Source organism: Leptodactylus fuscus, chromosome 5 (assembly GCF_031893055.1).
Source record: "Leptodactylus fuscus isolate aLepFus1 chromosome 5, aLepFus1.hap2, whole genome shotgun sequence".
In the NCBI taxonomy this organism is placed as follows: domain Eukaryota; kingdom Metazoa; phylum Chordata; class Amphibia; order Anura; family Leptodactylidae; genus Leptodactylus; species Leptodactylus fuscus.
In genome coordinates this window covers 20,686,716-20,758,804 of record NC_134269.1, presented here as the reverse complement: position 1 = coordinate 20,758,804, position 72,089 = coordinate 20,686,716, and the positions used below count along the sequence as shown (strand labels likewise).

Below are 72,089 nucleotides of genomic sequence, written 5' to 3'. Positions count from 1 at the left end.
ATTATAGAAGAAGGGACCAATATCCAGGATAGAGGATTACAGCAGGAGGGACCAATATTCAGGACAGAGGATTACAGTGGAAGGGACCAATATCCAGGACAGAGGATTACAACAGGAGGGACCAATATCCTGGATAGGGGTTTACAGAGGAAGGGACCAATATCCAGAACAGGGAATTACAGCAGGAGGAACCAATATCCAGGACAGGGTATTACAGCAGAAGGGACCAATATCCAGGACAGAGGATTACAACAGGAGGGACCAATATCCAGGATAGGGGATTACAGTAGAAGGGACCAATGTGCAGGACAGGGGATTACAGCAGGAGGAACCAATATCCAGGACATGGGATAACAGCAGGAGGGACCAATATCCAGGACATGGGATTACAGCAGGAGGCACCAAGATCCATCACAGGGGATTACAGAAGTAGCAATATGCAAGACAACTTGTAACAAGATGCGTGAGTGTTAAAGAAACAGTCGCAGACCAAATTGTTTAAAACAGAAAATTTTACTTTTCTTACCTCACATGACAGTGGGGCAAATACAGCTCATAGGTAAGGCACAGTATATGTAGCTGCAGCAGTTCACTCTAGGAGGCGCTACTGCTGCTAAAACACAATTTATCTTTGATATACAGACCTATAGTACAGTATTTTCATGCTGATTCCTAGGAGGACGGTAAGAATGTTTCTAGTGATGTTCTCCAAATCTTGCTAGGCGATATTATGTTTATATCTCTACTCTGTGGGTCTCTCAAGAGCTTTCTAGGTGGCCACTATGCAACATTGGCACTGGCTTAGCATCATATTCTTTGTTTTCCATCCCATGTCCACTGTAACCCAACAATGGACTTGTCTACTCTTGTCTCCAGCTCACCACCTATACTCCTGTGGATAAACCTCTATCCTGAAATGGGCACACAACACAGAGTTATAATAGTAATCAAGCTGAAGTCAGGAGAGGTGGCAGAGTTATTAAGTAATCAGGCAGAGGTCAGGAGAGGCGGCATAGTTATTACAGTAATCAGGATGAGGTCAGGAGAGGCGGCAGAGTTATTATAGTAATCAGGCAGAGGTCAGGAGAGGTGGCATAGTTATTACAGTAATCAGGCAGAGGTCAGGAGAGGCGGCAGAGTTATTACAGTATTCAGGATGAGGTCAGGACAGGCAGCAGAGTTATTACAGTATTCAGGCTGAGGTCAGGAGAGGCGTCAGAGTTATTACAGTAATCAGGCTGAGGTCAGGAGAGGCGGCATAGTTATTACAGTAATCAGGATGAGGTCAGGACAGGCAGCAGAGTTATTACAGTATTCAGGCTGAGGTCAGGAGAGGCGTCAGAGTTATTACAGTAATCAGGCTGAGGTCAGGAGAGGCGGCATAGTTATTACAGTAATCAGGCAAAGGTCAGGACAGGCGGCAGAGTTATTACAGTAATCAGGCTGAGGTCAGGACAGGCGGCAGAGCTATTACAGTAATCAGGCTGAGGTCAGGACAGGCGGCAGAGTTATTACAGTAATCAGGCAGAGGTCAGGAGAGGCGGCATAGTTATTACAGTAATCAGGATGAGGTCAGGACAGGCAGCAGAGTTATTACAGTATTCAGGCTGAGGTCAGGAGAGGCGTCAGAGTTATTACAGTAATCAGGCTGAGGTCAGGAGAGGCGGCATAGTTATTACAGTAATCAGGCAAAGGTCAGGACAGGTGGCAGAGTTATTACAGTAATCAGGCTGAGGTCAGGACAGGCGGCAGAGCTATTACAGTAATCAGGCTGAGGTCAGGACAGGCGGCAGAGTTATTACAGTAATCAGGCAGAGGTCAGGAGAGGTGGCAGAGTTATTACAGTAATCAGGCTGAGGTCAGGACAGGCGGCAGAGCTATTACAGTAACCAGGCTGAGGTCAGGACAGGCGGCAGAGTTATTACAGAATTCAGGCTAAGGTCAGGACAGGCGGCAGAGTTATTACAGTAATCAGGCTGAAGTCAGGACAGGCGGCAGAGTTATTACAGTAATCAGGCAGCGGTCAGGACAGGTGGCAGAGTTATTACAGTAATCAGGCAGCGGTCAGGACAGGCGGCAGAGTTATTACAGTAATCAGGCAGAGGTCAGAAGAGGTGGCAGAGTTATTACAGTAGTCAGGCAGAGGTCAGGAGAGGCATCAGAGTTATTACACTAATCAGGCTGAGGTCAGGAGAGGTGGCAGAGTTATTACAGTAATCAGGCAGAGGTCAGGAGAGGCGTCAGAGTTATTACACTAATCAGGCTGAGGTCAGGAGAGGTGGCAGAGTTATTACAGTAATCAGGCTGAGGTCAGGAGAGGCGTCAGAGTTATTACAGTAATCAGGATGAGGTAAGGACAGGCAGCAGAGTTATTACAGTAATCAGGATGAGGTCAGGACAGGCAGCAAAGTTATTACAGTAATCAGGCAGAGGTCAGGACAGGCGGCAGAGTTATTACAGTAATCAGGCAGAGGTCAGGACAGGCGGCAGAGTTATTACAGTAATCAGGCTAAGGTCAGGACAGGCAGCAGAGTTATAGTAATCATTCAGAGGTCAGGAGAGGTGGCAGAGTTAGTACAGTAATCAGTCAGAGGTCAGGACAGGGGGCAGAGTTATTACAGTAATCAGGCAGAAGTCAGGACAGGTGGAAGAGTAATTATAGTAATCAGGCAGAAGTCAGGACAGGCGGAAAAGTAATTATAATAATCAGAAAGAGGTCAGGACAGGTGGCAGAGGTATTACAGTAATCAGACAGAGGTCAGGACAGGCGGCACAGAGTTATTACACTACTCAGGCTGAAGTCAGAACAGGAGGCAGAGTTATTACAGTAATCAGGCTAAAGACAGCACAGGTGGCAGAGGTATTACAGTAATCAGACAGAGGTCAGGACAGGCGGCACAGAGTTATTACACTACTCAGGCTGAAGTCAGAACAGGAGGCAGAGTTATTACAGTAATCAGGCTAAAGACAGCACAGGTGGCAGAGTTAGTACAGTAATCAGGCAGAGGTCAGGGCAGGCGGCACAGAGTTATTACACTACTCAGGCTGAAGTCAGAACAGGAGGCAGAGTTATTACAGTAATCAGGCTAAAGACAGCACAGGTGGCAGAGTTAGTACAGTAATCAGGCAGAGGTCAGGGCAGGCGGCACAGAGTTATTACAGTAATCAGGTTAAAGTCAGGACAAGAGGAACAGGTAATAGTCAGGTAATACAAGCATAGGACAAATATGAGTAAAACAGTGACACCTTTTGCAAGACACTAAGCAGCTTATTTCTTAGGCACCCTCTTATGGGGATGGGATCCTTCTAAAATAAAGGGTGGTTAGTGATCGGCGCACTCAATGATGAGAACGCACACATTGGTCCTTTAATAAGCAGGATGGGCGCTTGCATATCCTTGAAACAATATTAGCACTAGGACCTCAAAGCCACTGGGGCCATGCTAAAGAAGTTTATTACATACAAGACATGGAGGGAAGGAGGGGATGCAGCTGCAGTTACTTATTGTCATCATGAGGGTGAGCAGCAGGAGAAGAACCCTGATTGGCCTGATCTGGCAGACACCACATTGGGAAGACTCCGCCCACAGGTATAGGGAGAGAGGGAATGAATAATTATAAAAAGTGGCAGATAGAAGGAAAAGAAAAAGATCTAAAGGATTCAAAACAAGTATAGAAATGTGGTTATGGATCATTAACCAATAGCAATGTGCTAGTACAGGTGCTCAGTGCCAGTCAGCCACTGCAAAAGCATAAGGAGGTCAATTCACCATCAGAGGAGTCCTAAAGACTGAATCTTAATCATTTACATTGTAACCAAGGAAGGAGGTGTAGGAATCCCCATAAATAAGTCCGTGCCACATCCCGAGTAGTCTCTTGTATCGCAGATCCTACCGCTTGTCCTGTGATTTAGGCTTTAGATAATAAATACATATATGATTTTCAGGCATCGAAGCCCATCCCTCTTTTTGAGCCACGTCGCTCCCCTTGTCTAGTATGGGTTCCTCATCACTTATTGTTGGGTGTTGTGCCATTACATTGGGCTTGTTGGACCACTCCCCAGATTTGTAGCAGGTGGTTGGGTTCTGTACTGTGCACCACAAGAGCTTGTTGGTAGTTACAAGGGTCAAATTTCAGTCCAAAAACATAAAAGCGGCTGTCATCTTGGAGAGTGAGATTAGCGGCCAAAGACAAGAAGCCAAGATATACGTCATCCAGTGGAAAGACAGGCAACTGCAGGGACGCCTGATACAGGGGCTGGACTGAGGCTCTCGGGAAGAGGAAACCTCCACCAGATAAGAAATAGGGATATTTAGAATGTGGGTGCAAGGTATAAGAGATTTTGTATTTGGAGTGGCGAAAGACAAAGGAGTGTCTCTGAATCGCACCATGCAGTGTGGATGGAGATGGATGCTCCTTAACGTATCTGACCAAGGAGGATGGATTCGCAAATACATCGTCATCACCTAGAAGACAACACAACATATCATCATCTACTGTAGAAGACAAGAACACAATCACCTGGAAGATACCACATATATCACCATCTCCTAGAAGATACCTCACATAACATCTCCTGAAGTTTAGGAGGCGTATATATCCCCATATCATCTGGAAGACACAACACATCATCTAGAAGACACCACACATATTCTCCTAGCAGATACCACATATATAATTTCCTAGAAGATACCACACATATAATCTCCTAGAAGACACCACACATATAATCTCCTAGAAGACACCACACATATCTTCTCCTAGGTAAACCCTGGAAACCACTGACCTTTGAATATAAAATTTGCCTGGTGGGGGTTGTAGTATAGCCACTCCAAGAAACACCGCTCCTTGAGGGACAAGTTGTGGTGTCCTTCCATGAAGTCCCACAGTAGGATATCCTCATATTCAGCCTTCTCCATCTTCAGTATCTCCATCTGCTTGTCATGATCACTTACTGCCATCAAGAAGATTGGCCTCACCCTGTACCCCATCACTTCTAGTCTTTTTGCCCATGTTCTTCTCAGTGCCGCTCTTCTGATGAATGATGCTGGGTGGGATTTGATAGCCAGTAATAGTATTGGTGAGGTGCCCTCATTCTCTAGTTGGGGGGTATAGAGGAGGGAGCATTGATAACTCTGAAGGTGAGGATATTCTTCCTGGAAGTGTGAAAGGTTCAGGTGGTAGGTGAAGACCCCGTCATGCAGCGTCACTGAATTTCTTCTCACATCAGGAGGTTTGATGAGGATCCTTGGGGTCTTAGCTGAAAGTTTTAGACTTGCCAGAAGCAAAAGGGCCCCAACAAACAAAAGACTGTGGAACCAAATTTGAACCCGGAACCGCATGATATCTGAAAGAGAACACAACAGGAGCTGGGTGAGACAACAGAGTCCTACAATGCCCAATACCAAGGAGATCGGAGAGACAAAAGAGTCCTACAACCCCCAATATCAAGGAGATAAGTGAGACAACAGAATCCTACAACCAACAATACTGTCAAACTAATCAATTACTTAACTTAGAGGGTTCTCCTGGTAGTCTGAGGGTTCTTCTAATATAAAATATAGCTTTCACTAGTGATAGGAAACATGAACAAGGTACACAGAGGGATGTATAGCGAGTTATGGATGGTTATGGATGTGAGCAATGACACAATGTCCTGGAGGGTGTTGGTCACCAATCACTTTAGAGTATAAGGAATATTCTGAACTTTCAGACACACTTACTGACTACCCCATTCTTAGGACAAGAACACTAGGCTTAGGGGTTATAAACAATAGAAAGTGAGCTGTGTAATGCAGATGGATTAGACGAGGCTGGTTACACCTGATGGACATTCCAGGAGCCCTCTAAGAGAACCAGCAACCTTTGGGGGCATTAGAACATAATCATCTGGTTTTACTGAAGTATACAATAGAAACATACACCAATTACTTACCAGGGACCTCTGACCTCCACACCTGACCTCCGCTGATCATACACCTACAACCACCATATACTATGCCGAGTCTAGCTCTCCATACTCACCAGGGAGCACTACACCATGACTTCCACTGACCATAGACCTACAACCACCATATACTATGCCGAGTCTAGCTCTCCATACTCACCAGGGACCTCCACACCCTGACCTCCACTGACTATAGACCTACACCCACCATATAGTATGCCAAGTCTAGCTCTCCATATCCACCAAGGACCTCTGACTCCCACTGACCATAGAGCTACAACCACCATATACTACGCGGAGTCAACCTTTCCATATTCACCAGGGACCTCTGACTTCCACTGACCATAGACCTACAACCACCATATACTACTCTGAGTCTAGCTCTTCATACTCACTAGGGACCGCCACACCATTACCTCCACTGACTACAGACCTACAACCACCAAATAATATGCCGTCTAGCTCTCCATACTCACCAGGGACGTCTGACTTCCACTGACCATAGAGCTACAACCACCATCTACTACGCTGAGTCAACCTCTCCATATTCACCAGGGACCTCTGACTTCCACTGACCATAGACCTACAACCACCATATATTATTCTGATTCTAGCTCTTCATACTCACCAGGGACCGCCACACCATTACCTCCACTGACTACAGACCTACAACCACCATATAATATGCCGAGTCTAGCTCTCCATACTCACCTTGGACCTTCACATCATGACCTCTGCTGACTATAGCTCTTAAACCAACTTATATTATCCTAACTCCTGCCCTTGATACTCACCAGGGACCTCTGACCTCATATGGTCCAACATATTTTTGCCTATTCTTGTGTCTCTCTTGAAAGTTTTCAGCATTATTTCTCATTGATTCTTACATTGCTATATGCTTCTTCTTCAGTGTGAGCAAGGTCCGAATCAGAGCTGTCACTTACATTCACTAAATCTGGACACCTCGGTACAGGAAGCTCTTCGCTATGTAAGACAGTCCTCATTGCAGATTTTAAAATCGGGTATTTAACTGTGTATTGTGTTTTAGCTGTGACTCCTTTAATGTTCGTTAAGCAGAAACAGCAATCTGTTATATGGTCCTCTGGTTCTCTTCAAACCATTGGAACAGCAAATGGCATATGATGTGTAAAGTTTTTCCCAACCAGTAAGATGCCTAAGGCAAGACAAACCGCGTATATGTCGTGTCCAGTTACCCATGGAAACCTGTGGACCTCATATACCATAATGGGATCCGCTGGCTTTTTACCAAGAAAACGGCTTGCAAGATTTTCTCTCCACATTTTTCAAGCTGAATGGGGAACGGAATCTCCAAACAGAATCTGCAGAATCCGGGCGCAGATGTGAACTTTACAGTAAAGAAACAGGTCCTTGGGTAGGCTATTCTACAGATTCACAGTTCCTATGGTGAAGAAACTTTGTCAATTAATTCTTTTTCTCTCCAGGAGGGAATTCTCCCTTGACTTTTTTTTTCTTACATAGAACAGCTGTTCCCCATATTTTGGTATGGCCAGTCATAAAGGTTTATCATGTTACCTCCTTACCCTAGGTTCACACCTCGCCTGGTCTGCTTGTGGACCAGAAGAATGGAGACCCAATCCCTTTTACCTGTAGCGGTAAGCTATGGGGGGATTCATTTTAGATGTATATAAGGGTCCCCTATAGGAATACATGTTGCTATATACTTACTGAACGTAGATGGAAATTTCTCCCACTTACCATCTGTATCATTATAGGACAATAGCTGCTCCCAATCTATATCCTGGACTCCAGCCTTTAACCTTGAAGATTTTTGCCCTCCCAACCTGGGGTTGTTTTATTATACAATTTAGATGGAATGGACGTAGATTATGGTCGCTATTCCCAAGGTTTTCACAAACAGTAACAGTTCCAAAAAGTCCCCCATTGTTAGAAATGACCAGACCCAGTAAAGCCTCCCCTCTAGTTGGATCTTCTACAAACTGGACCCAAAAACGAATCTGCAATAAGTTGAGGAATTTTTTCCCTTTTGCAAATAATGCAGAACCGTGACCCCGGCCGGTCAGTCAGTCAATCTTGCTTTTTACTCTTCCATGAGCCTCCAGATAGGTAACATGGTCACATCTGCGGCTGTGGTAGTCACCCTGGAATTCTTGCTCCAGTAGTGCATACATATGGCTGACCGTGCACTGAAGCAAACTCCAATACTGCCAGCCATTATCCCAAATACATCGAACTGTAAGTGAAAAAATAAGGTACTTACAGGGATGTTCCCTCCTGCTCTTAACTCCGCTTATACAGAAGCCAATCAGTGCAACAAGCCAAGTGACCAGGTTCTGTGAGTCCTAGATTTCTAGCTAACACATCTACTGTAAGTACACAAACCCCTCCTCTTACTAGGTGCAAAGCAAAGGGAAAAGGATCTCAATTGTTCTAAAAGATCAAACAGAAATGTACAGAAAAGACACTAGCTGTGTGTAATATCTTCACTGAATAACACGTCACACAACCAACTCCACTCAGCAAGCCTTGCAGTGAGCCATACCGCCTCTGAGTCTCTGTGCAGTTACCAAAAAACTATCCATACTGTGCACAGTAAATTCTTGTAGTTGAGGGCCAAGTGTGCATGTTACATTTATCATACAATCCTATTAATATTATAAATGTGAAAGTTTGTGGGTTTGTGAGTTTGGATGTTCGGATGTTTGTTCCTCAATCACGCAAAACCCGCTTGACCGATTTGGCTGAAATTTTCCACAAACATAGATAATACACCCGATTGCGCAATAGGCTACTTTTCGTCACAATAGCGCACATACGTTTTTCCCAGGACCCCCACAAAACCCAAACTCACACCACCATCTCTGCAATCTAACACACTTTGGACCATAACAAGCCACAAAACTCATATTGCCCTCTCCAGCCTCGCCCCTAACCCCACACAATCACATATACATATACTTTACCACTCTGCCCCTCACCTTAACGATACTCCAGGAGGCGCTCTATAACGCTCTGGAGCAGCCATGTTTGCCGACCCCCACCGCTCTGACAATCCGCGACACCGCCCACCCATGTCAATACCCCTAGGCCGTCTAATAAATGCAAAAAAAAAAGTTTAAAAAAAAGTAAAAAAAATATAAAAACAAATAAAAAGGATTAAAAATTCAAATCACCCCCCTTTCCCTAGAACACATATAAAAGTAGTTAAAAACTGTGAAACACATACATGTTAGGTATCCCCGCGTCCGAAATCGCCCGCTCTACAAAGCTATACAAATATTTTTCCTGTTCAGTAAACGCCGTAGCGGGAAAAATGGTCAAAAGTGCCAAACTGCCGTTTTTTCATTGTTTTGATTCTGATAAAAATTTGAATAAAAAGTGATCAAAGCAATAACATTTCCCAAAAATGTTAGAACTACAAAGTACACCCGACCCCGCAAAAAAGACGCCCTATACATCCCTGTACACGGATGTATAAAAAAGTTACGGGTGTCGGAATATGGCGACTTTTCAAAAAAAAATTTTTTAACATAGTTTTGGATTTTTTTAAGGGGTCAAAATGTAAATAAAACCATATAAATTTGGTATCCCCGGAATCGTAACGAAACACAGAATACAGGGGACATGTCATTTTGGCTGCACAGTGAACGCTGTAAAACCAAAGCCCGTAAGAAAGTCGCAGAAATGCATTTTTTCTTCAAATCCACCCCATTCTGAATTTTTTCCCTGCTTCCCAGTACATTATATAGAATAATTAATGGCGGCATCATGAAGAAAAATTTGTCCCAGAAAAATTAAGACCTCATATGGCTCTGGGAGCGGAGAAATAAAAAAGTTATGGGGTTTAGAAGGAGGGGAGTCAAAAACTAAAAACCACAATCACAAAAATGCCATCGGCGGGAAAGGGTTAACTTCAAATACTTCTGTCCCAAAGTCACTATGTAAAGTTTCTCACAACACCGTATATATAGCAGCTCAAATACAAATTACATCCAACACAAAAGTCTCACGTATTCTCTGAATTACAGAAACAACAAGATACAAAGTTACATTTCATATCCCATACCTTATACACAGTACGAAAACCTTACCCACGCCTGTATATACCCACTGCTACAATCACCGCAGACGAAGTCGCGGGTACCAGCTAGTTCATTCATAATAGTTACATAGCAGATAAGGCTGGTAAGAGACTCCAGTCCATCAAGTCCAACCTATAGACCTACCAAGTGGATCCAGAGGAAGACATAAAAACCTTCCCAAGGTGGACACCAAGTGCCCCATCAGAGGAGAAAATTCCTTTCCAACTCCCAATATGGCAATTTGGCTAAATACCTGGATCAACATCCTATCCCAAATACATTTCTAACTCCTGTAGTTTCAGGAAAGTCCTCCAGACCCATCTTGTACTTGTCTATGTTATCAGACATCACCACATCCAGTGTCAGTAAGTGCCATAGTCTCACTGCTCTTACTGTAAAGAATCCCCACCTATGACTATGGCCAAACCTTTATCCCTCCAGATATAGAGGACGCCCCCTTGTCACAGTTACAGGCCTTGGGTTACAGTGATTATTGGGAAAAATACAAGATGTAATATGTCTAGAAAAAAACTAGTTTTGGCAGCGCCTCCAGTAGGCTCAGGATTGTTGGTAGTTCGGGACAATGAAGACTTGGGACTTGGCTTGTTCATCATATTCAAGGCTGGATATTACATATTACATGTGCTGGTGACGCTGGGACTGCTCTTATTAGATTTACTTTACCAAGCGGCCTTTCTGCTCTGTTAGCCCTGTCTTCACCTTCACTGACACTGATCCTTAGTGATAAGAATAACGACTTGTAATTTTGGTTCCTTCCTTGGCCCAAAGAGATAACACCCAAGAATGAATCTCTACTACTAAGCAAAAGGGGACATGACTTTGGGAGATGGAGATCAAGAACTCCTGGAGGAATTATTCTTTATACTTCATGGATCTACAGGGTTGGCCAAAAGTATTGGCTCCCCTGCAATTCTGTCAGATAGCCCTCGCTGTCCCCAGACAATGATTACAAGCACAAACTCTTTGGTAATATCTTTATTTATTTTGTTTGCAATGAAAAAACACAAAAGAGAATGAAAAAAAAGTCAAATCATTGATTATTTTACACAAAACTCCAAAAATGGTCCGGACAGAAGTATTGGCGCCCTCAGCCTAATACTTGGTAGCACAACCTTTAGACACAATAACTGCGCACAACCGCTTCTGGTAACCAGCAATGAGTTTCTTACAAGGCTCTGCTGGAATCTTAGACCATTCTTCTTTGGCAAACTGCTCGCGGTCCCCCCTGAGATGTGAAGGGGGCCTTCTCCAAACTGCCACCAAGAGCTCTCTCCCCCTCCCCCACAGGTGTTCTATGGGATTCAGGGCTGGACTCATTGCTGCCACTTTACAAGTCTCCAGGGCTTTCTCTCACCACCATTTTCTAGTGCTGACCTGAAGTGTGTTTTGGGTCCTTGTCCTGCTGGAAGACCCCTGACCTCTGAGGGAGACCCAGCTTTCTCACACTGGGCCCTACATTATGCTGCACAATGTGTTGGTCGTCTTCAGACTTCATAATGCCATGCACACGGTCAAGCAGTCCAGTGCCAGAGGCAGCAAAGCAACCCCAAAACATCAGGGAACCTCCGCCATGTCTGACTGTAGGGACCGTGTTCTTTTCTTTGAAGGCCTCTTTTTTTCCTGTAAACTCTATGTTGAGGCCTTTTCCTACTTTTGTCTCATCTGACCAGAGAACATTCTTCCAAAACGGTTTTGGCTTTCTCAGGTAAGTTTTGGCAAACTCCAGCCTGGCTTTTTTATGTCTCTGGGTAAGAAGTGGGGTCTTCCTGGGTCTCCTACCATACAGTCCCTTCTCAGTCAGACGCTGACACTGGATAGTACGGGGTGACATTGTTGTATCCTCGGACTGCAGGGCAGCTTGGACTTGTTTGGATGTTAGTCGAGGTTCTTTATCCACCATCTGCACGATCTTGCGTTGAAATCTCTCGGCAATTTTTCTTTTCCGTCCACATCTAGGGAGGTTAGCCACAGTGCCATGGGCTTTACACTTCTTGATGACACTGCGCACGGTAGACACAGGAACATTCAGGTCTTTGGAGATGGACTTGTAGCCTTGAGATTGCTCATGCTTCCTCACAATTTTGCTTCTCAAGTCCTCAGACAGTTCTTTGGTCTTCTTTCTTTTCTCCATGCTCAATGTGGTCACACAAGGACACAGGACAGAGGTAGAGTCAACTTTAATCCATTTCAACTGGCTGCAAGTGTGATTTAGTTATTGCCACCACCTGTTATGATTTTTCAAACAGTGCCAATACTTTTGTCCACCCCCTTTTTATGTTTGCTGTGGAATTATATCCAATTTGGCTTTTTGACAATTCTTTTTGTGGTTTTCCATTGAAGACAAATTAAAAGAAGATAATAATACCAAAGAATTTGTGATTGCAATCATTTTCTGGAAGAAACTGAGTATTATCTGACAGAATTGCAGGGGTGCCAATACTTTTGGCAGTTACTGAGGGCAGGGTGGGCTTTGTGGACTGATGTAACTTCTTGTCTCTTCTTCACCTCTTCGATGTTCTTCTCTGCTGGTATCAGTCCTCCATCTTGTCAGTGCTATGTTCTGTATTCTGGTCCTGTGTACACAGGCCATTAGTTCCCTCTTGGCTTAGTGATTATTATACGACCCTCTGTGTTATCTCTGCTGTATATGACGTCTATGGGGTGCAGGTTCCAGGGTCCCCTCCTTGTCTATGGGGTCTAGTGATCTGTATGAGACCTCCACGGTATCAGCCTAGTATATAACGTCTATGGTGTACAGGTTACTAGTTTTCCTTAGTTCTTTATGTCACCTCTCTTATTATCTAAAGTATATTGTAGCTTCCACTGTACATACTTACTTTCCCATGTCTCCTAGTGGGTGTTAACCATATGCTTTTCTATGAGAAAATAAAAGATTCCCGCCCACATGGAGAATCAAAGCTACTTTACATATGACTAGAGAGGAGTGAAGTTTTGGAAAATTCAATTTGGTCGCTTCTCCGGATTTCACAAAAAGATTAGAATCTTTCCGAATTGATTTGCAGTGAATAACATTAAAAAACAGTTATTTCGTGGCTGCAGAGAGCCTGTATAGTAGAACACTGAGCCTTGTAGTAACACTCATGGGGAGTCTGCTGTGGTAGTGAAACAATACAGTGAGTCAGTATTACACGCACATGACAGGCTTCACTCTTAGAACCACTACACACCTCACTTATTTAGACCCAGGGCCAGAGTGTGGGTGAACAAAAGTGCTCATCAGCGACTCAAGGCTCAAACTCCCCCCCTCCCACTGCTGCCATGCCAGTGCAAGTTGAGTGCTCAGCATCGCGTCCTATTGGACATGCGAGAAGATGGATGATGGCGTAGATAGGCACTGGCATGTTTCTACAGTTGTTCAGTTCGTCTTGCTTCTCAGAAGGTGTAAAAAAGACCCCCATTTTTTCCCGGTAGCGAGGGTCTAACATGGTGGAGAGCCAGTAGTCATCCCTCTGCCAAATTGTGACAATTCGGCTGTCACTCCGCAAGCAATTGAGCATGCATTGGGCCATTTGCACAAGTGACTCTGAGGGACTCCCTGCATCCATCTCCACTTTAAACTGCCTCCTCCTCCTCTAGTTCAGCCCCACAGGGCTCATGTGACTGCAAGATGTTGGCGCCACATCTCCAGTCCCCTGACCAGCCAGACTATAAAGCATCTTTTCCAGGATGTGAATCAGTAGAATGACAACTTTTATTCCGTAGTCCTGGCCTCCTCAAAGGGAAAGAGCAATCGTCAGGTGTCACGCTTGAGCTGCCACTGGCTAACATTAAAGTTACACATGGAGTGCGTCTGTCCACTTATATTATCAATAAATCGTTTATGGCTTTTCTCTGTTCATATAGTCGATCCAATATCTGGAGGGTTGAATTCCAATGGGTGGAAACATTACATATCAGCCTATCTTATGGGTGGCCGTTCTGCTTCTGCAGCTCAAGGAGGGTGTGCTTGGCTGTGTACAAGTGGCTGAAGTGCATGCAAAGTTTCCTTGACATTTTTAGTATGTCTAGCAGATGGGTGGAACACTTAAGGAAACGCTTGACAACCAGATTGAACATGTGTGCCATGCAGGGCGCATCACTCAGTCCTCCTTGACAAACAACCACCGACACCATGTTTTTGCTTTCGTCAGTCACCATGGTTCCAATTTTAAGTTCTCTTGGAGGAAGCCAGGATTTGATTTCTTGATTAAGACAATGGAGGAGTTCCTTATCTGTGTGACTTTGTTCGCCCAGACAAACTGGTGTAGAACAGCATGCTGGAGGAGCTCTGAGAGCTGAGGGCACAGTGGAGGATGATGAACTTGCAGGACAAACGACCTGAGAATGTGGAGGCAGAAACTGCGTCACCTGTCCAATGTGGAGGTTGCAGCAGTCTTATGAGGCCATACAGAGACCTAGTAGCAGAGTGGAGGTTGCAGCAGCGTGAGGGGCACATACAGTCACCCAGTGGCAAAGTGTGGAGGTGGTAGCAGTGGAAGGAGCCCATACAGTCACCCAGTGGCAGAGTGTGGAGGTTGCAATAGCCTTATGAGGCAATACAGAGACCCAGTGGCAGAGTGGAGGTTGCAGCAGCGTGAGGAGGCCATAAAGTCACCCAGTGGCAGAGTAAGGAGGTGGCAACAGCGTGAGTAGGCCACAGAGTGGCAAGTTGATATAATGTGGACTCAGCAACAGCCTTAGGAGGCCATACAGTGACCAGTGGCAGATTGAGGTGAGGTAGCATGGATCATTTAATCTGCTGCATCAGGCATTGGTGGGTGTAAATCCTGGCTGATCCATGCCTGATTCAACTTCACAAAGGTGAGTCGCTACAATTTTTGGGTGGACAGGCGAGTTTTCCTTGGGGTAATTATGCACTAAACACTTGCACTAATGCTACACTATTGGCCAGTCAGGACAGCTTTTCCAGGGAAAACTCAGCCAGTTGCGGCCACAAATCCAGTTTGGCTGCCCAGAAGTCCAGCGGGTATTCCATGATGGGTGGAAGGGTGCACTCTAAGTATGCCACCACCTGCTGGTTCAAGTTCTGCTCTGTGTCTAGCTGCTGACGAGCAACTGATTCACTACTAACGCTGACATACAAAGCCATCTACAACCTATCCCGTTCATATATCTCCAACCTAATCTCCCGCTACCTGTCCACACAACCTCAGATCCTCCAAAGACCTCCTACTCCGCTCCACTTACATCCGCTCCTCACACAACCGTCTCCAAGATTTCTCCTGTGCATCCCCCATACTCTGGAACTCCTTACCAAGACCCATAAGATTGATCCCCACAATCACAGGCTTCAAGAAGGCCCTGAAGACTCCCCTATTCAGGAAGGCCTACAACCTCCAATAACACTATCACCGCACCGCCATCTGTACAATCTCCCCCTCTCCTTCTGTCTCTGCTGCTCTCCCTCATAGATTGTAAGCCCTCGCGGGCAGGGCCCTCTACCCCACTGTGCCAGTCGGTCATTGTTAGTAGAGATGAGCGAACACTAAAATGTTCGAGGTTCGAAATTCGATTCGAACAGCCGCTCAATGTTCGTGTGTTCGAACGGGTTTCGAACCCCATTATAGTCTATGGGGAACAGATACTCGTTAAGGGGGAAACCCAAATCCGTGTCTGGAGGGTCACCAAGTCCACTATGACACCCCAGGAAATGATGCCAACACCTCTGGAATGACACTGGGACAGCAGGGGAAGCATGTCTGGGGGCATCTAACACACCAAAGACCCTCTATTACCCCAACATCACAGCCTAACAACTACACACTTTACACACTCAATACCACCTCTCTGACAGTAGGAAAACACCTTGAAACATGTGTATTTGGCACTTGCAGTGAGGAGAGCTTGTCACCAGCAGTGAATTTGGCCCTTGTAGTAAGTTGAGGTTGGCACCAACATTTGTTTTGAAAATCAGGGTGGATTGAGCCTCTAACCAGCAGAGTTTGGGCAAATTCATGGTGGAGGGAGCCTCTAAAAACCCCAGTTTGGACCAATTCATGGTGGAGGGAGCCTCTAACCAGCCCAGTTTGGGCAAATTCATGGTGGAGGGAGCCTCTAAAAAACCCAGTTTGGACCAATTCATGGTGGAGGGAGCCTCTAACCAGCCCAGTTTGGGCAAATTCATGGTGGAGGGAGCCTCTAACCAGCCCAGTTTGGACCAATTAATGGTGGAGGGAGCCTCTAACCAGCCCAGTTTGGACCAATTAATGGTGGAGGGAGCCTCTAACCAGCCCAGTTTGGACCAATTCATGGTGGAGGGAGCCTCTAAACAGCCCAGTTTGGGCAAATTCATGGTGGAGGGAGCCTCTAAAAAACCCAGTTTGGACCAATTCATGGTGGAGGGAGCCTCTAACCAGCCCAGTTTGGACCAATTAATGGTGGAGGGAGCCTCTAACCAGCCCAGTTTGGACCAATTCATGGTGGAGGGAGCCTCTAAACAGCCAAGTTTTGGGAAATTCATGGTGGAGGGAGCCTCTAACCAGCCCAGTTTGGACCAATTCATGGTGGAGGGAGCCTCTAAACAGCCAAGTTTTGGGAAATTCATGGTGGAGGGAGCCTCTAACCAGCCCAGTTTGGACCAATTCATGGTGGAGGGAGCCTCTAAAAAACCCAGTTTGGACCAATTCATGGTGGAGGGAGCCTCTAAACAGCCCAGTTTGGGCAAATTCATGTTGGAGTGAGCCTCTAACCAGCCCAGTTTGGACCAATTAATGGTGGAGGGAGCCTCTAAACAGCCCAGTTTGGGCAAATTCATGGTGGAGGGAGCCTCTAACCAGCCCAGTTTGGACCAATTCATGGTGGAGGGAGCCTCTAACCAGCCCAGTTTGGACCAATTAATGGTGGAGGGAGCCTCTAAAAAACCCAGTTTGGACCAATTCATGGTGGAGGGAGCCTCTAAACAGCCCAGTTTGGGCAAATTCATGGTGGAGGGAGCCTCTAACCAGCCCAGTTTGGACCAATTAATGGTGGAGGGAGCCTCTAAACAGCCCAGTTTGGGCAAATTCATGGTGGAGGGAGCCTCTAGCCAGCCCAGTTTGGACCAATTCATGGTGGAGGGAGACTCTAACCAGCCCAGTTTGGACCAATTAATGGTGGAGGGAGCCTCTAACCAGCCCAGTTTGGACCAATTCATGGTGGAGGGAGCCTCTAAACAGCCCAGTTTGGGCAAATTCATGGTGGAGGGAGCCTCTAAAAAACCCAGTTTGGACCAATTCATGGTGGAGGGAGCCTCTAACCAGCCCAGTTTGGACCAATTAATGGTGGAGGGAGCCTCTAACCAGCCCAGTTTGGACCAATTCATGGTGGAGGGAGCCTCTAAACAGCCAAGTTTTGGGAAATTCATGGTGGAGGGAGCCTCTAACCAGCCCAGTTTGGACCAATTCATGGTGGAGGGAGCCTCTAAACAGCCAAGTTTTGGGAAATTCATGGTGGAGGGAGCCTCTAACCAGCCCAGTTTGGACCAATTCATGGTGGAGGGAGCCTCTAAAAAACCCAGTTTGGACCAATTCATGGTGGAGGGAGCCTCTAAACAGCCCAGTTTGGGCAAATTCATGGTGGAGGGAGCCTCTAACCAGCCCAGTTTGGACCAATTAATGGTGGAGGGAGCCTCTAAACAGCCCAGTTTGGGCAAATTCATGGTGGAGGGAGCCTCTAACCAGCCCAGTTTGGACCAATTCATGGTGGAGGGAGCCTCTAACCAGCCCAGTTTGGACCAATTAATGGTGGAGGGAGCCTCTAAAAAACCCAGTTTGGACCAATTCATGGTGGAGGGAGCCTCTAAACAGCCCAGTTTGGGCAAATTCATGGTGGAGGGAGCCTCTAACCAGCCCAGTTTGGACCAATTAATGGTGGAGGGAGCCTCTAAACAGCCCAGTTTGGGCAAATTCATGGTGGAGGGAGCCTCTAACCAGCCCAGTTTGGACCAATTCATGGTGGAGGGAGCCTCTAACCAGCCCAGTTTGGACCAATTAATGGTGGAGGGAGCCTCTAACCAGCCCAGTTTGGACCAATTCTTGGTGGAGGGAGCCTCTAAACAGCCCAGTTTGGGCAAATTCATGGTGGAGGGAGCCTCTAAAAAACCCAGTTTGGACCAATTCATGGTGGAGGGAGCCTCTAACCAGCCCAGTTTGGACCAATTAATGGTGGAGGGAGCCTCTAACCAGCCCAGTTTGGACCAATTCATGGTGGAGGGAGCCTCTAACCAGCCCAGTTTGGACCAATTCATGGTGGAGGGAGCCTCTAAACAGCCCAGTTTGGGCAAATTCATGGTGGAGGGAGCCTCTAAAAAACCCAGTTTGGACCAATTCATGGTGGAGGGAGCCTCTAAACAGCCCAGTTTGGGCAAATTCATGGTGGAGGAAGCCTCTAACCAGCCCAGTTTGGACCAATTAATGGTGGAGGGAGCCTCTAAACAGCCCAGTTTGGGCAAATTCATGGTGGAGGGAGCCTCTAACCAGCCCAGTTTGGACCAATTCATGGTGGAGGGAGCCTCTAACCAGCCCAGTTTGGACCAATTAATGGTGGAGGGAGCCTCTAACCAGCCCAGTTTGGACCAATTCATGGTGGAGGGAGCCTCTAACCACCCCAGTTTGGACCAATTAATGGTGGAGGGAGCCTCTAACCAGCCCAGTTTGGACCAATTCATGGTGGAGGGAGCCTCTAAAAAACCCAGTTTGGACCAATTCATGGTGGAGGGAGCCTCTAAACAGCCCAGTTTGGGCAAATTCATGGTGGAGGGAGCCTCTAACCAGCCCAGTTTGGACCAATTAATGGTGGAGGGAGCCTCTAACCAGCCCAGTTTGGACCAATTCATGGTGGAGGGAGCCTCTAAACAGCCAAGTTTGGACCAATTCATGGTGGAGGGAGCCTCTAAAAAACCCAGTTTGGACCAATTCATGGTGGAGGGAGCCTCTAACCAGCCCAGTTTGGACCAATTAATGGTGGAGGGAGCCTCTAACCAGCCCAGTTTGGACCAATTAATGGTGGAGGGAGCCTCTAACCAGCCCAGTTTGGACCAATTCATGGTGGAGGGAGCCTCTAAACAGCCCAGTTTGGGCAAATTCATGGTGGAGGGAGCCTCTAACCAGCCCAGTTTGGACCAATTCATGGTGGAGGGAGCCTCTAAAAAACCCAGTTTGGACCAATTCATGGTGGAGGGAGCCTCTAACCAGCCCAGTTTGGACCAATTCATGGTGGAGGGAGCCTCTAACCAGCCCAGTTTGGACCAATTAATGGTGGAGGGAGCCTCTAACCAGCCCAGTTTGGACCAATTCATGGTGGAGGGAGCCTCTAAACAGCCCAGTTTGGGCAAATTCATGGTGGAGGGAGCCTCTAAAAAACCCAGTTTGGACCAATTCATGGTGGAGGGAGCCTCTAACCAGCCCAGTTTGGACCAATTAATGGTGGAGGGAGCCTCTAACCAGCCCAGTTTGGACCAATTCATGGTGGAGGGAGCCTCTAAACAGCCAAGTTTTGGGAAATTCATGGTGGAGGGAGCCTCTAACCAGCCCAGTTTGGACCAATTCATGGTGGAGGGAGCCTCTAAACAGCCAAGTTTTGGGAAATTCATGGTGGAGGGAGCCTCTAACCAGCCCAGTTTGGACCAATTCATGGTGGAGGGAGCCTCTAAAAAACCCAGTTTGGACCAATTCATGGTGGAGGGAGCCTCTAAACAGCCCAGTTTGGGCAAATTCATGGTGGAGGGAGCCTCTAACCAGCCCAGTTTGGACCAATTAATGGTGGAGGGAGCCTCTAAACAGCCCAGTTTGGGCAAATTCATGGTGGAGGGAGCCTCTAACCAGCCCAGTTTGGACCAATTCATGGTGGAGGGAGCCTCTAACCAGCCCAGTTTGGACCAATTAATGGTGGAGGGAGCCTCTAAAAAACCCAGTTTGGACCAATTCATGGTAGAGGGAGCCTCTAAACAGCCCAGTTTGGGCAAATTCATGGTGGAGGGAGCCTCTAACCAGCCCAGTTTGGACCAATTAATGGTGGAGGGAGCCTCTAAACAGCCCAGTTTGGGCAAATTCATGGTGGAGGGAGCCTCTAACCAGCCCAGTTTGGACCAATTCATGGTGGAGGGAGCCTCTAACCAGCCCAGTTTGGACCAATTAATGGTGGAGGGAGCCTCTAAAAAACCCAGTTTGGACCAATTCATGGTAGAGGGAGCCTCTAAACAGCCCAGTTTGGGCAAATTCATGGTGGAGGGAGCCTCTAACCAGCCCAGTTTGGACCAATTAATGGTGGAGGGAGCCTCTAAACAGCCCAGTTTGGACCAATTAATGGTGGAGGGAGCCTCTAACCAGCCCAGTTTGGACCAATTCATGGTGGAGGGAGCCTCTAACCAGCCCAGTTTGGACCAATTCATGGTGGAGGGAGCCTCTAAACAGCCCAGTTTGGGCAAATTCATGGTGGAGGGAGCCTCTAAAAAACCCAGTTTGGACCAATTCATGGTGGAGGGAGCCTCTAAACAGCCCAGTTTGGGCAAATTCATGGTGGAGGAAGCCTCTAACCAGCCCAGTTTGGACCAATTAATGGTGGAGGGAGCCTCTAAACAGCCCAGTTTGGGCAAATTCATGGTGGAGGGAGACTCTAACCAGCCCAGTTTGGACCAATTCATGGTGGAGGGAGCCTCTAACCAGCCCAGTTTGGACCAATTAATGGTGGAGGGAGTCTCTAACCAGCCCAGTTTGGACCAATTCATGGTGGAGGGAGCCTCTAAAAAACCCAGTTTGGACCAATTCATGGTGGAGGGAGCCTCTAACCACCCCAGTTTGGACCAATTAATGGTGGAGGGAGCCTCTAACCAGCCCAGTTTGGACCAATTCATGGTGGAGGGAGCCTCTAAAAAACCCAGTTTGGACCAATTCATGGTGGAGGGAGCCTCTAAACAGCCCAGTTTGGGCAAATTCATGGTGGAGGGAGCCTCTAAACAGCCCAGTTTGGGCAAATTCATGGTGGAGGGAGCCTCTAACCAGCCCAGTTTGGACCAATTAATGGTGGAGGGAGCCTCTAACCAGCCCAGTTTGGACCAATTCATGGTGGAGGGAGCCTCTAAACAGCCAAGTTTGGACCAATTCATGGTGGAGGGAGCCTCTAAAAAACCCAGTTTGGACCAATTCATGGTGGAGGGAGCCTCTAACCAGCCCAGTTTGGACCAATTAATGGTGGAGGGAGCCTCTAACCAGCCCAGTTTGGACCAATTAATGGTGGAGGGAGCCTCTAACCAGCCCAGTTTGGACCAATTCATGGTGGAGGGAGCCTCTAAACAGCCCAGTTTGGGCAAATTCATGGTGGAGGGAGCCTCTAACCAGCCCAGTTTGGACCAATTCATGGTGGAGGGAGCCTCTAAAAAACCCAGTTTGGACCAATTCATGGTGGAGGGAGCCTCTAACCAGCCCAGTTTGGACCAATTCATGGTGGAGGGAGCCTCTAACCAGCCCAGTTTGGACCAATTAATGGTGGAGGGAGCCTCTAACCAGCCCAGTTTGGACCAATTCATGGTGGAGGGAGACTCTAAACAGCCCAGTTTGGGCAAATTCATGGTGGAGGGAGCCTCTAAAAAACCCAGTTTGGACCAATTCATGGTGGAGGGAGCCTCTAACCAGCCCAGTTTGGACCAATTAATGGTGGAGGGAGCCTCTAACCAGCCCAGTTTGGACCAATTCATGGTGGAGGGAGCCTCTAAACAGCCAAGTTTTGGGAAATTCATGGTGGAGGGAGCCTCTAACCAGCCCAGTTTGGACCAATTCATGGTGGAGGGAGCCTCTAAACAGCCAAGTTTTGGGAAATTCATGGTGGAGGGAGCCTCTAACCAGCCCAGTTTGGACCAATTCATGGTGGAGGGAGCCTCTAAAAAACCCAGTTTGGACCAATTCATGGTGGAGGGAGCCTCTAAACAGCCCAGTTTGGGCAAATTCATGGTGGAGGGAGCCTCTAAAAAACCCAGTTTGGACCAATTCATGGTGGAGGGAGCCTCTAACCAGCCCAGTTTGGACCAATTAATGGTGGAGGGAGCCTCTAACCAGCCCAGTTTGGACCAATTCATGGTGGAGGGAGCCTCTAACCAGCCCAGTTTGGACCAATTCATGGTGGAGGGAGCCTCTAAACAGCCCAGTTTGGGCAAATTCATGGTGGAGGGAGCCTCTAAAAAACCCAGTTTGGACCAATTCATGGTGGAGGGAGCCTCTAAACAGCCCAGTTTGGGCAAATTCATGGTGGAGGAAGCCTCTAACCAGCCCAGTTTGGACCAATTAATGGTGGAGGGAGCCTCTAAACAGCCCAGTTTGGGCAAATTCATGGTGGAGGGAGCCTCTAACCAGCCCAGTTTGGACCAATTCATGGTGGAGGGAGCCTCTAACCAGCCCAGTTTGGACCAATTAATGGTGGAGGGAGTCTCTAACCAGCCCAGTTTGGACCAATTCATGGTGGAGGGAGCCTCTAAAAAACCCAGTTTGGACCAATTCATGGTGGAGGGAGCCTCTAACCACCCCAGTTTGGACCAATTAATGGTGGAGGGAGCCTCTAACCAGCCCAGTTTGGACCAATTCATGGTGGAGGGAGCCTCTAAAAAACCCAGTTTGGACCAATTCATGGTGGAGGGAGCCTCTAAACAGCCCAGTTTGGGCAAATTCATGGTGGAGGGAGCCTCTAAACAGCCCAGTTTGGGCAAATTCATGGTGGAGGGAGCCTCTAACCAGCCCAGTTTGGACCAATTAATGGTGGAGGGAGCCTCTAACCAGCCCAGTTTGGACCAATTCATGGTGGAGGGAGCCTCTAAACAGCCAAGTTTGGACCAATTCATGGTGGAGGGAGCCTCTAAAAAACCCAGTTTGGACCAATTCATGGTGGAGGGAGCCTCTAACCAGCCCAGTTTGGACCAATTAATGGTGGAGGGAGCCTCTAACCAGCCCAGTTTGGACCAATTAATGGTGGAGGGAGCCTCTAACCAGCCCAGTTTGGACCAATTCATGGTGGAGGGAGCCTCTAAACAGCCCAGTTTGGGCAAATTCATGGTGGAGGGAGCCTCTAACCAGCCCAGTTTGGACCAATTCATGGTGGAGGGAGCCTCTAAAAAACCCAGTTTGGACCAATTCATGGTGGAGGGAGCCTCTAAACAGCCCAGTTTGGGCAAATTCATGGTGGAGGGAGCCTCTAAACAGCCCAGTTTGGGCAAATTCATGGTGGAGGGAGCCTCTAAACAGCCCAGTTTGGGCAAATTCATGGTGGAGGGAGCCTCTAACCAGCAGAGTTGGTGGAAATCAGGGTGGAGGGAGCCTCTAACCAGCAGAGTTGGGGGAAATCAGGGTGGAGGGAGCCTAGTATTAGCAGAATTGTGCAACGCTTATGGTGGATGAGTATGAGGATGCGGAGGAATTGGAGAGGTTGAGTACAGACATGGAGTTTCATGTTGGGGTGCTTTACACAGGTGGGCACAAAAATGACGGCTCTACCCAGTGGTGGTTCATTTTTATCAAAGTGAGCCGGTCGGCACTCTCAGCTGACAGACGGGTGCGCTTGTCAGTGATGATGCCACCGGCTGCACTGAACACCCTCTCAGATAGGACGCTGGCGGCAGGACAGGACAGCACCTCCAAGGCATATAGGGCAAGTTCAAGCCACAGGTCCAACTTCGACACCCAATACGTGTAGGGCGCAGAGGGGTCGGAGAGGACAGGGCTGTGGTCGGAAAGGTATTCCCGCAACATGCGCCTATACTTCTCACGCCTGGTGACACTAGGACCCTCCGTGGCGGCACTTTGGCGAGGGGGTGCCATCAAGGTGTCCCAGACCTTAGACAGTGTGCCCCTCGTTTGTGTGGACCGGTGAGAACTTGGTTGCCTACTGGAGGAACTGCCCTCCCTGCCGCCAACGTCACATGCTGGAAACATCTCCATCATATTCTGCACCAATTGCCTGTGGCAAGCATTGATGCGATTGGCCCTCCCCTCTACCGGAATAAAAGACGAGATGTTGTTTTTATACCGGGGGTCAAGGATAGCAAAGATCCAGTACTGGTTGTCCTCCATGATTTTGACAATACGCTTGTCGGTTGTAAAGCACCCCAACATGAACTCAGCCATGTCTGCCACAGTGTTAGTTGGCATGACTCCTCTGGCCCCACCGGAAAGTTCAATCTCCATTTCCTCCTCATCCTCCATGTCTACCCATCCGCGCTGCAACAATGGGACGATTCAAAGTTGCCCGGAAGCCTCCTGTATCACCATCACATCATCGGACAACTCTTCTTCCTCCTCCTCCTCCTCCTCCATTAAACGCAGTGAAGCGGACAGATGTGTGGACCTACTCTCCAGCTGTGACGGATCGGATGCTATCCCTAACTCCTCTGTGTGATCTGAGTTATCCCTGATGTCAATCAGGGATTTTCTCAGAACACACAAGAGCGGGATTGTAAGGCTCACCATCGCATCCTCAGAGCTCACCCTCCTTGTGGACTCCTCAAAGACCCGTAGGATGTCACAAAGGTCTCTCATCCATGGCCACTCATGGATGTGAAACTGAGGCAGCTGACTTTGTGGCACCCTAGGGTTTTGTAGCTGGTATTCCATCAAAGGTCTCTGCTGCTCAACCACTCTATTCAACATCTGAAACGTTGAGTTCCAGCGTGTGGGGACGTCGCACAAAAGCCGGTGTTGTGGCACATGCAGGCGTTGCTGGAGAGATTTTAAGCTAGCAGCGGCTACTGTCGACTTGCGAAAGTGGGCGCACATGCGCCGCACTTTCACCAGTAGCTCTGGAACATTGGGGTAGCTCTTTAGGAAACGTTGCACCACTAGGTTGAAGACGTGGGCCAGGCATGGAACATGTTGGAGTCCGGCAAGCTCCAGAGCTGCTACCAGGTTCCGGCCGTTATCACAAACGACCATGCCTGGGCCCAGGTGCAGCGGCTCAAACCATATTGCCGTCTCATCGAGGAGGGCATCCCTCACCTCGGAGGCAGTGTGCTGTCTGTCCCCCAAGCTGATCAGCTTCAGCACAGCCTGCTGACGTCTACCAACGCCAGTGCTGCAACGTTTCCAACTCGTAGCTGGGGTCAATCTAACAGCGGAGGAGGAGGCGGTGGCGGAGGAGGAGGCGGTGGCGGAGGAGGAGGCGGTAGAGGAGGAGGAGGAGGGGGTGTTCTTCTCGTGTCCCTGCCAGGAATGTTAGGCGGGGAGACGAGGTACACCGGGCCAGTTTGGGAAGCAGTCCCAGCCTCAACTACATTCACCCAGTGTGCCGTCAGTGAAATGTAGCGACCCTGTCCGCATGCACTTGTCCACGCGTCGGTGGTCAAGTGGACCTTTGTGCAAAGCGCGGAACTAAGGGCCCGCCTGATGTTGAGTGACACGTGCTGGTGCAAGGCGGGGACGGCACACCGGGAGAAGTAGTGACGGCTAGGGACGGCATAGCGAGGTGCCGCAGTTGCCATCAGGTCCAGGAAGGCGGGAGTTTCAACAAGCCGGAACGCCAACATCTCCTGGGCCAGCAGTTTAGCGATGTTGGCGTTCAAGGCTTGCGCGTGTGGGTGGTTAGCAGTGTATTTCTGCCGCCGCTCCAATGTCTGAGAGATGGTGGGTTGTTGTAAAGAAACGCCTGATGGTGCCTTTGATGGTGCAGGAGAAGGAGATAAGACAGGACCAGGGGAGGATGAGGTAGAAGTCAACAAAGTGGCGGAGGCAGATGAAGTGGTGTCCTGGCTCGTCCTCTGGAGTGCATCGCCAGCACAGTCAGCAGTGGCAGTGGCAGAGGCAGAGGCAGTGGCAGAGGCAGTGGCAGTGGCGTGAACGGCAGGCGGCCTTTGTCCTGCCGTTGCTGCCTGCCACTGATTCCAGTGCTTGGATTCCAAATGACGGCGCATTGAAGTGGTGGACAGGTTGCTCTTCTCAGAGCCCCTAATCAATTTCGAGAGGCAAATTGTGCAGACAACACTATATCTGTCCTCGGCGCATTCCTTGAAAAAACTCCACACCTTCGAGAAACGTGCCCTCGAGGTGGGAGTTTTTGGGGCTGGGTACGAACTGGAACATCTTGGGAGATTCCGGGTGTGGCCTGGCTTCGCCTAAGCTGCTGACCTCTGCCTCTGCCTCTAGCTACCCTTTTTGGTGCTGCACCTGCCTCAACATCCACACTACTTTCCCCGCTTGACATCCCCCCTGTCCAGGTCGGGTCAGTGTCCTCATCATCCACCACTTCCTCTTCCAACTCCTGTCTCATCTCCTCCTCCCGCACAATGCGCCGGTCAACTGGATGCCCTGACGGCAACTGCGTCACATCATCGTCGATGAGGGTGGGTTGCTGGTCATCCACCACCAAATCGAACGGAGATGGAGGAGACTCTAGTGTTTGAGCATCTGGACACAGATGCTCCTTTGTTAGGTTCGTGGAATCGTGACGTGGAGAGGCAGGTTGAGGGACAATGAAAGGAGCGGAGAACAGCTCTGGGGAGCAGGGACAGTTTGGGTTATTGTTCTGTAAAGCTTCGGAATTTTGGGAGGAAGGAAGACAAGACTGTTGGGTAATAGGAGGAGAGGAGGCAGAGTCTGACTGGCTGCTGGACAATGTGCTGTAAGCGTTCTCTGACAGCCATTGCAAGACCTGTTCCTGGTTCTCGGGCCTACTAAGGTTTGTACCCTGCAGTTTAGTTAATGTGGCAAGCAACCCTGGCACTGTGGAGTGGCGCAATGCTTGCTGCCCCACAGGAGTAGGCACGGGACGCCCTGTGGCTTCACTGCTACCTTGCTCCCCAGAACCATTCCCCCGACCTCGCCCACGGCCTCGTCCACGTCCCTTTCCGGGAGCCTTGTGCATTTTGAATTCCTAGTTAGAAATTGGCACTGTATACCAGTAGTAAAAATTGTGGGTGCACGTAACCCCAATATATTCTTTGAATTACCAGTCAGAAACTGGCACTATATGGCAGTAGCAAGAAATGAGGGTATTTGTATTCCCAATATATTCTTTGAATTCCCAGTCAGACACTGGCACTATATGGCAGTAGCAAGAAATGAGGGTATTTGTATTCCCAATATATTCTTTGAATTCCCAGTCAGACAATGGCACTGTATATCAGTAGTAAAAATTGTGGGTGCACGTAACCCCAATATATTCTTTGAATTACCAGTCAGAAACTGGCACTATATGGCAGTAGCAAGAAATGAGGGTATTTGTATTCCCAATATATTCTTTGAATTCCCAGTCAGACAATGGCACTGTATACCAGTAGTAAAAATTGTGGGTGCACGTAACCCCAATATATTCTTTGAATTACCAGTCAGAAACTGGCACTATATGGCAGTAGCAAGAAATGAGGGTATTTATAACCCCAATATATTCTTTGAATTCCCAGTCAGACACTGGCACTATATGGCAGTAGCAAGAAATGAGGGTATTTGTATTCCCAATATATTCTTTGAATTCCCAGTCAGACAATGGCACTATATGGCAGTAGCAAGAAATGAGGGTATTTATAACCCCAATATATTCTTTGAATTCCCAGTCAGACAATGGCACTGTATACCAGTAGTAAAAATTGTGGGTGCACGTAACCCCAATATATTCTTTGAATTCCCAGTCAGACACTGGCACTATATGGCAGTAGCAAGAAATGAGGGTATTTGTATTCCCAATATATTCTTTGAATTCCCAGTCAGACAATGGCACTGTATACCAGTAGTAAAAATTGTGGGTGTATATAGCCCCAATTCTATTGCTAGGGGACTTGCAGGGTATTTCTGGGGTGAAGGTGGGGGGGCACACCGTTGGAACGGGTATCGGGGTATATATCGGGTATACGGGAATACACTGACAGTGTATTCCATTCAGGATCCTGGGAAAGCTGGGTTGCGGCGATTGAGCCCGTCAGTGCCACGTTACACTGACAAGCTTCTCCCTGGAATTTAGCTCTTATAAGAGCTGTTGGTTGTCTTCTCCTTCCTATCCTAGCCTGTCCCTGCCTACCCAGAATCTAAGCCCTAGCTAGCTGGACGGAAACCTCCGTCCTCGGTGAATTGCAAGCTCAGAATGACGCGAACCTGGGCGTCGCTGTTCTTTTAAATTAGAGGTCACATGTTTTCGGCAGCCAATGGGTTTTGCCTACTTTTCTCAACGTCACCGGTGTCGTAGTTCCTGTCCCACCTACCCTGCGCTGTTATTGGAGCAAAAAAGGCGCCAGGGAAGGTGGGAGGGGAATCGAGTAATGGCGCACTTTACCACGCGGTGTTCGATTCGATTCGAACATGCCGAACAGCCTAATATCCGATCGAACATGAGTTCGATAGAACACTGTTCGCTCATCTCTAATTGTTAGTATTATATCCATTTGTACATTTTGCGTACTGTATGTGAACCCTGAAATATAAAGCACCATGGAATTAATGGTGCTATATAACTAAACAACAATAATAATAATAATAATAATAATAATATTGAGATGCTCTAGTATGTAATCTCTGAGTCTCCGTGCATTTAGCAAGAAACTATCCCTGCTGTGCACAGTAAATTCTTGTGTTAGGTGTCAGTTGTGTGGCCGAACTTACCTCTAAGTTTTGCCAGGTGTGCACGTCACATTTACCTGCAAATTTAACATAAAATTCATTCATAATAGTTACATAGTAGATAAGGCACCAGTCCATCAAGTCCAACCTATAAACCTACCAAGTGGATCAAGAGGAAGGCAAAAAAAAAAACATGTCATGGACGTCAATTACCCCATTAGATGAAACAATTCTTTTCCAGCTCCAAATATGGCAATTGGGTTAAAAACCTGGATCAACATCCTGTCCTAAAAATACATTTCTAGCTCCTATAGTTTGATGGGTCATCCAGACCCATCTTGTACTTGTCTATGTTATCAGACATCACCACATCCAGTGTCAGTAATTTCCAAAGTCTTACTGCTCTTACTGTAAAGAATCCCCACCTATGACTATGGTCAAATTCAGTGGCGTAACTAGGAATGGCAGCGCCCTGTGGCGAACTTTTGGGATGCTCCCCCCCCCCGACCGACGCCGAAAACCCCAATGACCGCCCCCCCTCCCCACATTCCTGCGCGCTCTATTATGCCCATAGTGGCCCCTGCGCACAGTATTATGCCCCATAGTGGCCCCTGCACACACTATTATGTCACATAGTGGCCCCTGCACACACTATTATGTCACATAGTGGCCCCTGCACACAGTATTATCCCCATAGTGGCCCCTGCACACAGTATTATGCCCCATAGTGGCCCCTGCACACAGTATTATGTCCCATAGTGGCCCCTGCACACACTATTATGTCACATAGTGGCCCCTGCACACACTATTATGTCACATAGTGGCCCCTGCACACACTATTATGTCACATAGTGGCCCCTGCACACACTATTATGCCCCATAGTGACCCCTGCACACAGTATTATGCCCCATAGTGGCCCCTGCACACAGTATTATGCCCCATAGTGACCCCTGCACACAGTATTATGTCCCATAGTGGCCCCTGCACACAGTATTATCCCCCATAGTGGCCCCTGCACACAGTATTATGTCCCATAGTGGCCCCTGCACACACTATTATGCCCCATAGTGACCCCTGCACACAGTATTATGTCCCATAGTGGTCCCTGCACACAGTATTATCCCCCATATTGGCCCCTGCACACAGTATTATCCCCCATAGTGGCCCCTGCACACAGTATTATGCCCCATAGTGGCCCCTGCACACAGTATTATCCCCCATAGTGGCCCCTGCACACAGTATTATGTCCCATAGTGGCCCCTGCACACAGTATTATCCCCCATAGTGGCCCCTGCACACAGTATTATCCCCCATAGTGGCCCCTGCACACAGTATTATCCCCCATAGTGGCCCCTGCACACAGACACTGGGGTCTTTTAAGACCCCAGAGTATAATAATTGAAGACCCAAGGGGGGAACACAAACATAAAAACCACTGTCACTTACCTATCCCCGGCTCCGCTGCAGTCCTCGGTGGTGTCGGCCATCTTCTTTGACGTTCAGATGTCACATGACCCTGGACGCAGGCCCCAGTCATGTGATGTCAGGGACCTCACAGTAGTAGGCTGAAGCCTGCCAGGAGTGTGGAAAGGTAAGTAACACAGTTTTTATGTTCGCTTACCTCTCCAGGGCCTCCGATTATTATACTCGGGGGGTCTTTTCAGTGTTAGTGGGGCCCGTGGCGTCACTGACCGATCCCAACCTCTGCCAAGATCGGTAAGCAAATAGGGCCCGTTACCGGCTGGAGTAATTCCAGCCTATTAAGAAAAAAAACACGCAAGGATAGCGGCTGTTGCCGGTCTCCTAATGTCCCGGACCCTGTGGCAGCCGCTACCCCGATAGTTACGCCACTGGTCAAATCTTTTTCCCTCCATACATAGAGGACGCCTCCTTGTCACAGTTACAGGCCTCGGGTTACAGAGATCACTGGAAAAAATACAAGCTGTAAAATGTCTAGAAAAAGACAGGGCAATGGACAGTTTAAGTGTGTTAAGTGTTGGCAGCGCGTCCGGTAGCCTCAGGGGTTTTGATAGTTCTTAGAAATGAAGAAGAATACTCCAATAGGTAACGGTCCTATATACTAAGCAGTCCCCATTTCTCCTAGGGCACTGTCCTCTTCCTCATCAACCCTCCAGGGGGCTCCACCTGTCCCATATAACGTCACTGTAATATTTGTACCGAACACCATAGGGTATGCTATGGGACATCATACGGTGTGGAGGAGCCACTGAGGGACATTATAGTGTGTGGGGGCCAGGAAAGGGGCTCTATGCTGTGGGGAGTGGGGCCCAAATCAAAAGTTTCCAATGAGGCACAATATTCGCTAGTTACACCCCTCAGTCTCTGAGAATGGCGGTTACTGAGGGCAGGGCGGGATTTATGTAGTGATGTCACTTCCTGTCTCACTGTCTCCTCCTCTTCTCTGTCAGACACATAACTAGGGAGTATAATACTGGGATGTATTACCTCATATACTGAGCACAGTCACCTTATACACATGTAGTCGGATATTACTGTGGTGTTATCTACCTCATATACTGAGCACAGTCACCTTATACACATGTAGTAGTGTAGTCGGATATTACTGTGGTGTTATCTACCTCATATACTGAGCACAGTCACCTTATACACATGTAGTAGTGTAGTCGGATATTACTGTGGTGTTATCTACCTCACATACTGAGCACAGTCACCTTATACACATATAGTAGTGTAGTAGGATATTACTGTGGTGTTATCTACCTCATATACTGAGCACAGTCACCTTATACACATGTAGTAGTGTAGTCGGATATTACTGTGGTGTTATCTACCTCATATACTGAGCACAGTCACCTTATACACATGTAGTAGTGTAGTCGGATATTACTGTGGTGTTATCTACCTCATATACTGAGCACAGTCACCTTATACACATGTAGTAGTGTAGTAGGATATTACTGTGGTGTTATCTACCTCATATACTGAGCACAGTCACCTTATACACATGTAGTAGTGTAGTAGGATATTACTGTGGTGTTATCTACCTCATATACTGAGCACAGTCACCTTATGCACATGTAGTAGTGTAGTAGGATATTACTGTGGTGTTATCTACCTCATATACTGAGCACAGTCACCTTATACACATGTAGTAGTGTAGTAGGATATTACTGTGGTGTTATCTACCTCATATACTGAGCACAGTCACCTTATACACATGTAGTAGTGTAGTAGGATATTACTGTGGTGTTATCTACCTCATATACTGGGGCCGGCTCCAGGTTTGTGTGGGCCCTTGGGTGGCAGAGCCTCAGTGGGCCCCTTTTTGGAGCAACCCATGCGCACTGCAGCAAAAAAACAGCCAAAATTGGGTGGAAAGAGGAATTTTAGGCAGACATCTTGCCTCGGATTCCTCTTTATTTTCTGCTCACGGTGGTGGATACTGAGCGTCAGCAGGGCCTTGCGGCTTTCCACTGCTGATTAGGCCCAAATAAATAGGTCGAACCAGTGGGGAGTCTCAAGTTGCGGCCTCGGAATAAGCTGCAAGATCCGCAGCAAGATCCAATAGAAGTCAGAATGAGGGAAGAATCAGCTGTGTGAATGGACCGTGGTACCTGTGTAAGCGCTGTGACCCCTTCTCTGTTTTCATAGTATCATACATCTCATAGTGGCCATGTCATGTAACTACAGCCTGGTCCTATACACGTCTATGTGGCCGGAATTACATCACACGGTCACTATAAACAGACAACGTGTGATATAAACAGACGCCATGGCCCTTCATACACCTGATCAGGGGTTCACTTATCTCTTATTGGTAATTTATTCTGAGGATAGATCATCAATAAAAATAAACCGGAAAACTCCTTAAGCCGAGGCCCCACGTGGCATCCTGTGGCAAAACGCGTTGCGTTACTTCCTGTAGCCCATTACAAAGAAAGTATGCAAAGCTTTCCTCTGCGTACTTTCCGCTTTAATTATATCTAAACCGCCGGCATTTCAATAGATATGCTGCCATTTCCAAAACCGATACTGTTTTGGAAATTACAGCGTGTATCTTATTTTACCGCAAAGTAGGGATGGGGGCCTCACGTAGTGAAAACATGACATTTTCCAGTTCCTGCAAAGTCAATTGGATTCTAGCAAATCCCATCCACACATTGTGGAAAAATACGTGCAGTGGACATTCTGCGATCACAGCGTATCAATTATACCTTCGAAAACACCAACGGTTTCCCTATAGGTATAATGGAAGCAGAAAGTGAAAAGCTAGATGGGAGATGGATGAGCCCTGTAGAAAACACAGCTTTCCCAGATGGGGACAATGGGCACTGAGCTGCAAACCAGTCGACACGTCAGTTTAAAGGGATTCTATCATTAAAACACAATTTTTTCTGGTTGACACGTAGGAATAGCCTTAAGAAAGTCTATTCTTCTCCTACCTTTAGATGACTTCTCGACGCCGCCATTCCATAGAAATCCCGGTTTTCATCAGTATGCAAATGAATTTTCTCGCAGCACTGGGGGCGTCCCCAATGCTGCGAGAGAACTCTCCAACTTCTTCAGGAACGTTCTCTTCACCAGTCGTCTTCAGGCGCAGGCAGTCAAACTTGTACACAGTAAGTAAGCAGCCATTTTCTTGTGGCCTGTGGACATGCGCAAGTTTGACCGCCTGCGCCGGAAGAAGACGGGTGAAGAGGATATTCCTGAAGAAGATTGAGGCGTCGCTGGAATCTTCTTCCTCTTTACACCATAGCTGCACCCGCTACTCCGGCGATTGTCGTGAAACGCAGTATAGGAGTTGTGAAGAGCAGCACGCTGGCCGTGGCACATCCAGGAGACAGTCCAGATCCCGTTCTTATGGACATTCTTCACTATCTAACCATTCCAGGAGCAGGTCTTGGCGAGGATCCACTAGGAGTCAGGCGGAGTCTTCGAGAAGAGGATCCTGTGCATCTTCACATCAACGCACACCATCTGGGCCTGTCCATTGGCCCTCTCCGGGGGTTGTTTCCGGCCCTATGGAACAGACTGTGATTCCAGCACCATCACCTGCACTGGCTCTTTCGATACAGGGACCATGATAGCAGGGGAATGTACACCTCTTTCTGCCTGGTCTGCCCTTTCACCCCTGACTTCAGTAACAGGGAATCTAGCTTCAGTGCTACAGCGAGTTTTATTTCCGTTAAGGCATCGGACTCAATGACTAGGAGCCTGTATAGCACAAAGACCATTCATACGGTCGTGTGTAAGGGAGCTAAGAGTGTAATGCTAGTTTAGCTTTTTGGGATTCTATTCTCTGTGGTGTGCCTCCGCTGGGTGGGCACATGCCTGGGGAGATGAGGGAAAAGATTAATAACGGAGAATATATGTACATACGTGGATATATATCTGCAGACCATGTGACTGTGGGCAGGGAGAGGACTTTTGATCACAGTTCTGATAGAAACCCCAAAGTTGCCAAATGCTTACATATTTTAAGTCAACAGTGTCCGACCAAAGGTCCCACATTCTTTGTCTATTTAGACAAAGTATAAAAGTCACAGTTGCACAGTGGGACAGCTTGGTGGCGCTACAGGGCAGAGAAAGCCAAGATTCACATGGTGCTAAGTAGCATTTGTCCTATGGTGTATATACTGTATACCTCTGGTAAGCTGTATTACAACTTTACATTGTTTTGTCTTTGTCCTTCTGGTGATTGTACTCATCTGATTTTTCGGATGTTTTCTCCAATGGGAATGTCTCTTTCCTTCTCGTCAGCCTTTCACCCTTGAACGTAACGGGCAGACAGAGAGGTCTAATCAGACGTTAGAGACTTATCTGCGTTGTTTTGTCTCTGCTGATCAGAATGATTGGGCTTCATACTTGCCCTTGGCTGAGTTTGCCATTAATAACAGGGCTAGTTCCGCTACCTTGGTATCAGTGGCGTAACTAGGAATGGCGGGGCCCCGTGGCGAACTTTTGACATGCCCCCCCTCCTGACCGACACCGAAGACCTTGACCGACCGACCCCCCCACACACACACACATTCCTGCGCGCTGTATTATGTCCCTCAACGGCCCCTGCACACGGGATTAGGCCCCATAATGAACACCCATGAACAATTATTATACTCTGGGGTGTTTTCAGACCCCAGAGTATAATAATCGGAGACCGAGGGGAGATACAGACATAAAAAAAAGTTACTTACCTGTCTCTGGCTCCGCTGCAGTCTTTGGTGGTGTTGGCCATCTTTAATAAAACACGGATGTCACATGACATTTCATGCCCTCCCTCCATCTGCCCCCAGTTTCATGCACCCCTCATCTCTACCCCCATTTTCATGTCCTCCCCTCCATCTCTGCCCCTAGGTTACTGTTGCTCCTCAATTGCTCCACACCACACATACATACATACTCACACACAGACACACACTCTCCATCCTGCATCTCACATCCCCCGTCCCCTTCAGTACAATACAATACAATACAATACAATACACAGAGCGCCCCCTGACTACTATTAGACAGTCATTAGTAAAAGCAATTGCAGGCAAGTCTCAATACAATGTGTAGATTACTGTTCCATCTACTGACACTCACCTCTCCCCTCCTCCTAATACACAGATATCAGGACACTGTCCTCTCCTCCTAATACACAGATATCAGGACACTGTCCCCTCCTCCTAATACACAGATATCAGGACACTGTCCCCTCCTCCTAATACACAGATATCAGGACACTGTCCCCTCCTCCTAATACACAGATATCAGGACACTGTCCCCTCCTCCTAATACACAGATATCAGTACACTGTCCTCTCCTCCTAATACACAGATATCAGGACACTGTCCCCTCCTCCTAATACACAGATATCAGTACACTGTCCCCTCCTCCTAATACACAGATATCAGTACACGGTCTCCTCCTCCTAATACACAGATATCAGTACACTGTCCTCTCCTCCTAATACACAGATATCAGGACACTGTCCCCTCCTCCTAATACACAGATATCAGGACACTGTCCCCTCCTCCTAATACACAGATATCAGGACATTGTCCCCTCCTCCTAATACACAGATATCAGCACACTGTCCCCTCCTCCTAATACACAGATATCAGTACACTGTCCCCTCCTCCTAATACACAGATATCAGGACACTGTCTCCTCCTCCTAATACACAGATATCAGTACACTGTCCTGTCCTACGAATACACAGATATCAGGACACTGTCCCCTCCTCCTAATACACAGATATCAGGACACTGTCTCCTCCCCCTAATACACAGATATCAGTACACTGTCCTCTCCTCCTAATACACAGATATCAGGACACTGTCCCCTCCTCCTAATACACAGATATCAGTACACTGTCCCCTCCTCCTAATACACAGATATCAGTACACTGTCCTCTCCTCCTAATACACAGATATCAGGACATTGTCCCCTCCTCCTAATACACAGATATCAGCACACTGTCCCCTCCTCCTAATACACAGATATCAGTACACTGTCCCCTCCTCCTAATACACAGATATCAGTACACTGTCCTCTCCTCCTAATACACAGATATCAGGACACTGTCCCCTCCTCCTAATACACAGATATCAGGACACTGTCCTCTCCTCCTAATACACAGATATCAGTACACTGTCCTCTCCTCCTAATACACAGATATCAGGACACTGTCCCCTCCTCCTAATACACAGATATCAGGACACTGTCCCCTCCTCCTAATACACAGATATCAGTACACTCTCCTCTCCTCCTAATACACAGATATCAGCACACAGACCTCTCCTCCTAATACACAGATATCAGGACACTAACCTCCCCCTCCTCCACACCACACATACATACACACTCACACACACACAGACACTCTCCATCCTGCATCTCACCTTACCCCTCCCCTTCAGTACCTAGCAGCACATCTCTCCTTCTCTTCATCTCTTGCAGGACTGCGCAGGCTATAAAGACACGCCCACCTAGTCATGTGACGGCTGACCTCACACAAGGTCCTTCATCTACAGGTCCTACAAGCTTTCCCTGCTCTTATCGCAGTTACACAGTTTGTCTGTGATAAGAGCGAGGGTAGCAGGGGTAGCTGTCACCGGGCCCCCTAATGTCCCGGGCCCTGTGGCAGCTGCCTCTGCTGCTATGGTGGTAGTGACGCCACTGCTTGGTATCTCCTTTTCTCTGGAATCGGGGATATCCTCCTAGATTCTCTTCTTGTCAGTCTTTATCTTCAGATTGTCATGATGGATAGAATGTATTCTGTTTGGGACATGTCTCTAAAAAATCTGGAGAAATCTCAGGAGGTGGCTCAGAGATCTGCTAATCGTAAGAGAATTGTCGGGGATGACTTTCAAGGTTGGTGATAAAATTTGTCTCTCGTCGAGAAATATTCAGATGAGAGTTCCCTCACCTAAATTTAAACCCAGGTTTATTGGCCCGTATGTCATTTCAGAAGTGGTCAATCCAGTTTCTTTTTGGTTGAAACTTCCAGATTCATTTAAGATTCACGATGTGTTTCATAAGTCTTTGCTAAAAAAGTTCCTTCCTCCTCTGATTCCTTCCATTTCTCCACCTGAGCCAGTTCTTGTGGCTGGTAATCTGGAATACGAAGTGGAGAATATCTTAGCCTCTAGATGGCGTAGGCGCAGGTTGCATGGAAAGGCTATGGACCTCAAGATAATTCTTGGATTCCAGCTTCTGAGGTGCATGCGGATAGATTGCTGCAGGAGTTTTTTCGTAGATTCCTGGATAAACCAGGTGTGGCCTTTGAGGGTTCGGTGACCCCTCATCAAGGAGGAGTGTCATGTTATGACCCGGTGTCTGCTGTCTCAGGCTGTTAGATTCAGGCGTGGAGTGTCTGAACGGCATTTGGTGCATGACTTATCTGATGCACTGTAGGGGAATATTCACACTACGCATGCTGTTTCTGCGGTAGCACTCATGCATGGATCACGTGGTGAGTTGCTTTGTGGCTCAGTGCTTGGTGTGTCTTGGCCTCTGAAGGGGTTAAGTCCTCTGCAGCGCTGAGGGATTACAGGCTGTGGGTGGTTCTGAGTCCTGCACTTTCCTATGTGCATGCTGCCTGATGCCAGTCTTAATCTTCAGTTCCTGTGTCCCAGACATGGTCTGTCTGTCTGAAGCTGCTATTCATCTGCATCTGAGCCCTGGCCCATTCAGCTTCCTTTGCTGCCTGTTCACACTATCCTGATATTTTGCTAAGTATTGAGCTCCTTCTCCATACATAGTTGTTCCGGGTGCAGTGAACCTTAGTCTTATTTTCTGTTTGGATGTTTGGACTTTTTGTAGTGTTTTTGGTGTGTGATACTAAGTTCTGTCTTTCCTATCCCTTTGCATAGTGTCTGTATTTCTGTTTTTCACATTTATTTTCTCCTCTATACTTTGTGTTCCTCATATTCACCGTTAGTCCAGTCAGACACCTGCCGGGGGCTTTTTCTGTATCTTTTCTCTCCTCATAAATGTGAAACTAGTCAGGGGTTTCTGTTTTACTAATAGGTGAGTTATTTCTCCGGCTGTGTCCGCGCCCACTCAGGCTAGTTAGTCGGGCCCACGGCTACTTCTAGTGTGCAAGGCCGGGTATAGGAGTATCACACACTAGTAGTTCCAAACTGCTCATACTCCTGATTTTTGGTTTTTCTTTTGTATTTTCCCTTTAACTTAACTGAGAAGTTATCAGTCAGGGGCCAGTCCATGGTCAGAGATCCCCAGACCATAACATGGTGACTCTGGCGTTTCTCTCCTTGGCGCAGCACATCCATGTCAGAGGGGAGTGATTAATGAACAGCTTAAAGTACTGGCCCAGTAGGTAATACTTTAGGGATTCCAGGGCCCACTTAATGGCTAAGCCTTCCCTCTCCACAATGCTGTAATTTCTCTCAGATAGTGTAAGCTTCCTACTCTTTCTTCACCACCCACCATTTGGGACAACACTGTGTCTAACTCTACATCAGAGGTGTCAGTCTGTACCCCAAATTCTTTCTTGAAATCAGGTGTGACCAAAACCGGCTGGTTACAGAGGATTGACTTCAACACCTGGAATGGGCCTCAGACTCTTCACTCCACTTGACCAATACAGAACTTGTTCCCTTAGTCAGGTCTGTCAGTGGGGCTGCAATGGTTGCAAAGTCTGGGATGAACCTACGATAATAGCCAACAATTCCCAGGAAAGCTCTTACTTGCTTTTTATTTAAGGGTCAGGGCCAAATTTGAATGGCCTCCACTTTGTTAACCTGGGGTTTCATCACCCCTCTTCCTATTATATACCCCAGATATCGGGCCATTTCAAAACCCAAAGCGCACTTCTTCAGGTTGGCTGTTAAACCGGCTGCTCAGAGGGACTCTAGTATGGCTTGAACTTTTGGCAAGCGACTTTCCCAGTCTGTACTGAAGATGACAATGTCACCTAGATAGGCTGAAGCATACCTTTGATGGGGCTTAAGGACTCTGTCCATCAACCTCTAAAGGTTGCTGGAGCGCCGTGTAAACCAAACAGCATTGTCACATATTGCAACAAGCCCTCTGGGTTGACAAATGCAGTTTTTTTCCCTGGCCTCTTTAGTGAGCAGCATCTGCTTTTCTGCTTTGGTTAAGTCAAGGGTGGAGAAATACCTGGAAAGTCCCAACCTCTCGATGAACGTATCGACTCTGGGCATCGGGTAGGCATCAAACTTTGAAACTTCATTCAGCTTATTGAAATCATTACAGAACCTTATGGTACCGTCTGGCTTAGGAATCAAAACAATTGGATTGGACCAGTCACTCTTTGACTGCTAAATTACCCAAGTGCCAACATATCTTTGTGTAATGTCCCGGTACTGCTCGTGCCCATTCCCTTTAATAGTCCTTGCAGACCGAGATGGTATAGACATTTGCATATAAGGTAAAGAGGTTCCTCCCCCATTCCTTCTATATTAACAGTATTTCTACTTCACCAGAGCCAGCACACAGGGAGGTCTATTAATGCACCATCTTGTGGATGTTTTGTGAACTACACCTGCCTATACTTGCCATTGTAATTTGAGTTGCCAATGTAAAGGAGTGTCCAGTATGATCAGGTGACCTTCAGGACCCATCAAGCTCCCTTGACTGACCTGGAGGAGGAGGAGTTACAGCCCTCTTGATAGGGGGTTGGGAACCCTTTGTCTTGCTCTTTTGTGAAGACATGTGGAGCTGAAAATAGCAGCCAAGTCTCAGAGCACTTCAAACTGAGATGTCTGTTCCTCTGTCCTCAAGCTCCTCCTCAGAGAGTATTTTCCTCTGAAGCTCCAAGCCTACAAGCACTAAAGTTTACGGACCTGCTTATCCATCTCATCTGGGACCTCTACACGTATCTCTCTATTCAAGTAAGTCTTTGGGACAAATCTATATTTAAGAAACCCATAGCTAGTCTGGCAGAATTTGAGGGTCTCCCGCTGTCGACAACTCTATTTCCTCTCCTACATACGTGTACCCAGTTTGTTGAGGACTAACCCCCTGGATACAGGCCATCTTTACAAGTATATACAAGTTTAACTACCCTATCAACTACTAATTAAACTATCCAAAGCATTCCTGCTCCAAGCTCCATCACCTGCTTAATTGGACACTACCTACAAAGATCGCTGTATTGTATGTGAAGAATTACTCCATATGTACATTTGTATTACCTTGTCCTGCTAGTAAAAGAGCAACGACTACCCCCGAGACCTGGTTGTCTGTTGTCATTGTCAGGTACCACGTGGGGGTGGGTAGTTGGGGACATCAAAAAGGAGATTTTGTGCACATTTGGGACCCAGGGACCCCCTAAAAGCCGGCCACATCTGATATATTACCCGTGATACCAGCCCTGGCCCTCCTGAGTGTTACATTTGACCTTCTCAGATATGGTTTGTCTACGAGCTTCAGGTGCCCAGTACAGTTTTAGATTAACCCGTACCTGCAGCTGGGTGACAATGTCATGTTCTCTAACATGGATGCGTCCAGGTGTCTCAGATCCTTATTTTTCTGTGCCAACTCTTCTGTCTCCTGTTTCTGTGCCTTGGACAGAGTCTCTGCTATTTGCACCTCGGGTGTAGCCTTACCAGGAGTATTTACTCCTTCAGTGGTAACCTTGCTAAGGATACCTACTGATGTCAACGTTTCACTGTGCTTCCAGGGTTTTAGTAAATTTATATGGTATATTTCAAATACAATATTTTTGTATTTGTTTATCCATTCCTGACCAATAGAAACGCTATAAAATGTGATTTTTGAGTTTTTTCGTACCCCATATGTCCCCTTAACACATGCTTATGTGTCAGATCTAGAACCACTCTTTGATATGGCCAGGGCACCACCAATTGTTTGACAATTTCTCCTGAGAATTTGGTTTACCCTATAGGTCCTGGTTCATGGACATCTAGGGTAACTCCTTGTTGGCCCCTGGGTACTGGTTTTCGCCATTTACCACCTTTACCTTTTCTCTAGCAATAGCCAGATTTGGACCTCAAATCTGAGCAGTCCCAGAATTGTCACGGGTAACCTCGTGCTCCGACATCTCGGGAACTCGGGCTTACATGTATCTGGATGTAGGGGTGCTAAAACCAGGAGCTACCCATCACTTGTTCACTAGGTCACACATGGCTGTTTTTGAGTGGTGCACTTGGGAACAATGGTCGCTGTAAACATACTCTCTTACCACAGGCCATCAGGCCTTGCTCATCCTTTTTTTGGTCCTTGCTGTCTTCTTTTCTTCTGGGCCCGCTTGGTCCTGCAATGTTCTTAGAACCTGAAAACAGAACTGAGAGTTTTGGTCTACAATGGCCACCCCTTGTGTTGACGCATGTTCCCTAGTCTTTTCTGCAACTAGTTTGGCAGTGTCTATCTCAGTGGGTGTATAACTATCCAAATACAGAAGCACTTCACAGATAATGAATGGTAAGAAAACCCAAAAATATTGATAAAACTTATCTTTTATTGATGTTAAGTCAGCTAAAAAAGTATTTTTGGACATCGACTACAACTATAAGAACGATGAAACCAACAATTCCCCTGTATTCACCAACAAGTCGTACTAGTTGGGTAATGTGCAAACCACCGTCCACACTCCATCACGTAGACACTTTCCTAATGGCCCCCTTGATCCACAGGCTACAATACTTTGGTCACAGGTAAATGCCCACTACCTCACGGAGCCCCCGTTTCTGTGTATATAGAAATCAATTGTATTGGGCCACCCCAACTCCAGTAAGTAAGCTAGCTAATATAGCTCAAATTTAGCAAAAATAGGGAGATCTCCAGAGGTACTGATGTATCTTCCCCCCGCTCAGAACATCCACCCCAATCAGACCCAATATTCCTAGTGTGTACGTAGGTCCGAATGAAGCCCCCAGCTGTCTTCTAAGTTATAATCGTGACTGGCGCCCTGGCACAGGGACCCCACACACCCTAGTGAAGCTGACAACGAACTAAAGAAATGGCTGCAGGACAAAACTCTGCACGTAACTGTACTCAACGCGTTTCCCATGTTTCAGGTTCCTCAGGAGCACTTGTCTGGTCAAAAACAACCTCATTAATAACGATCTAGCCTGATGCTGCCCTAAAAAGAACATTGTGGGGTTAAAACCACAGTTCCCGGAGCACTGAAGGTGCCAACAAGGTGTATAGGACCACCGATGAAGATGGAGATCAAATCTCACACTACGTCTTATTAACCCCTTCTATACAGGAAGTTTCATATAGGGAATCATTTAGTATGTGCCCATCTCCCTATGGTACCAAAGGAAATATTTACAATTATATGACTCCGATTAAAGTCCATGGCTGCAGACTGAACAATATGGCGCCCAGCTCCAAACTCCAATATGAAATGGGCTAAAAGTTCAAAATCAGACTACTACTGGCCATATATTGCACCACGTCCGTATACATTTCAATCATAACAAGTCTTCTGAATTTTTATGTGATTTTTTTTTCTCCAGTCCATTTTTTGATTCATATAAAATATAATTTTTTTTCTTAGCACTTCTGGGATTTTTTGGCCCAAAAGTCTGCCCATACAGATCGTAACTCTTTTCCAGCATAATGGTGCACTATGATGACGTTCTTGAACTTGCAAATGTCATACTCAATTCTGTCAGTATTAAATTTATCTTTAGGGGGGTCGGTAGGTAGAATATGGAGCTCATACAAACAAAGTCCTATAAATACATCTTCTATGTGGATAACCCTAATTTCTTGGGCCACATCATAGATTTTTTTTGCCAAATCTGCTGAAAAGACATATCCTGGACCTGCACAGTATGGTGGGTAGGTGTTATTGGGATAGATTTCCTTAGGCAAGTACCACTTATCACCCTTGTTCCTACAAGGTCTAGCATTGAAATATAATTGTCCTGTATAGTAATTGTTACGCACCGGTAAGTCTGGATGAAGTAGTTCATGGACCAAGTAGTCTACATTTAAAAATATGTCGCCATCTACCTTCATGACATAGCTGGCAGAAGAACAGAATTTGGTCACCCATTCCATACCCATCAAGGTTTTCAATGTCAAGTTGTTATAGGTGTCCATGAAGTCTTGTTGGATGACGTCTCCAAAAGCTTCACTTTCTTCCTCCAACAACCTCTGGGTTTGGTCAGGGGAAACCTGAGGTAGACCCACCAGAAATATCCTGACCACATCAACATCATAAATACTTTCGTTACCCCATGTTTCCCGGATCGTACGTCTAGACGCCACATCATGGCTAGCTACACACACCATTATAACGAGGTAAGGCTTCCGGTTCTTGCACTTGTCTGGTTGGTTAATGAGGAACTTGTATGGATATGGGTACGGAGGAGCCAGGGGGTGCCGGAAAGCCGGGTAAGTCTTATTATTTACAGGCTTATTTCTCTCCTGTAATTTTACATAATGTTGAGTCCGCTTGCTGATAACTTCTATTTTACTTTGGTAGCAGAAGAAGTAACCAAACAAAAACGCGAAGGCCATCAGACATAAAGCAAAAAATTTGCCTTTCATGTTGTCCCTTGAAAATGTTTCCTTGCCAAGATTTCTGTAACAGTTAAATGAGAGAAAAAGTTTAGAAAATGAAAGTCATGGAGAATCTTTACCCTGTGATATCATTGACTAGAATAGAATAGAAATCTTTATTAATCCCAGAGGGAAATTCGTGTTTCTATCACTTTATGCAACACATAGAATAACATATATACATGATCACAGTCACAGTATAGCAATACAGTCAGACAGTATATAGTGCAAGGTGGGTCACTAGTCCAGGACATACAGTCGGGGCGCCCCATGTCAACATTAGATCACTACTGATTTGCAGAAATAATAAAGAGTGAGATCTCTGATGGGATAAATGATGGGCAGGTCAGTCATTGTGCCCCTTTATGAGTAGTGGGCCCTTGTAAATAAAACTAGAGACAGTTGTGAAACAACTTTACTTTAGTCAATAGACATCAACATATGGATTGGTTACCCAAGACATTTGCGGCTGCAGATACAAATCCTTGTGCAATATCTACACCGGTTATTATTGTGACTTATCACAATGGTGAGAACCTACCTATATAATAATCTATTCTCTATATTTATATCCGACAGTACAACCTTATGGCGCTCTATGCGCTTCTATTTTATTGCCAAAAGAGTCAAAGACAAAGGGAAAAACCAAAAGGGAAAGAGAGAAGGACGGTTAGGGGATCAGAAGCCTTTCCAAGGGGGCCATATGGACTGAAATGCTTCTACTGTATCATTAAGGCTATTGGCAAGAAACTCAAGTTATCTTTCATCCGAGCAATAATCTCAGGGCCTGAAGGAGGGACCACTGTCCTCCAGTTCTGTCTTGGCAGCAGTACATAAATCAAGAAAAATCCTAGACGTCTCCTTGCCTAAGTGCCTGGGGGAGAGATTCAAAAGGTAAATGAATGGATCTAAGGGGACTCCCTGTTGGAAGAGGGCACCTGTCATTGTCTGTATTTCTAGCCAGAAACCCAGGATCAGAGGACGCTCCCAAAAAATATGAAATAAGGTGCCCACCGCAGCATGACAACGCCAGCATTCAGAAGGGGTCAACTGATTGAGGACGTGGAGGTACCAGCGCATGAGATACTTGTATCGGGTTTCCTTAAAGGTTACATATATAGAAGATTTCATGAGACAAGACCACACGGACCACGGAAATGGGCCTACCCATTGCTTCCTCCCATTTAGTCATATATTGGTGAGTAGGGGGAGCAGAACCATCTGGGGAGGAGAGAGTCTGAAAGAGAAGATGTGGCCAGTTGTGGAGGTGCCATCCCTGCAAATTTTTCCAAAGGAGGTAGTAAAAGACTAGTGAGCCATGCAGTGAGTGAACAAAATGGACTACCTGCTGAAAGTGAAGCCATTCTGCAGAGGGGAGACCCAAGGTAGAGGTAAGGTAGTCAAAGGACCCGATCTCCAACATAGTAAGATCAACCAAATACTCAATCCTGAACAAGCTTACCCTCGTCCTTACCCAAACCATGTTAGTCCAGAGGCCCTATGGAGAAGCGAATTATACAAGATAGAAATCATCAAGTATCACTTGGAGGTCAAAGGAGTAACTGATATCAAGTAGACCAGATAGCCCTAATGAAACAAATGGGACCCAGCAAGGGGAAAGGGGCTACACCACCGCAAGGCATTAGGATGCACAGGAGCATGCCACAACTTTCCAATTTCCACCTATCTAGTGTATGCTGGTAAAGCTGCCCAAAATGGGATAGAATGCAGGTTGGTTGCTCAATATTAATGAAGAAGGTGTGGAACATCCAGTCCTCCGCATCCCCTCACTGTCAGTATCTGTCAGGATACGGAGTCCATGGTATTCCTTCAAATGTGGTGTCGGACAGGGGCGTACAGTTTGTGTCCAGGTTTTGGAAAGCCTTTTGTAACAGGTTGGGAGTCTCTCTTTCTTTCTCCTCAGCCTTCCACCCAGAGACTAACGGTCAAACAGAGAGACTGAATCAACCTTTGGAACAGTGTTTGAGGTGCTTTGTGTCTGATTGCCAAGATAAATGGAGTGAATATTTGCCCATGGCTGAGTTTGCACTAAATAATCATGTCAACTCCTCGACTCGGTTGTCTCCTTTCCACATTAACTATGGTTTTCACCCCAGATTCTCCTCAGGAACAGGCAATGAATTTGCCTTTTCCTCAGTAGAGGACGTTGCTAAATCTCTCTGTACTGTATGGGCTGAAAGCCTGGCATCGCTGAGAAAAGCCCAGGCTAATCAAGTAAATTTCGCCAACAGAAAGCGCCGCCCTGGACCTGACTTTGCGGTGGGTGACAAGGTCTGGTTATCCACTAAAAATCTCCAACTTCGTGTTCCATCTTCTAAGTTTGCCCCGCGTTTTATTGGTCCATATCCCATTTCTGAAATAATCAACCCTGTGTCATTCAAATTATCACTTCCTAGGTCCCTCCATATTCACCCAGTTTTTCATAAGTCCCTACTCAAAAAGTATGTTCCGGCAATGGTCAATCGTTCCCCACCCGAACCAGTGATCGTTCAGGGGGAACTAGAGTATGAGGTGGAACGGGTCATTGATTCACGCAGAGTGCGGAATTCCCTTCAGTTCCTCATACATTGGAAGGGGTATGGACCAGAGGAGCGTGTTTGGGTGGCAGCCAGAGACCTTCACGCTCCTAGATTGGTGGAGAAGTTATTACGTTCTTGCCCTACTAAGCCAGGGGGTCCTCTTGAGGGTCCGGAGGCCCCTCCTCAAAGGGGGTGTACTGTCAGGATACGGAGTCGCCGCGGTCTCCTTGCTGCGCGGCGTCTCCCTGGGAGACGTGTTAGGAGTTCTATTGGGTGTGCTTAGGTCATTAAGGGTTAATCTTTTCCTTGCCTTCAGTCTCCATGTCATTAGCCATCAGGTGTGTTCTCTTCTGCTATTTAAACCCCACCCAGGCATGGATCCTTGCCAGCCATTCACTTTGTGTTTCCTGGTCCCCCTGCTCAGTCTGATTCCCTGTCTGTTTGTATTCGGTCTGTTCTCTTGGTTTATTTACCCGGCTTGTATTTTTGACTATCCCTTGTCTTTTGATTTGGTACCTTTATTATATCTCCTGACTTGACCTCTTGCTCGTCTGACCTCGCCTTCTCTTCTGTGTCTTGCTGGGACTTGTGGTCCTCCCTGGTTCCATGCTGTTTAGTCTTTTGTTTTGCATTGCAGTTACACTGTGCTTTCTGTTTAGGTGTGACCCCCGTGACTCCAGTCCCTAGCACTTTCAGGGCCTCCTCTCCCCTTATCCTAGCCGCCGGATAGAAGCGTAAGGAGTCGTGGTAGGCGCACTTCAATTAGGAAGTGCATGGGTCTGCCTCATCTCAGATATTACAGCATAGTTATAGCTGCAGGGCCTGCAATCCCTTTTGTCATTAGTTGCACAGTGTTGCTTTCCAGCTGTGTCACTTTGCACTGCCTGACCCTGACTCCAATCCTTACAGTATCGCCAACCAAGAATATGGAGGTGCTTAGCATTCCAATTAAATTGGAAGATAGTCTTCTGTAGGTCCTGAAGTTCCAATCAAGGAACTGCCAATGAGAGTCTCGAAATGGTAAAGCCATGCAGGAGGCTTTGCTTAACTACCAAAATGTGACTCAATAGAGAACAGGCAGAGGTTGGGGTCTTTTGGGAGTGGATTTTGACGCGGAATCCATCTCAAAATCCGCTGCCAAAAATGACTAGTAGCGGAAAAAGCTGCGGCGTCTGCGGTGCGAGGCTCCAGCCCATTCATTTGGGCCTAATCTGGAGGGGAATGCCGCAACGTGATGCCAGTGCACTGCATCGGCATCCTGTCGCAGAAACTATGACGGAATGTGTACACGCGGAACTCCATGTGAACTAGCCCTACGGATGTTGAGAGGCAGTGCTTCAGTCTTAGGGCTCGTTCACGAAAATGTCATGTCATGCCATGTTGGAGGTGCTTTGGTGGACATAGAGGAGGTACTTGCAGAACTCTAGATGGAAGGTCTCTGTTGGGCTGGAATCCCACTTTGACTGATCTGGGTAGGTAGCAGTGCCCCAAACCTCACTGCCATAGAGAAGGGTCGGAGCAATGACTGATGTCAAATATCTTCAGCCAGACCGTGGAACCAGTCCTTCTTGCAGCATTACACAGACAGCTTGACAGAGGTGATCCAGTGACTATAACAGAACGATCTCCATATCGGTTCTGCATTTCTTGAAGTTGTGACTATCCCACAATCCATTAAGTTAAAGGGGCAAAATTATGCCGCATGAGCCCCACATATGCTTGAATAGCCTTTAAAAAAGCTATTCAGGCACCGCTAATGGTATTCTAAAAGCCCCCCCCGTTTTAAACTAAGACCATAAAAACATATATGCAAATTATACTTACCGTGCACAGTGGGCGGTTCATGCACTGGTGGACGTCATTTTCGGTCCCACCTTCCTCTAGTGTCTTCTTCCAGCGACGCCCTCCTTCCACGTCTTCATCTTCGGGTTGTCTTCGGGTCATTTTTGTCAATGGAAGCTCGCGACCGTACTGCACCTGTGCAGTACGATCGCGTAGTTCTAAGCAGAACTGAGCATGCTCAGTATGCTCAGTTCCCCTTAGAACTACGACAAAAATTGCACCGGACCGTGCGCAGTAGCGCTCCGGAGGGAGTGCTACTGTGCACTTGCGGGATTTAAACACAACCCGAAGATGAAGGCGTGGAAGGAGGGCATCGCTGGAAGAAGACACCAGAAGAAGGCGGGACAGAAGATGACGTCCACCAGTGCACGAACCGCCCACTGTGCACGGTAAGTATAATTTGCATATATGTTTTTACGGTCTTAGTTTAAAATGGGGGGGGGGGGCTTTTAAAATACCATTACTGGTGCGTGAATAACCGTTTTTAAAGGCTATTCAGGCATATGTGGGACTCATACGGCATAATTATGCTGATAGAGCCCCTTTAAGTGGCCATTTATGTGAAGTTCATATATATTATTTTAAGAAAAGAAATTGGCCTGTCTCTTAAGTGGAGAGCTGGAGCAAGGAATAGAACTGTACTTTAAGGGGAAGACAGCATTTCCCTGTGGATTACAAGTTAACCATTGAATTACAAATAGTACTGTGCAATACTTAGGGTGCACCCCAACGAGGGCCCAATCCAGGAAAATAGCGTTCTTAAAGGACTTGTATCTGTCACCTGTTTAAGTAACTGGGAACTAGGGGTATAGTGTTGGTTTGCTGCAATACTCCGTTCTATATTACATCGTATGTCTTCTCTGTTTCTACCTCATTGTATATTCTCCCAGGTCATTTTTCATTGCTTTACTCAGTAAACATTGCCCATGGAATTAAAACTGTGTGGCATCGCGTACCTGCTGAACCAGTGAGCCCAACCCTTGGCCCTGTGTCAATGCAGAGGGTTGGTGTAGTAGCGGCAGCTCGTAACATACAGGCCGGGGACAGTGGTTAACAAGGGCCTTGATAGCAGGAATCTCTATGCCATGTACTCTAGATTCTGTGGAGTCTCTTCTTACTACTACCTGGTAGTGAGGACTGGCGGCATTTGTAGAGGAAGCCGATAAAGGAAGAAAAGGAGAAGAGAATGAAGATTATAAGTGAAAAGCAAACACACAATGAATACAGGTTATCATGTAATGGGAACTTACTATGTACTACATGGAGTCAGGGGTGTAGCCAGAGGTAGAACCTGAGCCCCACTATAAAATCCGTAACAGGACCCAAGCGAATATATCATTTAGAATAGTGGTATAGTGTATATCATGCAGCAGTGGGACGTTTTGATCCCACTCAGGTTCCTGATACCTCTGTACCCCATATAGCTACAATTTTTCTATGGCCTATCCTGGACCCGGACTCCAGACCAATCTGCTGTAAGGAGACCTTTTCTGCAGCCATCTTGTACACCATACAAAGCTGAAACAGATAGCTTCATCCTGTGGAGGGCGCCATCACCTTAACTCAGAGCTGACTGAAGTTAGTGGGAGCTGAGCGGCAGTATAGGGAAGGGAGATTTCTGCTTCAGACATCAGAATGTCGGGGGTCTCTACCAATGCCATAATCTGAGGAAAGGCCATAAAAAATTAAGGCCTAATAACCCCTAAATATTGTTTTTTATTATTTTTCTAAAAGGCTTTACTAACACAGACATAAAACCCTTCACCCAACCTACCCAATAAATAGATCTCCCCACAGCCCATCTAGGGGAGGCTAGGACAGCAAAGCTGGAGTGGTAGGCAAGAGACCTGTGGATGGGGTGCAGTCAGTGTACAGAGAACTTTGCAAGGAGTAGCTTGGTGCACTGAGTAGTGGATGAGGATTATACTAGATGGTGCAGATGAATGCTTTGAAAGGGCTGTCTGGGATAAATTCATATTTTTGCAGTAAGCCCCCCATATCTCCCCTCCAACTTTCTAAATAACGTGTTTTCAAATTTTTTTTTGTTTTACTGTAATATACATAGGTCATGTGACCTATATATATATATTACATTTTTGATGAACTGGAAAGGGAGGTAAGTATAATGGGGCTTGGGGGGGGGGTCAATGAGGAGGTACACATCATAAAGAGTTTGTCCACAGTCATATAGCACTGTATAATATGGATTGCGAATGCACAATCCATATTATATTGTGCGGGGGTCACTATGGAGCATTATACCCTGCGGGGGCCACTATTGAACATTATACATTGCGAGGGCCCCTGTGAAACATTATACCGCGCAGGGGCCACTTTGGAGCTTATTATACTATGCATGAGGCTACTGTGGAGCCTTATACTGTGCAGGGACCACTGTGGAACATTATATTGCCCGGGGACCTGACTGTGGAGCATATTATACTGTGCAGGAACGACCTTGGAACATTATACTGTGTGTGAGTCACTGTGGAGCATATTATACTATTCAGGGGCCACTATGGAGCATTATACCATGTGGTGCCACTGTGAAGCAATATATTGTGTGGGGGTCACTGTGGAGTATTATACTATGTATGTGTGCACTACAATATATACAATAAGCTTTCATTGTGTGACTGTAATGATGATATATGGAGATGATTACAATATTAAAGCCAAAGGAGGAGGTTATTGATTGAAAACTAGGAGTCTAAAGAGTCAGTGCACCTCGACTTGGCGTGCAGTGGGTTATTTCTTATACTATGTATTATGATGTATTTGCTCTGCGTTGTATGCTCATGTCACTTTAATATCGCAGGTCAGTGTTCTAGCACATTCTGGAAGCTGTATCCATCGTTGCTACCCCTTGGTGACATCAGGTGTTACCCAAATACTCAGGGCAGGAGTATCTCCTTATTTAAGGGTCAGTTCCCATTCTCTCGTTGAGTAGTCCAGCTTGGAAGAAGGAACCCTTGTAGGGGCGGAGGATAACTTGGAGTGCCATCAACTTCAGAGAGTTTGCACAGTTTACGTTAGGCTCGTACTTGTTCCATTCTTCAGGTCCGATTGGGGATCCAAACAACAGAAACTCAACCCGCTTATAAAACGATTACCCGCGGAAACCTGTGGACCCACAGACAGTAATGGGGTCCACCGAGTTTCCACCCAAAAAATGTTGAGAGAAAAGCTCTGCTTGCAGGAATTATCTCTCCACATTTTTCAAGAGGAATGGGGAACGGAATCTCCAAACAGAATCCGGGCGCAGATGTGAACCTTACAGTAAAGAAACAGGTCCTCGGGTAGGCTATTCTACAGATACACAGTTCCTATGGTGAAGAAACCATGTCAAATAAGGAGGGAGGAGGGAATTCTCCCTTGACTTTTTTTTTTTTTTTTTACATAGAACAGCTGTTCCCCATATTTTGGTATGGCCAGTCATAAAGGTTTATCATGTTACCTCCTTACCCTAGGTTCACACCTCGCCTGGTCTGCTTGGGGACGGGAAGAATGGAGACCCAATCCCTTTTACCTGTAGCGGTAAGCTATGGGGGGATTCATTTTAGATGTATATAAGGGTCCCCTATAGGAATACATGTTGCTATATACTTACTGAACGTAGATGGAAATTTCTCCCACTTACCATCTGTATCATTATAGGACAATAGCTGCTCCCAATCTATATCCTGGACTCCAGCCTTTAACCTTGAAGATTTTTGCCCTCCCAACCTGGGGTTGTTTTATTTTACAATTTAGATGGAATGGACGTAGATTATGGTCGCTATTACCAAGGTTTTCACAAACAGTAACAGTTCCAAAAAGTCCCCCATTGTTAGCAATGACCAGACCCAGTAAAGCCTCCCCTCTAGTTGGATCTTCTACAAACTGGACCCAAAAACGAATCTGCAATAAGTTGAGGAATTTCTTTAACTTTTGCAAATAATGCAGAACCGTGACCCCGGCCGCTCAGTCAATCTTGCTTTTTACTCTTCCATGAGCCTCCAGATAGGTAACATGGTCACATCTGCGGCTGTGGTAGTCACCCTGGAATTCTTGCTCCAGTAGTGCATACATATGGCTGACCGTGCACTGAAGCAAACTCCAATACTGCCAGCCATTATCCCAAATACATCGAACTGTAAAGTAGGAAAGTGAAAAAATAAGGTACTTACAGGGATGTTCCCTCCTGCTCGTAACTCCGCATATACAGAAGCCAGTCAGTGCAACAAGCTCGGGAGTGAGCAAGTTATGCGAGTCCTAGATTTTTAATTAAAGCACCTAAGTACACAGACCCAAGGGGGAAAAGGTTCTAAATTGTGCCAATAGATCTAACACAGCAGTACACAGAAAATAAACTTGCTATGGTATATGTAATTTTCAGACAGTCCACTGAGTCACATGTATCACGACCAATTCCACTCAGCAAGCCTTGCAGTGAACAATACCTAGGGTTGAGCTGATCTTGAAATTTCAGGATCGTTTTTAAAATCCGATTTCCGATCATTTTCCATTCAAACCCGATCCCGATGCAAGTCAATGGGATTCTTTTTAATTATCGAAGATCCGATTTTAAAAATGATCCTATTCACTACACACTACTTGTTTAAATTTTTGGACTCCACGCTGTGTAGTGATTAAAAAGAAAAATCCCCCGGCTACTTAGCGCCCCTGTTGTCCGCATACCTGCACAGATCCGCTGCCGCTCCCCGTTCTTCTTGCTCCGGTCTTCTCTCATTGACATGCCTTCAGAGCGCCGTGCGCGCCCCCACCTGCCTAGGTTAGTGTTAGAGATGATGGGAGTAGGCAGGGCTTGTTGTGGCTTCGGAGAGTGTGGGCGGGGAAACGTGAGTGCATCACTCACGTCTCCCCTTCCAGTACCTGCCCACACTCTCCAAGGCGCAAGGCGCTCTGAAGGCATGTATAGGAGAAAGAAGAGGAGCGAGAAGAAGGAGGAGTGGCAGGGGCAGCACTTCTGTGCAGGTAAGTTGAGGTATTGGAATTCTGTTCCTGATCTTTTTTAGGCTGGATTGGAACCTGATCGCGATCGTGAAATTTACTCAATCGCCGATCGGGATCCGATCTTTTCTGATCCCGATCGCTTAACCCTAGCCATACCGCCTCGGAGTCTCCGTGCATTTACCAAAAAACTATCCATGCTGTGCACAGTAAATTCTTGTGTTGAGCACCAGTTGTGTGACCTGTGAGGAAGATAGCTCGGTAGCAGCAGTGGTGCAGACCCAAATAATCAAAGACAGGGACACAAAAAATGCAGCAAATCAGTTTATTTAGAAAAAAAAAACTGGAAAATAAATAAACTTTCACTTCAGCCACAAAATGAGCAAAACAAAACACAGCCTTAACATCAGGCAAAACAAGATAAAATCCTGCTCGTCTGAGCGACTAATTAAACAGAAAAGTTATCCTAACTATACGTGTGGTTTACTATCAGTCACACAAACAAAATAAGTACAATATTGTCTCACCGGACTCAGGGTTACATGGCAGATCCAGACGCCTCTTCTCTCTTTCTGGATCTGCATTGGAGTGCTGGAACTGCAACTGCAACGTCACATTGCCTGCGCATTTTGCATGAAATTAATTCCAGTCCATCAAGTGCAACCTATAAACTTACCAAGTGGATCCAGAGAAAGCTATAAAACCCGCCATCAGGTGGATGCCAAGTGCTGCAATAGAAGAAAAAAAATTCTTCCAGCTCCAATATTCCATTCCAAAAAATTGTAACTCCTATAGTTCCAAGAATACATTCAGGCCCATCTTGTACTTGTCTTTGTTATCAGACATCACCACATCCAGTGTCAGTAAGTGCCATAGTCTCACTGCTCTTACTGTAAAGAATCCCCACCTATGACTATGGCCAAACCTTTTTCCCTCCATATATAGAGGACGCCCCTTTGTCACAGTTACAGGCCTCGGATTACAGAGATTATTGGAAAAAATACAAGATGTAATATGTCTAGAAAAAGTGCAGTGAACAACATAACTGAGGAGGAAGAAAACCTCCTTAATATCATACAATACACCAAGTAATAAGAATGAGAGCCACAACAGCAAAATTACTATTAGTTTTGGCAGAAGTCTCCGGGTTATTGGTAACCCTTAGCCATCGTATTCATGACTGGATATTACATATTACATGTGCTGGTGACGCTGGGACTGCTCTTATTAGATTTACCGTATTTTTCGGACTATAAGACGCACTGGACTATAAGACTATAAAACTATAAGATAGGTTTTAGAGGAGGAAAATAGGGGAAAAAAATTTTGAAGCAAAAAATGGTAAAATATTTAATATATGGGAGTTGTAGTTTTGCAACAGCTGCAAGGCCACATTGACAGGTGACCCTGCAGCTGTACGGGGACGCGTAGAGTGTTTTTTTTTTTTAGTAGACCGGACATTTTCGGACACAGGGATACCTAATATGTATGTGTTTGACATATGATTTTCTACTTTTATATATATTCTAGGGAAAGGAGGTGATTTAGAACTTTTACTTATTTCATTTTTTTATTATATATTTTTAAAGCTTTTTTTTTTTTTTTTTACTATTTTATTCCCCCCCGGGGGCTTGAACCTGCAGTCATTTGATTGCAAGTCCCATAGACGGCAATACAACTGTATTGCCGTCTATGGGCCATTCTATATTTTACTATTACGGCTGGTCATAGACCCAGCCGCAATACTAATATAGCAGTGACAGGCCTGGGAGCCTCATTAGGCTCCCGGCTGTCACCCGAACAGGTCGGCTCCTGCGATATCGCCACACAGGAGCTGGCCTGCAACTTTACAGGTATGGGGCCGGTGGGGACCGGCCCCGGGGGAGAAGGGGCCGACAATACAGACCCGGCATCCGCTGTAATAGAGAGGCGGATGCCGGCGAGGGATAGATGCCGGCACAGGTGCCGGGGCCTGAGACATCGCTTGTTTGTTCCTGCCCTGCATGAAGCCAGCGGCGGCAGGAATGATGCTGACATTCCGCTCCTCCGTCCCCCCGCCGGGAATAGCATCATCACTCCTGCCGCTGCTGGCTTCATACAGGGCAGGAACAAACAAGCGATGTCTCAGGCCCCGGCACCTGTGCCGGCGTCTATCCCTCGCCGGCATCCTCCTCTCTACTACAGTGGATGCCGGGCGGCCACATTCGGACTATAAGACGCACCCTTCTTTTCCCCCCAAATCTTATAGTCCCAAAAATACGGTACTTTACCAAGCGGCCTTTCTGCTCAGTTGGCCCTGTCTTTACCTTCACTGACATTGATCCTTAATGACAATGACGTGCCTTCCTTGCCCCCAAAGAGTGATCACTCAAGAATGAATCCTTCAAACTAGGTTGAGAGGATATCGTTACTCCATAGGGAGAGAACCACCAATTAGATGTGTGGAGTCTAAGCCATGAGCGCTCCACTGTGCAAAGGAACATGGGAAGAATATGCAAGTCTGACTTCCATGATGTAATTAGGAAGCCAGTGCCTCAGGCAAGCAAACCAATAGAGGGCGCTCCCTTTAACATCATGACGACCTTCTTAAAGGGAGCGCCCTCTATTGGTTTGCTTGGATGAGGCTCTGTCTTCCTAATTACATCATGGAAGATAGACTTGCACATTCTCAGTCAGCGCCCTCTATTGGTGTGCATACTTGAGGCACTGGCTTCCTAATTACATCATGGAAGTCAGATTTGCATATTCTTCCCATGTCCCTCAAACTACTAAGCAAAGGGGGATATGACTTTGGGAGATGGAGATCAAGAACTCCTGGAGGAATTATTCTTTATACTTAACTTCATGGATTTAGGAACGTTTAGAAGAAGGAGTCTGTGTGAATGGCGGTGTTAGGACTATGCAGCAGGTGTAGCCATGATATCAGAGTCGCAGCCTGTTCCACTGTCTCTGCTCAGTCCAGCATGCATGGGGTTAATTCCCTTGCAGCCGATAGGCGTGGTCGGTCTGCTGACTGACACTGGTGTCAGCCTATCGGCGTCTGGCTTGAGCACCTGGGCGGGTTGATCGGTCCCGCCTTCCCTCCATTTAAGGAGGCTGTTTTGGGCCTTCAGATGCTCTAGTGTAATTTGCAAAATATCTGTGTGTGTGCATGGGTTCCTGTGAAGTTCTAAAATCCCACATTGTGCATAGTAATTTTGCCCTAGTAATTGCCCAGGGAACTCCCACCTAGCTAGCCTCAAACCTCAAGTTGTGTTGCAAGTCTGTGCAGACATTACTTGTCAGAGTGCTGCCTTAGTTAGGCAGGCTGCTACCTGTGGTGTGGGTACGGCCTAGTAAGCTGCTGGGAGCACACGGTCATTGTTAGTTGTGTTGTCTAGTGATGAAGTAACCACTAAGACTTTAGTATTCATTTAGCGGCTGCTTTGTGCTGCAGTGGCAACTCCCCTGTGAAGTAACAGGGACTACTTAGTTTTAGTGGAGTAGCCCAGCAGTGAAGTTAACTGTCGGGCCTTGTTCACACCAGTACGCCCTGCAGTTCTGAACCCAATGGGCTCCGCAGGATATATATATATTTTTTTTAATATGTCCTGCCGACCGTAACAGGCGGTAACTGAGGGCAGGGCGGGCTTTATACAGTGATGTCACTTCCGGTCACACTGTCACTTCCTCTTCTCTGGCAGACACACAACTAGGGAGTATAATACTGGGATGTATTACCTCATATACTGAGCACAGTCACCTTATACACATGTAGTCGGATATTACTGTGGTGTTATCTACCTCATATACTGAGCACAGTCACCTTATACACATGTAGTAGTGTAGTAGGATATTACTGTGGTGTTATCTACCTCATATACTGAGCACAGTCACCTTATACACATGTAGTAGTGTAGTAGGACATTACTGTGCTGTAATCTACCTCATATACTGAGCGTAGTCACCTTATACACAATTAGTAGGGTATTACTGTGGTGTTATCTACCTCATATACTGAGCACAGTCACCTTATACACATGTAGTAGGATATTACTGTGGTGTTATCTGCCTCATATACTGAGCGTGGTCACCTTATACACATGTAGTAGTGTAGTAGGATATTACTGTGGTGTTATCTACCTCATATACTGAGCACAGTCACCTTATACACATGTAGTAGTGTAGTAGGATATTACTGTGGTGTTATCTACCTCATATACTGAGCACAGTCACATTATACACATGTAGTAGTGTAGTAGGATATTACTGTGGTGTTATCTACCTCATATACTGAGCGTAGTCACCTTATACACAATTAGTAGGGTATTACTGTGGTGTTATCTACCTCATATACTGAGCACAGTCACCTTATACACATGTAGTAGGATATTACTGTGGTGTTATCTGCCTCATATACTGAGCACAGTCACCTTATACACATGTAGTAGTGTAGTAGGATATTACTGTGGTGTTATCTACCTCATATACTGAGCACAGTCACCTTATACACATGTAGTAGTGTAGTAGGATATTACTGGGGTGTTATCTACCTCACATACTGAGCACAGTCAACTTATACACATTTAGTAGTGTAGTAGGATATTACTGGGGTGTTATCTACCTCATATACTGAGCACAGTCACCTTATACACATGTAGTAGTGTAGTAGGATATTACTATGGTGTTATCTACCTCATATACCGAGCACAGTCACCTTATACACATGTAGTAGTGTAGTAGGATATTACTGTGGTGTTATCTACCTTATATACCAAGCAGTCACCTTATACACATGTAGTAGGATATTACTATGGTGTTATCTACCTCATATACTGAGCACAGTCACGTTATACACTGTTGGCCAAAAGTATTGGCACCCCAGCAATTCTGACAGATATTACTCATGTTCTTCCAGAAAATGATTACAATCACAAACTCTTTGGTATTATCTTCATTTAATTTGTCTTCAATTGAAAACCACAAAAACAATTGTCAAAAAGCCAAATTGGATATAATTCCACAGCAAATATAAAAAAGGGGGTGGACAAATGTATTGGCACTGTTTGAAAAATCATGTGATGCTTCTCTAATTTGTGTAATTAACAGCACCTGTTACTTACCTGAGGCGCCTAACAGGTGGTGGCAATAACTAAATCAGACTTGCAGCCAGTTGAAATGGATTAAAGTTGACTCAACCTCTGTCCTGTGTCCTTGTGTGACCACATTGAGCATGGAGAAAAGAAAGAAGACCAAAGAACTGTCTGAGGACATGAGAAGCAAAATTGTGAGGAAGCATGAGCAATCTCAAGGCTACAAGTCCATCTCCAAAGACCTGAATGTTCCTGTGTCTACCGTGTGCAGTGTCATCAAGAAGTGTAAAGCCCATGGCACTGTGGCTAACCTCCCTGGATGTGGACGGAAAAGAAAAATTGCCGAGAGATTTCAACGCAAGATCGTGCAGATGGTGGCTAAAGAACCTCGACTAACATCTAAACAAGTCCAAGCTGCCCTGCAGTCCGAGGGTACAACAGTGTCACCCCGTACTATCCAGTGTCAGCGTCTGAATGAGAAGGGACTGTATGGTAGGAGACCCAGGAAGACCCCACTTCTTACCCAGAGACATAAGCCAGGCTGGAGTTTGCCAAAACTTACCTGAGAAAGCCAAAACCGTTCTGGAAGAATGTTCTCTGGTCAGAGGAGACAAAAGTAGGAAAAGGCCTCAACATAGAGATTACAGGGAAAAAAGAGGCCTTCAAAGAAAAGAAGACGCCCCCTACAGTCAGACATGGCGGAGGTTCCCTGATGTTTTGGGGTTGCTTTGCTGCCTCTGGCACTGGACTGCTTGACCGTGTGCATGGCATTATGAAGTCTGAAGACGACCAACACATTGTGCAGCATCATGTAGGGCCCAGTGTGAGAAAGCTGGGTCTCCCTCAGAGGTCAGGGCTCTTCCAGCAGGACAAGGACCCAAAACACACTTCAGGTCAGCACTAGAAAATGGTGGTGAGAGAAAGCACTGGAGACTTGTAAAGTGTCAGCAATGAGTCCAGCCCTGAATCCCATAGAACACCTGTGGGGGAGGGGGAGAGAGCCCTTGGTGGCAGTTTGGAGAAGGCCCCCTTCACATCTCAGGGGGGACCGCGAGCAGTTTGCCAAAGAAGAATGGTCTAAGATTCCAGCAGAGCCTTGTAAGAAACTCATTGCTGGTTACCGGAAGCGGTTGTGCGCAGTTATTGTGTCTAAAGGTTGTGCTACCGAGTATTAGGCTGAGGGCGCCAATACTTCTGTCCGCACCAGTTTAGGAGTTTTGTGTAAAATGATCAATGATGTGACTTTTTTTCATTCTCTTTTGTGTTTTTTCATTGCAAACAAAATAAATGAAGATATTACTAGAGATGAGCGAACACTAAAATGTTCGAGGTTCGAAATTCGATTCGAACAGCCGCTCAATGTTCGTGTGTTCGAATGGGTTTCGAACCCCATTATAGTCTATGGGGAACAGATACTCGTTAAGGGGGAAACCCAAATCCGTGTCTGGAGGGTCACCAAGTCCACTATGACACCCCAGGAAATGATGCCAACACCTCTGGAATGACACTGGGACAGCAGGGGAAGCATGTCTGGGGGCATCTAACACACCAAAGACCCTCTATTACCCCAACATCACAGCCTAACAACTACACACTTTACACACTCAATACCACCTCTCTGACAGTAGGAAAACACCTTGAAACATGTGTATTTGGCACTTGCAGTGAGGAGAGCTTGTCACCAGCAGTGAATTTGGCCCTTGTAGTAAGTTGAGGTTGGCACCAACATTTGTTTTGAAAATCAGGGTGGATTGAGCCTCTAACCAGCAGAGTTTGGGCAAATTCATGGTGGAGGGAGCCTCTAAACACCCCAGTTTGGGCAAATTCATGGTGGAGGGAGCCTCTAAAAACCCCAGTTTGGACCAATTCATGGTGGAGGGAGCCTCTAACCAGCCCAGTGTGGGCAAATTCATGGTGGAGGGAGCCTCTAAAAAACCCAGTTTGGACCAATTCATGGTGGAGGGAGCCTCTAACCAGCCCAGTTTGGGCAAATTCATGGTGGAGGGAGCCTCTAAAAAACCCAGTTTGGACCAATTCATGGTGGAGGGAGCCTCTAACCAGCCCAGTTTGGGCAAATTCATGGTGGAGGGAGCCTTTAACCAGCCCAGTTTGGGCAAATTCATGGTGGAGGGAGCCTCTAAACAGCCCAGTTTGGGCAAATTCATGGTGGAGGGAGCCTCGAACCAGCCCAGTTTGGACCAATTAATGGTGGAGGGAGCCTCTAACCAGCCCAGTTTGGACCAATTAATGGTGGAGGGAGCCTCTAACCAGCCCAGTTTGGACCAATTAATGGTGGAGGGAGCCTCTAACCAGCCCAGTTTGGACCAATTAATGGTGGAGAGAGCCTCTAACCACCCCAGTTTGGACCAATTCATGGTGGAGGGAGCCTCTAAACAGCCAAGTTTGGACCAATTCATGGTGGAGGGAGCCTCTAAAAACCCCAGTTTGGACCAATTCATGGTGGAGGGAGCCTCTAACCAGCCCAGTTTGGGCAAATTCATGGTGGAGGGAGCCTCTAAACAGCCCAGTTTGGGCAAATTCATGGTGGAGGGAGCCTCTAACCAGCCCAGTTTGGACCAATTAATGGTGGAGGGAGCCGCTAAACAGCCCAGTTTGGGCAAATTCATGGTGGAGGGAGCCTCTAAACAGCCCAGTTTGGACCAATTCATGGTGGAGGGAGCCTCTAAAAAACCCAGTTTGGACCAATTCATGGTGGAGGGAGCCTCTAAACAGCCCAGTTTGGGCAAATTCATGGTGGAGGGAGCCTCTAACCAGCCCAGTTTGGACCAATTAATGGTGGAGGGAGCCTCTAAACAGCCAAGTTTTGGGAAATTCATGGCGGAGGGAGCCTCTAACCAGCCCAGTTTGGACCAATTCATGGTGGAGGGAGCCTCTAAAAAACCCAGTTTGGACCAATTCATGGTGGAGGGAGCCTCTAACCAGCCCAGTTTGGGCAAATTCATGGTGGAGGGAGCCTCTAAAAAACCCAGTTTGGACCAATTCATGGTGGAGGAAGCCTCTAAACAGCCCAGTTTGGGCAAATTCATGGTGGAGGGAGCCTCTAAAAACCCCGATTGGACCAATTCATGGTGGAGGGAGCCTCTAACCAGCCCAGTTTGGACCAATTAATGGTGGAGGGAGCCTCTAACCAGCCCAGTTTGGACCAATTAATGGTGGAGGGAGCCTCTAACCAGCCCAGTTTGGACCAATTAATGGTGGAGGGAGCCTCTAACCAGCCCAGTTTGGACCAATTAATGGTGGAGGGAGCCTCTAAAAACCCCAGTTTGGACCAATTCATGGTGGAGGGAGCCTCTAAAAAACCCAGTTTGGACCAATTCATGGTGGAGGGAGCCTCTAACCAGCCCAGTTTGGACCAATTAATGGTGGAGGGAGCCTCTAAACAGCCAAGTTTGGACCAATTCATGGTGGAGGGAGCCTCTAAAAACCCCAGTTTGGACCAATTCATGGTGGAGGGAGCCTCTAACCAGCCCAGTTTGGGCAAATTCATGGTGGAGGGAGCCTCTAAACAGCCCAGTTTGGGCAAATTCATGGTGGAGGGAGCCTCTAAACAGCCCAGTTTGGGCAAATTCATGGTGGAGAGAGCCTCTAAAAACCCCAGTTTGGACCAATTCATGGTGGAGGGAGCCTCTAACCAGCCCAGTTTGGGCAAATTCATGGTGGAGGGAGCCTCTAAACAGCCCAGTTTGGGCAAATTCATGGTGGAGGGAGCCTCTAACCAGCCCAGTTTGGACCAATTAATGGTGGAGGGAGCCGCTAAACAGCCCAGTTTGGACCAATTCATGGTGGAGGGAGCCTCTAAAAACCCCAGTTTGGACCAATTCATGGTGGAGGGAGCCTCTAAAAAACCAAGTTTGGACCAATTCATGGTGGAGGGAGCCTCTAACCAGCCCAGTTTGGACCAATTAATGGTGGAGGGAGCCTCTAAACAGCCAAGTTTGGACCAATTCATGGTGGAGGGAGCCTCTAAAAACCCCAGTTTGGACCAATTCATGGTGGAGGGAGCCTCTAACCAGCCCAGTTTGGGCAAATTCATGGTGGAGGGAGCCTCTAAACAGCCCAGTTTGGGCAAATTCATGGTGGAGGGAGCCTCTAAACAGCCCAGTTTGGGCAAATTCATGGTGGAGGGAGCCTCTAAAAACCCCAGTTTGGACCAATTCATGGTGGAGGGAGCCTCTAAAAACCCCAGTTTGGACCAATTCATGGTGGAGGGAGCCTCTAAAAACCCCAGTTTGGACCAATTCATGGTGGAGGGAGCCTCTAACCAGCCCAGTTTGGGCAAATTCATGGTGGAGGGAGCCTCTAAACAGCCCAGTTTGGGCAAATTCATGGTGGAGGGAGCCTCTAAACAGCCCAGTTTGGGCAAATTCATGGTGGAGGGAGCCTCTAAAAACCCCAGTTTGGACCAATTCATGGTGGAGGGAGCCTCTAAAAACCCCAGTTTGGACCAATTCATGGTGGAGGGAGCCTCTAAAAAACCCAGTTTGGACCAATTCATGGTGGAGGGAGCCTCTAAACAGCCCAGTTTGGGCAAATTCATGGTGGAGGGAGCCTCTAAAAACCCCAGTTTGGACCAATTCATGGTGGAGGGAGCCTCTAAAAACCCCAGTTTGGACCAATTCATGGTGGAGGGAGCCTCTAACCAGCCCAGTTTGGACCAATTCATGGTGGAGGGAGCCTCTAACCAGCCCAGTTTGGGCAAATTCATGGTGGAGGGAGCCTCTAAAAACCCCAGTTTGGACCAATTCATGGTGGAGGGAGCCTCTAAAAACCCCAGTTTGGACCAATTCATGGTGGAGGGAGCCTCTAAAAACCCCAGTTTGGACCAATTCATGGTGGAGGGAGCCTCTAAAAAACCCAGTTTGGACTAATTCATGGTGGAGGGAGCCTCTAACCAGCCCAGTTTGGACCAATTCATGGTGGAGGGAGCCTCTAAAAACCCCAGTTTGGACCAATTCATGGTGGAGGGAGCCTCTAACCAGCCCAGTTTGGACCAATTCATGGTGGAGGGAGCCTCTAACCAGCCCAGTTTGGGCAAATTCATGGTGGAGGGAGCCTCTAAAAAACCCAGTTTGGACTAATTCATGGTGGAGGGAGCCTCTAAACAGCCCAGTTTGGACCAATTCATGGTGGAGGGAGCCTCTAAAAACCCCAATTTGGACCAATTCATGGTGGAGGGAGCCTCTAACCAGCCCAGTTTGGACCAATTCATGGTGGAGGGAGCCTCTAACCAGCCCAGTTTGGGCAAATTCATGGTGGAGGGAGCCTCTAAAAACCCCAATTTGGACCAATTCATGGTGGAGGGAGCCTCTAAACAGCCCAGTTTTGGCAAATTCATGGTGGAGGGAGCCTCTAAAAACCCCAGTTTGGACCAATTCATGGTGGAGGGAGCCTCTAACCAGCCCAGTTTGGGCAAATTCATGGTGGAGGGAGCCTCTAACCAGCAGAGTTGTGGGAAAGCAGGGTGGAGGGAGCCTCTAACCAGCAGAGTTGGTGGAAATCAGGGTGGAGGGAGCCTCTAACCAGCAGAGTTGGGGGAAATCATGTTGGAGGGAGCCTAGTATTAGCAGAATTGTGCAACGCTTATGGTGGATGAGTATGAGGATGCGGAGGAATTGGAGAGGTTGAGTACAGACATGGAGTTTCATGTTGGGGTGCTTTACACAGGTGGGCACAAAAATGAAGGCTCTATCCAGTGGTGGTTCATTTTTATCAAAGTGAGCCGGTCGGCACTCTCAGCTGACAGACGGGTGCGCTTGTCAGTGATGATGCCACCGGCTGCACTGAACACCCTCTCAGATAGGACGCTGGCGGCAGGACAGGACAGCACCTCCAAGGCATATAGGGCAAGTTCAAGCCACAGGTCCAACTTCGACACCCAATACGTGTAGGGCGCAGAGGGGTCGGAGAGGACAGGGCTGTGGTCGGAAAGGTATTCCCGCAACATGCGCCTATACTTCTCACGCCTGGTGACACTAGGACCCTCCGTGGCGGCACTTTGGCGAGGGGGTGCCATCAAGGTGTCCCAGACCTTAGACAGTGTGCCCCTCGTTTGTGTGGACCGGTGAGAACTTGGTTGCCTACTGGAGGAACTGCCCTCCCTGCCGCCAACGTCACATGCTGGAAACATCTCCATCATATTCTGCACCAATTGCCTGTGGCAAGCATTGATGCGATTGGCCCTCCCCTCTACCGGAATAAAAGACGAGATGTTGTTTTTATACCGGGGGTCAAGGATAGCAAAGATCCAGTACTGGTTGTCCTCCATGATTTTGACAATACGCTTGTCGGTTGTAAAGCACCCCAACATGAACTCAGCCATGTCTGCCACAGTGTTAGTTGGCATGACTCCTCTGGCCCCACCGGAAAGTTCAATCTCCATTTCCTCCTCATCCTCCATGTCTACCCATCCGCGCTGCAACAATGGGACGATTCGAAGTTGCCCGGAAGCCTCCTGTATCACCATCACATCATCGGACAACTCTTCTTCCTCCTCCTCCTCCTCCTCCTCCTCCATTAAACGCAGTGAAGCGGACAGATGTGTGGACCTACTCTCCAGCTGTGACGGATCGGATGCTATCCCTAACTCCTCTGTGTGATCTGAGTTATCCCTGATGTCAATCAGGGATTCTCTCAGAACACACAAGAGCGGGATTGTAAGGCTCACCATCGCATCCTCCGAGCTCACCCTCCTTGTGGACTCCTCAAAGACCCGTAGGATGTCACAAAGGTCTCTCATCCATGGCCACTCATGGATGTGAAACTGAGGCAGCTGACTTTGTGGCACCCTAGGGTTTTGTAGCTGGTATTCCATCAAAGGTCTCTGCTGCTCAACCACTCTATTCAACATCTGAAACGTTGAGTTCCAGCGTGTGGGGACGTCGCACAAAAGCCGGTGTTGTGGCACATGCAGGCGTTGCTGGAGAGATTTTAAGCTAGCAGCGGCTACTGTCGACTTGCGAAAGTGGGCGCACATGCGCCGCACTTTCACCAGTAGCTCTGGAACATTGGGGTAGCTCTTTAGGAAACGTTGCACCACTAGGTTGAAGACGTGGGCCAGGCATGGAACATGTTGGAGTCCGGCAAGCTCCAGAGCTGCTACCAGGTTCCGGCCGTTATCACAAACGACCATGCCTGGGCCCAGGTGCAGCGGCTCAAACCATATTGCCGTCTCATCGAGGAGGGCATCCCTCACCTCGGAGGCAGTGTGCTGTCTGTCCCCCAAGCTGATCAGCTTCAGCACAGCCTGCTGACGTCTACCAACGCCAGTGCTGCAACGTTTCCAACTCGTAGCTGGGGTCAATCTAACAGCGGAGGAGGAGGCGGTGGCGGAGGAGGAGGCGGTGGCGGAGGAGGAGGCGGTAGAGGAGGAGGGGGGTGTTCTTCTCGTGTCCCTGCCAGGAATGTTAGGCGGGGAGACGAGGTACACCGGGCCAGTTTGGGAAGCAGTCCCAGCCTCAACTACATTCACCCAGTGTGCCGTCAGTGAAATGTAGCGTCCCTGTCCGCATGCACTTGTCCACGCGTCGGTGGTCAAGTGGACCTTTGTGCAAAGCGCGGAACTAAGGGCCCGCCTGATGTTGAGTGACACGTGCTGGTGCAAGGCGGGGACGGCACACCGGGAGAAGTAGTGACGGCTAGGGACGGCATAGCGAGGTGCCGCAGTTGCCATCAGGTCCAGGAAGGCGGGAGTTTCAACAAGCCGGAACGCCAACATCTCCTGGGCCAGCAGTTTAGCGATGTTGGCGTTCAAGGCTTGCGCGTGTGGGTGGTTAGCAGTGTATTTCTGCCGCCGCTCCAATGTCTGAGAGATGGTGGGTTGTTGTAAAGAAACGCCTGATGGTGCCTTTGATGGTGCAGGAGAAGGAGATAAGACAGGACCAGGGGAGGATGAGGTAGAAGTCAACAAAGTGGCGGAGGCAGATGAAGTGGTGTCCTGGCTCGTCCTCTGGAGTGCATCGCCAGCACAGTCAGCAGTGGCAGTGGCAGAGGCAGAGGCAGTGGCAGAGGCAGTGGCAGTGGCGTGAACGGCAGGCGGCCTTTGTCCTGCCGTTGCTGCCTGCCACTGATTCCAGTGCTTGGATTCCAAATGACGGCGCATTGAAGTGGTGGACAGGTTGCTCTTCTCAGAGCCCCTAATCAATTTCGAGAGGCAAATTGTGCAGACAACACTATATCTGTCCTCGGCGCATTCCTTGAAAAAACTCCACACCTTCGAGAAACGTGCCCTCGAGGTGGGAGTTTTTTGGGGCTGGGTACGAACTGGAACATCTTGGGAGATTCCGGGTGTGGCCTGGCTTCGCCTAAGCTGCTGACCTCTGCCTCTGCCTCTAGCTACCCTTTTTGGTGCTGCACCTGCCTCAACATCCACACTACTTTCCCCGCTTGACATCCCCCCTGTCCAGGTCGGGTCAGTGTCCTCATCATCCACCACTTCCTCTTCCAACTCCTGTCTCATCTCCTCCTCCCGCACAATGCGCCGGTCAACTGGATGCCCTGACGGCAACTGCGTCACATCATCGTCGATGAGGGTGGGTTGCTGGTCATCCACCACCAAATCGAACGGAGATGGAGGAGACTCTAGTGTTTGAGCATCTGGACACAGATGCTCCTTTGTTAGGTTCGTGGAATCGTGACGTGGAGAGGCAGGTTGAGGGACAATGAAAGGAGCGGAGAACAGCTCTGGGGAGCAGGGACAGTTTGGGTTATTGTTCTGTAAAGCTTCGGAATTTTGGGAGGAAGGAAGACAAGACTGTTGGGTAATAGGAGGAGAGGAGGCAGAGTCTGACTGGCTGCTGGACAATATGCTGTAAGCGTTCTCTGACAGCCATTGCAAGACCTGTTCCTGGTTCTCGGGCCTACTAAGGTTTGTACCCTGCAGTTTAGTTAATGTGGCAAGCAACCCTGGCACTGTGGAGTGGCGCAATGCTTGCTGCCCCACAGGAGTAGGCACGGGACGCCCTGTGGCTTCACTGCTACCTTGCTCCCCAGAACCATTCCCCCGACCTCGCCCACGGCCTCGTCCACGTCCCTTTCCGGGAGCCTTGTGCATTTTGAATTCCTAGTTAGAAATTGGCACTGTATACCAGTAGTAAAAATTGTGGGTGCACGTAACCCCAATATATTCTTTGAATTACCAGTCAGAAACTGGCACTATATGGCAGTAGCAAGAAATGAGGGTATTTGTATTCCCAATATATTCTTTGAATTCCCAGTCAGACACTGGCACTATATGGCAGTAGCAAGAAATGAGGGTATTTGTATTCCCAATATATTCTTTGAATTCCCAGTCAGACAATGGCACTGTATATCAGTAGTAAAAATTGTGGGTGCACGTAACCCCAATATATTCTTTGAATTACCAGTCAGAAACTGGCACTATATGGCAGTAGCAAGAAATGAGGGTATTTGTATTCCCAATATATTCTTTGAATTCCCAGTCAGACAATGGCACTGTATACCAGTAGTAAAAATTGTGGGTGCACGTAACCCCAATATATTCTTTGAATTACCAGTCAGAAACTGGCACTATATGGCAGTAGCAAGAAATGAGGGTATTTGTATTCCCAATATATTCTTTGAATTCCCAGTCAGACACTGGCACTATATGGCAGTAGCAAGAAATGAGGGTATTTGTATTCCCAATATATTCTTTGAATTCCCAGTCAGACAATGGCACTATATGGCAGTAGCAAGAAATGAGGGTATTTATAACCCCAATATATTCTTTGAATTCCCAGTCAGACAATGGCACTGTATACCAGTAGTAAAAATTGTGGGTGCACGTAACCCCAATATATTCTTTGAATTCCCAGTCAGACACTGGCACTATATGGCAGTAGCAAGAAATGAGGGTATTTGTATTCCCAATATATTCTTTGAATTCCCAGTCAGACAATGGCACTGTATACCAGTAGTAAAAATTGTGGGTGTATATAGCCCCAATTCTATTGCTAGGGGACTTGCAGGGTATTTCTGGGGTGAAGGTGGGGGGGCACACCGTTGGAACGGGTATCGGGGTATATATCGGGTATACGGGAATACACTGACAGTGTATTCCATTCAGGATCCTGGGAAAGCTGGGTTGCGGCGATTGAGCCCGTCAGTGCCACGTTACACTGACAAGCTTCTCCCTGGAATTTAGCTCTTATAAGAGCTGTTGGTTGTCTTCTCCTTCCTATCCTAGCCTGTCCCTGCCTACCCAGAATCTAAGCCCTAGCTAGCTGGACGGAAACCTCCGTCCTCGGTGAATTGCAAGCTCAGAATGACGCGAAGCTGGGCGGCGCTGTTCTTTTAAATTAGAGGTCACATGTTTTCGGCAGCCAATGGGTTTTGCCTACTTTTCTCAACGTCACCGGTGTCGTAGTTCCTGTCCCACCTACCCTGCGCTGTTATTGGAGCAAAAAAGGCGCCAGGGAAGGTGGGAGGGGAATCGAGTAATGGCGCACTTTACCACGCGGTGTTCGATTCGATTCGAACATGCCGAACAGCCTAATATCCGATCGAACATGAGTTCGATAGAACACTGTTCGCTCATCTCTAGATATTACCAAAGAGTTTGTGCTTGTAATCATTGTCTGGGGACAGCGAGGATTATCTGACAGAATTGCAGGGGTGCCAATACTTTTGGCCAACACTGTACACATGTATTAGGATATTACTATGGTGTTATTTACCTCATATACCGAGCACAGTCACCTTATACACATGTAGTAAGATATTCGTGTGTTTTTTTTCTACCTCCTACCTCTTTCCACCCAGTCTGTCCAAAGTCCGTTTTTTTCCAGCGGACAAAAAATCCCACATGCAGGACTTTTCTGTCCATTAAAAAAAAACAGACAGCAAGTGTCTATTATTTTTTTAATATTGAAGTCTATGGGCAACGGACTTATAACGGACAGTAACTAATAGCCATGGGGGGGGGGGGTGGCTGGGAGAGGCATCGCTTTTCTCAGAACGGTACCAGCTTTCATATGATATGTCACAAGACGATATTTCTTGATATTTTGTTTTGGAGAAATGAAATTGAAAATTTTGATGCGCAATTGTAAAATGTATGTTTTAAAATTGTGAAAAAATGCATGTGTGTTACTTGTGTTCTTGGTTATATTTGTACAGGGTTTTAACTAGGGACCAAATTAGGATCACATTTTTTTATTTATTTTTTTTTAATCATCTGATTTTATATTTGTGTGAGCTTCTTCTCCGGCGTTTCGGCAGCTCTCAAGCTAGCCTGGCACTGAAGTTGTTCTTCGCACTGTGCCTGTAATTGTTCCGGCATCTCAGCAGCTCACTGTGAATCCATATAATGAGTGTGTTGTTGGCGTTGATGATTCCCCTCAGCTCTGCTTGAGGAGAACTCTGTGACTTCTGGCTACCTTCATAGCTTTCGTTGTGTGCGACAAATTAGATTTTCTTTTTCCATGTTTAAAAGTAGCAAACTGCCAATTTGGGTTAAAGGTGTTTTCCCATCCAGTGTGTGAGCACTGCCTGGAGCTGATCAGATAATATGCAAATGCATGTACAGAATGGACTGAGGATTAGCTGAGTGTTTACATAGAGAGATAACAGACCTGGCTGAGATAAGCTGCTGCAAGAGCAGGGTAATATAGTATGTGAACATAAATTCATAACAGTCGTGAAGCCATGTCATTGACCAGGATAAAAAGTAGCCTATGTATTAATCGAGGTTACAATTTTAGATCTGAATTAAAGATTTTCGAGTTGACATAGTTATATTTTAAAATATGATCCCATCGCGATCCCAACTCAAATTTTGTTACAGATGTGGCTAGGAGCATAACAGGCACATGTGCATTTTTGGAAATTTTTAAATTAAACGTTTTTTTCAGAAATGCGTTTTAAAATTTTGCATTCGCAAGGGTAAAATATTAACAAAGATACTCTTGTGACATATCTGGTGAAAGCCTGGACAGTTCTGAGTAGAATGGGGTTCATTTTGTTTCTCTATCTTCTTTCTAGCCTGAGTTATGAGGAGAAATGTAAAGGCGGACAACACAAAAATTCTCACTTTTTCCAAACTTTGAAAATAAATTTAAAAACAAATCAAGAAAAAATTTTTCTTCACATTTTGCATTCTCTGATACACTATTACCAAATAACAAAATCTCAAAAGAATTAAAAATATAGAGGGAAAAACCATTGGTTCACATGACACGGAATGACCCAATAAGTAAGTCCAGGCTCTGTTCAGCTGTGGAAAAATAATGGCCACAACGGCCTCTTTATTGTATAAACCAATAGAAACTGAAGAACAGTAAAATACCCATAAATAACAATAGTATGAAACATATATGATATTATGGAGTACTTTGGTGCAATTGCAGCATTTAAAACAAAAAAATTGGGGCAACATGGTGGCTCAGTGGTTAGCAAAGTAGTCCTGCAAAAGTCTGACCTTGTTTGGGCAGAACCCCAGCAGACTCAAGTATAGTCTATGGCAGGGGTGGGCAATTAATTTTCCCATGGGACCACATGAGAAATTGTAACGGTTCTAGAGGGCCATGCACGGCGCGGCAAATTTAGCTCCACCTACTTCTCTGACTCCGCCCATTCTCAATCATTTTTCCATGCGCCCCACAAGGTAAAATCCTCCTACAGTCACCCGTACATTATACACCCCCACATTATAACGTTTCCTCCAAATGTCCCACAGTATTAAGTCCCTCTCCTGGTGCCCCAGTATAAACTAGCAGAAACTAGAGGGGGCATTAAACTGGGGCAGCTGGAGGCAGACATGTCCCCCTCCAGCTACCCCCCATGGTTTAATGTCACCCTCCATCTGCCTCCTAGTTTAATGTCCCCCTCCATGTGCATTCAGTGTAACTGCCCCCCCTACATCTGCCCCTAGTTCCCCCCTCTTACTCACACATGCTGTCTCTTCTCTCTTTATCATCCAGCAGCCTCCATTGCCGGCAGCTTGCAGGAAGCACACAGTCCCGTGTGGCTCCGCCCACTAACGAGTCATAGCCTATCCTGGTGATAGGCTGTGATTACATCATCACAGATCCTTCAAAAACCTTCCACTAGCTATGCGGGCCAGATAGAAGCAATCAGAGGGACGGATGTGGCCCGCGGGCCGTACATTGCCCAGGTCTGGTCTATGGGGTCTGCGGGTAACCTTTTATTTATAGCTGTATAAGTGCAATAGGTTTCTGGTTGCTGGATCCCCAAGAAGACCCAACGAACGGAAGCCCGAACACGGGAGTGAACCTAGTGTTAGAACAATGGTTGGTACTTTTCCGTTATCGGGGCAGCACCGCAGTTCAGCACCAGCGTCAGGACAGCAGCAGTCAGTAGTTCAGCATCGGGAATGACATCTGAGGACTGACTGCTGGCCCGATGCTTGTGCCCAGCTCTCCTTCCATCTGCCCTGTACCACTCTCCTCTGCAGGAAGTTTGTCCCTCCAGCTTGCCGTTACTATGGTCGGCGCGTCCCTGAATCTCCACCGCCACTTTCAGGACCCTGTTTTGAGCCCCGGAGTGTTTCCTTCTGGTCTCCGGTCTCGGTACCGGCCATGGCTTCCAGTGCCAGCGTCTTTCCTCCTGAACACGAACGGCCAGATTGAGAGTGCCAAGGTGAGGCCTAGTCAGGGTTCGGGGCAGATGTAAGGAGAGCTGGGGGGGGGGGGGCAGCACTGGGAGGATGGATGGGGGCATCGATGTACTGGCTACTAGAGACAGGGCACAAGCATCGGGCCAGCAGTCAGTCCTCGGATGTCATTCCCGATGCTGAAGTGCTACTGTCCCAATGCTGGTGCTGAACTGCTGCCCCAATAACGGAAAAGTACCCAATGGTTACTTCCCTAAATGTTGGACTGAGGATCTCTGGGCCTACTACAGGAAATGCTTCTGAGGACACACCCACTAGAATTAATAACAAGGGCATTTTTAATGTAAGCATTTTGTTTTGTACATAAAGGATATATGACCAATAAGATTTCATAGGTTACTTGTATATCACCTCATAAGTAACGGACTCAAGAGACTCCAAGGTCATCTTGTGCTGGACCAATTCCTATTGTTGTAGACTCCCATCATTGAATAAGAATTATGGTCTACCAAAGGATTCATTGGTACTTTGGTGT

At 47.1% G+C, this 72,089-nt stretch overlaps 2 protein-coding genes across 2 annotated transcripts; both read right to left on the bottom strand.

Moving 5' to 3' along the window:
• Nucleotides 1-4,007: 4,007 nt before the first annotated feature.
• On the bottom strand, nucleotides 4,008-5,341 carry LOC142204754 (N-acetyllactosaminide beta-1,3-N-acetylglucosaminyltransferase 3-like). The gene is made up of 2 exons (XM_075276073.1): nucleotides 4,786-5,341; nucleotides 4,008-4,465 (listed from the first exon to the last, which is right to left on the bottom strand). Exons 1-2 carry the CDS (start codon nucleotides 5,339-5,341, stop codon nucleotides 4,008-4,010), a joined length of 1,014 nt encoding a protein of 337 aa, XP_075132174.1.
• A 37,198-nt stretch (nucleotides 5,342-42,539) lies between these two features.
• LOC142202710 (beta-1,3-galactosyltransferase 2-like) lies at nucleotides 42,540-71,521 on the bottom strand. The gene is made up of 6 exons (XM_075272988.1): nucleotides 71,458-71,521; nucleotides 53,419-53,511; nucleotides 51,923-52,071; nucleotides 51,665-51,838; nucleotides 49,496-49,602; nucleotides 42,540-43,578 (listed from the first exon to the last, which is right to left on the bottom strand). The coding sequence occupies exons 1-6, from the start codon at nucleotides 71,519-71,521 to the stop codon at nucleotides 42,540-42,542; spliced, it is 1,626 nt and encodes a 541-aa protein (XP_075129089.1).
• Nucleotides 71,522-72,089: the final 568 nt, after the last annotated feature.

Excerpts from the sequence above, each read along its gene's own strand:
- LOC142202710 (XM_075272988.1), bottom strand. The coding sequence starts at position 71,521 with ATGGCCGGTACCGAGACCGGAGACCAGAAGGAAACACTCCGGGGCTCA. Across the intron at positions 52,072-53,418 it reads GCCATGTAACCCTGAGTCCG|TTCGATGTATTTGGGATAAT; the intron begins GTGAGACAATAT and ends CCTACTTTACAG. Across the intron at positions 49,603-51,664 it reads GTAAAATAAAACAACCCCAG|ATTATGGCATTGGTAGAGAC; the intron begins GTTGGGAGGGCA and ends GCCTTTCCTCAG.
- LOC142204754 (XM_075276073.1), bottom strand. The coding sequence starts at position 5,341 with ATGCGGTTCCGGGTTCAAATTTGGTTCCACAGTCTTTTGTTTGTTGGG. Across the intron at positions 4,466-4,785 it reads GGCAAATTTTATATTCAAAG|GTGATGACGATGTATTTGCG; the intron begins GTCAGTGGTTTC and ends GTTGTCTTCTAG.